A 72,089-nucleotide genomic window follows, 5' to 3' on the forward strand; every position below is an offset into this window, starting at 1 on the left:
AAGCGGGGGTGAGGAGGGGGTGTGCCAAATGAAGCCGACCCCTCCCTCCCCACTATTGTTACCGCAGGAGATTGCGGCAGCCCAAAGCCCAGCCGGGGCCAAGGGCGCCATGTGATTCTCAACCTGGTGCACAGTAGTAGCTCAGGCAAGCCGATTACAAAAGACTGGCCTCTCCCGCCCCAGGTCCGCGATGGAGTCCAACCTGAACGGCCAGTGCCCCTCAGGCGTCAGCGGTGGAGGCAACGAAAGCCCCATTCGTTTCTCCAAAGGGAGTCACTCCTACAGGTGGGCTTTCTCCCCTTTTCATAAAACGCGCAAACAGACTCTGCAGCCCACCCTGGCGCGTCTGCCTGATACTTTCTGGAAACTACGCAGCCCAAAGTTTACTGCCCAACCAGATCCGTCCTGTGAGATTGCACCGACTGCAATGCAACTTTCGACCTTTAATGGTAACGACTAGCAGTGGAAAGAAGAGGAGCGGGAGGGAAGAGATCTTAAACCCGACTTTAAGAAACATTGTATTAAAGCAAGATAAGAACAGTACCTTTGAGCTCGAGCAAAACCTGGAGTAAAAAAAGGGTTTTTGCGAAAGTGGCGCGAAGATAATATCATGTGATCCGACCCCAGGGCGTCTCCTTCCCCTTTTGCCAAACTCCCCTCCCCCCGAAAAAAGGGGGGTAGGGGAGTTACATCCGTTCCTCACAAACTATTAGCATAATTAATTGTGTCCTGCAGCTGCAGCCAGAGCTCCCGGTCAATGAGTAAACATATCCTCATCCTCTTCACCATCAGAACAAAAAGACCCATTACCCTGATTTTGGAAAATGTTCCCAAATAAATCTCATTATCATCAAAAGTCTTAATTTGGCATTCCGGCTCTGTCTATGTGTCTTGGTTTGAGAGACAGAAGAGAGTTAGAAAAGATGAAATCATCCTATTAAAAAGGAACAAGCAGAAGCAGCGCTTTCAATGGAAATACCATGTTGAGGGACTTCACTAGCTTAAAATTTTCCAAAAGTTTTAAACAGTTCATTAAACAAGACATCCTCCCAGAGTCTTCCTACTCGGCCCCCCTCAACTCCCACCCCTCCTCCCACCCCTCCTTCCCTTTAAAGCCAGAACAATACCCGGAATAAGGTATTTTGAGATTGCTTTACCAGGATATTTTCTTGTTCTTAATTTTTTTTAATGCTTGCAACATATAGAATGTCTGGATCAAGTTCCCAACTGGCGAAAATAATTTATTCCATCTCAGTACCTGTGCAGTGCAAGGTAAAATTAAGTACAAGATATAGGTTACTATAAAAAAAAAACCACAACTAGGACATTTTGATACATAAGTAATGTATTTTTGTCTTTTTCTTTTGGAAAAAAAATGTGATCATCAGCCAAAATACCTAGAGAATCAAAAAAAGCTAAAGAACAAAGCATTTCACACACACCCCTAAAAAGTCAGAATAGCTAACAGCTCAAAGAAAAGCACGTGATCCCTTCATGCTTTAAAACTTGTGGTCATGCTGAGGCTAAAAGCTAAGAGCTTGTGACCCGGCAACCCCGTCCCCTCCCCCAGACCACAACCCAGGGCTTAAGGCTCCAGGCTCCCACCAGGCTCCTGCTCGCTCCCAGTATTGTGAGACAAACAATACTTAGGCATTCTGCAAAATAAAGGAGCCACAACTCCTAGCTCCAGTCACATCATTTACGTCCAAACAGATTGGCCTGTGTGTGTGCATATGTGTATGTGGTATATATGTGCATGGGTGTGTATATATGTATATCTCATATAGAACATATGCTTACACAGAAGCCCAGATGTTCTATATGAATGTGTAAGGAAGGTATCGAAACTGGCCAAAGGAAGGGAGGGAGAACTTATCTAAGAATTCTCATCACAAGTTAAAATTCTTGCCACTATTTTGAGTTTCTAATGAATTTAGAAAACAGATATCCTGTGAAGAATTGCCCCCCAAATAGAGATACTTTGAGCTTTCATCTGCCTGAAAAGGAGAGGGGGATTCCTCTATATTGACTCTAGATGTAATTGTGCCATAGAAAGCAGCAATCTCAAGTAGTTTGGATTTTAGCACCTTAAAAAATACTGGTAATTTGACATTTTACCCAGTTGAGAAATCATTTTACTTGATTTAGAAATAATATTAAGTGGCTCTGTTAAACCTAATGATTGGTATCTTAGGACAAAAAGGTCTCCATGGAAACCAGAAAGTAATTTAAGAGTATTATGTTCCTCACACAACTAGAATAGAGCTTTTGTTCTATGTGTGTTTACTACTTTAATTTTTTGGACTACACTTGCAGTTAAGGTCTCTTACACTCTAGTTTTGCCTGGGATCAGGAAATCAGCATCCTCCTGCAGTACGTGTTTTGCTCCATTTGTGTGGTTCTGTGTTCATATGTGAGTGTGGGCCCATGAGGCCTAAAACAAAGCCCGTAGATCAGAACACTCACTGAACAATATGGGGGGCGGGGGGGGGGGGGGTGGAGGTTCCAAGGAGAAAATATTTCAAATGCTATTTTGCTATTTGATCCTAGAACAAGAACTGTGATTTCATGAGATTCAGATAAAACTGGTTTTCACTAACTTTGCTTTTTTTTTAAAGTATTCATTTATTTACAAACATTTCATATTTTAAAAATGAATCAGTCTTGTTTTGAATGGCCAGGATATTAAGATAAATTAACCTGAATAAAAGAAATTTGAATTTTTTGTTACCAAGCCTTAGTTTATGAAAATTTGTGTCAACAAAACAAAGGAAAAAATCTGAGTTAATAATGAACTTCGGAATGTTATTTCTTTTCAATAGCGTATACCAACATAAATCATGTAAGGAAAATAAACAGTACGTCTTCAACTGAATAGTGTCAAATGTGAATTAAATATCAATTTCAAAAGATTTATCCCTTGTTAAGAAAGAGAAAATTTCACTAACTGAACATGCACAATTATATAATTTGGTTTAAAAAATGTAGAAAGTAAAAGTATATTTATCCCAATCTCAAAGGGTTTTATGAAGATCAAATGGCAGCAAGAGGTGGATTGACTTTCTGAAATATGAATGTTTAAAATACACATTTTATTAAATTTCATTTGTTAGTAAACTTTACTTTTATAAACTGGTCTTTGCTAACTTTGCTTTTTAAAAATAATATGTGTCATTATTTACAAACATTTCTTACCCTTATTAATGAGTTAATCTTGTTTTGAATGGCAAGAATAATTAAATTACAATAGAATGAAATTACATCTTGCATAAATCGGATGAGGTATGTGGGTACTAGCACTTACAACATGGAACTAATTTTGTTAATATGTGATGCTTTAAAATTACTGTTCTGTCAATCTTTGCTTCTCTCAGTAGTATGATAAAACAGTTTCCTCTCACTAACAACGTTATTTTTTACAGGTCAAATATTTCAAGTCAAAATACTTATGCAAATATTGAAAAGATATCAAAATAACCTGCCTTTCATCAGTAGAAAAATTTCTTAAGTTAATTCTCCTACCTTGAGAGTAGACTCAGCGGACATTAAAGTGATTCACTATTAAGATTAAATAGTGTTAAAGGTATTTTTACACTCTGTTTGAAACACTTTGATTTTCCTGTTTATGTGACCTTAGAAGTGGAACTTCTGGTATTACAGACCATAAAATTGCTAGCAGACTGTAATACTATAATCAAAGAAAAAGCTATAAAACAGAAATGTTTTACACACATCACTTTTTTTCAATCACTTTTCAGATTAAATTTGTCCATCTTTGCACCATTATAAATTTTCTAAGTGAAAATAGTTATGGAACGGAACATGATGAAAGATACAGTTTTATCTTCAAAACACAATCCCCAAAACGTATCATCATCACATATTCTTCCAAAGCAAGTAAATCGTAATGTTAAAGATTATCCAATTGTATAATAATTTTACACTATTAAGTGTGTTACTTGAAAATGTCATGATTAAGAAGAGATCCCAAATATTCATCTAAGGTTAGAAAAATTTAAGTCATTCAGTATTCTCTCTGCTATCACTGCAGTAAATCATGGTAATGTTCTACTACCTATGTGCAGAGAGAGCACAAGGGTGTTTTTTAGAGCTCCTCTCTCTTTTTTATTCTCTCCTCAAAGATAACGTTTATCCTCAGCTTGGTAGTCCTCTGCTAAGCTTAGAGATTCTCTTTAACTGTCTCCTGACTTGTGATTGCTGAAGGAAGTAGAACTATTGTCTGGCCTTTTTCATGCTGAGGAGGAAGGCGCAGTGAAATGTGTTGAATTATCCAGATGCCTGAAAGGACGGCAATGAAAGCTTGGAACAACCTAAATAACAGGGCTAGCACTCACTGTAAAAGGGAATCTTTCAACAGATACAGCCTACAGAAGACATCTACTTTAAAAATGAAAGAGAGATTTTTTTCTCAAAACAAATGTAATCTAGCTTACTTTTGCAATTTTTGAAATGATGTCTAAGTCAACAGGAAAACTGATGATTTAAAAATTCACCATGGAAGGACACAGTTTTCTTTTTTAAAAATCATAGAATTTATAACCCTAACTTGGAGCTCTGTGTATATTTTTATTTTTTCAGAAGAGAGTGATCTGTCCATAGCCCCCCAACTTTTTCAAGTCCTAATGAATTTAACTACTTGAAACTTTACTCCCAAGATTTAAAATATGATTCACATCACTAAGACAAACGGTTCCTTTATTGCTGTTAGTGATTCCATTTCTATAGCTGCTACTTATTAAACCATCTTTAAGAATTAAAACGGTTTATGTGCTGCTAGAAGATTAAAGCAAGAAGAAAGTGTGGAAGTTACGATTTAAGTATGGGTTGCATATTTGTGAAAATGTTTAGATATCAAATTGATAAACTTGCTGAACTAAATAACATTATTATAGGATATGTTTTAAGTATTCAAGAACTCAAGGTTAAAGAAGCAAACATGATATGTTGGTATGTGTTACAAAAAAATACTGTACTACCGCGTGTTAAACCTTTTTATGTTTTTTATAATTAATTAACTAGACCAAAGTTCAATGCTTCCTTGGAGGATATCAAGGCTAATAAACAAAGCCATTTTAAATATAGAGTCTGCTTGTTGATTTTGGAGAAACAGCAAGACAAATAATCCTGGTGAGTATCTAGGGTTAAATTATATTTTTAGAATGTAATACTTGACTAATCTGTAAATCCTTTTATATTTATTTCCTTTGCAATTTTGCTTTAAAGACTGTTTAAACAAAAGCATAGAAACCACTAGATCTTGAGGAACAGTAGCATGTAGCTTCTTTAGAGTAAGATATACACCTTGCCTTCAGACTGAATTATAATCTTTGAGGCTTTCTTTAATTTGGTCGGAAAGAAAATTTGTTTTCTTCCTCTGCATATTTTAATCATGTTTTTTCAGTTGTTGGCAATATACTTATTCTTCTGACATTATATTATTTATTAGTGTATCTGGATGTTATATCTTTTATTAGTAACTAGATATATCCTTTTATTTATATCCTAACCCAAATTATTTACAAAAGTTTAATGTGTCTAAGGATAATCAACAAATTAGAAATTGAGTAGATCCCATCAGTTTGGTTAATCACTTAACAAAATGAGACCAATTTTTATTTGCTATATTTGTCCCACTCAACTAATTACCCTTCTTCATTAAGCTTCAAAAGGCTCTTCTTTAAACAGTGGTTTATAACATCTTTAAAATCTGCTGGGGGGGGGAGTCAATACATTTACTTGATTGTTACTTCTGTGTCAGAAATTTAAATATAAAAGTTAAGAGAATACATTTTATGTTTTGGTTCCTAAACAAAGTGTCCTATTTATGGTTGTTTTGTTCTACAGTTCCTTGGTTTTCTGCAATTTCAACTATTTCATTTACAATTCAAACCCACCATTCTTAAACTAATCTCCGTACTTGATTAATCCCTGCATGCCTACTGCATCTTTCTTTAACTCCAGTAACAAAGTTACCAAGTATACACAAAAGTCTTGATGTTTAAGATCTAAAGCTCCTAACAAATTAATCCTAAAATTAATTTTGCTGGCTTTTAACACTATCATATATTTGCAGCTGCAGAAATTAATCCTAGTATTTGACAGATTATCACAATTTTTGAAAAAAAAATCTCAAATTCCAATTTGTCTTTCACTTTGCCTAACTCTTGGTCAAGTTTGTATGCCCTTTCAATACTAAGTTTATGATGAAATACTGTACGTAACAGCATTAAACCTTGAAAGGACATAGCAGAGTATCTTTCAAAGGATAGTTTGAGCCAACATTTTAGGTTGGCAAGATCCTTAGTGGGCATCTAACCTAATCACTTCATTTTACAGACAAAGAAACTGAGACCCCCCCCCCAAAATAATTTGCCTAAGATGCCTCCACTAATTGTCACAGAGCCAGATTAAAGAAAACCACTATGTTGGTTCATTTGAAAAGAAATCTAGATAGTTTTTGATTTATTTTCAAGCTCGATTTTCCCGTAGGGCTGTTGTGAAGATTAAATGAGATAATGTGTGAAAGCAACAGAGTGATCACAATGCGTGAGTGCTCAATAAATGTTCTTTTTCCTTCTTTTCTCTTTCCTGCTGATGCCCTATGCCTTATGATCAGCCTCCTTGCCAAGACCCCAACTTCTTACTGTCAAGATTTGGGGCACCAGAGTGCAAGCAAGGCACTGAAAGAGAGTTTTGGGAGACTTGCGCTATCAAAAATGTAACAATCTAATCATCCTCACGCTTTAACTATGATCTGATTACACCAGCTGAAAAGACACACAAACTGTCATCCTCCTACTCAAGTGTTCCAAGGAACCTGGCTGTTGCACAGGGAAATGGGTACATTTCTGACCCCCTGCCACCCCCAGTCTAGATCGGGATCCCCAATCATGATACCAAGTAATAATGAGCATTTGACCATCAAAATGCAACTTTATGTTCAAATTCATAACCTGCAAACTGAAATTTGCCTCCTGTGTTACTTGCGTCTTAGATTTCTCTTCAACTATACAGTTAAAAAGGAGAAACACAGCTCACTCTCTGATGCCTTTATATGTACTAGCTTGACATTAAAAGAGCTGTTAATATTGTATAAACTGTTATACCATCTGTGTTATAATTCTGCCTCATCAGGTTTTATGGAATGCCCCCCCTCCATTTCCTTCATTCCACCAGGCATGTCATCAAAGGAGAATAAATTAAGTATTGTGCCAGAAAGTGTGGTCTACTTTCTAAAAGGCATCTATCTCTAGCTTTCAGAAATGCCTTTTGGAATGAGCAATGTGGAAACAGTGTCCCCATTGTTGTATAGGAATGTCATGAATTGGATCCCCACCCCAGCCTTTTATAGAGAAAAAGAATAAAAAGCGTTCATCTGAGTTTAAAATTATCATATTTTATAGCATATGCTAACATGCTAATGAGATGAGGTATTATCACATCTTTGCTGAGGCCATTATGGATAATTGAGCTTTGTCCATCCGCCCCACTAGCTTGTAAACTCTGTGATGGTGGAGACAACTTCAACTTTGTAGTTTTATGAGACCCTTTCAGAGTGTGTTGACACTTCCACTGTTGGTCTAGTGACTAGGTTGAATATTTGTATTGGGGGATATCAGAAATGGCAGCTCTCTTCCACTTTGTAAATTCTATTTCAACACTAAGTGTTTACTAACGACCAAAAACCATATGTAAAGCACTAGATAACATGAGCAATTCTTTAACTCTGTCTAAAAATATATAACTGAGAGATCAAGCAATGTTCCCCTAGTAAATAAAGATAACTCTAGGGAATTTCTTTGTAAAGATTTAGACAGCTCGCAGAGAAGTTCCTTTTGGTGGTTAGGAATAGAAAGGCGTAGGGAAGATTAAGGAAAGCCAGTTCAAAGTGTTAGAGAGCGGTTTTTGCATCTCAAAGAGGGGGAGGGGTTGGAACTCTTAAGAAGACTGAGGCTGGGAATTGGGGCTTTTCCCTTCCCGCTGACTGCTTTAACCTACCCTCTCCCCAAACCCTGCGGTAGTGTCGAAAGGGACCGGGAGTGAGAATCAGGAGATCTCAGCTTGAGTCTGCTCTCTGTCACTAACTAGCTGAATGACATTTAAGCAAATCACTTACTAGATTACCTCTGAGGTCTCTTCCCACTCCATAAATCTTCGCTCTTTATCTCATTCCCCCCTCTTTTTTGTTCTTCCTTTCCCCCCTACCCCCCACCCCTTCTTCCTGGTCTTCCTTTTAACTGCAATAATAGTAATAATGAATTAGTTACCTCTGGAGAGAGAGTTGAGATGGTGTGTGGAGAATTAATGGAGACTTTGGCTTTTTATCTCTCTCATGAACTTTTTTCTTTATTTCCGTCCATTTTCTTTATTGATTAAATGACGATTTCTCATAAATTTAAGGTGCTTATTACATTTAAGTATTCAATAATCTGCCAAAAATGTTCCTCTTTCGTGGATATAAATGTTAACACAAAACACTTGGTCACAAAGAGTGCAGTAAATCAGGAATTAATGTGGCATAATTCCACATAGGCCTACTATACAGAAAAATACTCCACAAGAGTGAGGATTGGAACCCGAGGCTCCAGTTGCATTTTACCTCATCTTTTAAGCTATAAATAAGGGGTTTCATTCACGTAAGTCATCAGAAAGATTCTGGGAACCCCTCTGACTATGACTGTGTCCAAGGTGGATTCATACTTCACCTCGTGACGTGGACACACGATTGGCAGAGATGTGGGCAGATCAGTGGTCTCTAGGTCTCTCTCCTCCCATTCTTTAAGGGCCATTTCAAGTTACACCTCCTGCAGCAAGCTTTCTTTGTTAAATCCAGCAAGCAGTGATTTCTGCCTTCTCCGAACTACCATAGCCCTGGAGTTCCATTTTGTTTCAACTGTGTACTTAGGTATTTAGAAAGAGAATAATGATCTGTTTGCAGAAAATGGGGTCGACAGAGGTTGAGTGAGCAACTCATGTCTCCACACACCTTGCTCAATCACTCCTTCTCAGCAATCCCAAATGCCACAGCTCCGGGAGATCTCTGCCCCTTCATTTGCTTCACATTCACAAAGTCTGCTCTTCACTGCCACTTGGCCCCTAAGAAATGGTCTCAGCTGCTACCCCTACTCCATCAGTTACCTTAAACAAGAGATACCAATACCCAAAATGTGAAATCTTTGGTGATCCCATCGTCTTATCATTCATCAGCAGAATAGCCTGGGTAGATTTTTCACCTAAACTCAAGACAGATTTACTAATTCAGACCCCTCACCCCAAAAAACACAGCAGGCAAAGATGTTAATCACCTGTAACATTGATTGAGGGTTTACTATGTGCCAGGCACTGCTCTAAATACTTTATATAAATATCTCCCACTGTGACCCTATTAGATAGGTAATTGTTACTGTTACCCTTCCGTTCTAGATGATGAACTGAGGCTCTGACAGGATACGTAATTTGATATGATGGAGCCTGTGCTTGAAGCCAGGCTGACCTGTCACTCAGCACCGTTTCAGAAATCTTTATCCTCACCCCAAAAGAGACACAGCAAAGCTATGATGGGAGCATGCGGATGAGTAAATCAGAGTAAAGCCCAGTGCTGGTGGCAGCGATAGAAGGTGACTTCTCTGAGAGCTTCTGGGAGGAAGGGAAATAGAACTTTCTGGGACAGAGTCACATGGTAGTTTAGCCTCCAGTGAGAGACTTACTGGGGAAAAAATTTTAAGGGCAGGGACAGTTGGCTCCTTTAACACTTTAGAGCAGTGCTATCCAATAGAAAGATAATACCAGCTGAACGTGTAATTTAAAATTTTCTTATAGCCACATTAAAAAAGTAAAAAGAAGACTTCCCTGGTGGTCCAGTGGCTAAGACTCCACGCTCCCAATGCAGGGGGCCTGGGTTCGATCCCTGGTCAGGGAACTAGATCCCACGTGTGGCAACTCAGTGTTCGCATGCCGCAACTAAAGATCCTGCACGTGGCAACTAAAGATCCTGCGTGCCTCAACTAAGACCCAGCGCAGCCAAATAAATAAATAAATAAATATTAAAAATAAAATTACAAAGTAAAAAGAAACAGGTGAAATTAAGTTCACCACTCTATTTTATTTAACCCGATATATGCAAGATATACTTATTTGAATATGTAACCAATATAAAATTATTAATGAGATATTTTACCTTTTTACCAAATCTGGTGTGTATTTTATATTTACAGCACATCTCATTTCAGACTAAATGCATTTCAAGTGCTCCATAGCACACGTGGCTGGTGGCGACCATATTGGACAGCAAAGCCTTAGGGGATTTTCGCTGCCTTGTGGCCCCGACCACGCTATTAATAGCACCAACTACTCTTCCCTCTTTCTTATTCATTATGCACAGCATGGCTGTTAGCTGTTAATATTGCTTTCCCAGTGTTTCCAGGTCATCAAGCCCCATCTCTGTTAATAACAGGTTCACTCTATATCCATCTCGTAACAACAGCTAACATTTATTGAATATGTATTATGTGCCAAGCACGCTTTTAAGTGCTTTAGCTTTATATATATTGTCATAAAAATCCTCACAGCGACCCTATAAGCTAAGCTTTTTACCATCTCCCCATTTTACAATTGAGGAAACTGAAGTTATTTAACTGTCAAAAGCCACACAACTGGTAAGTGGAGGAGCCATGACTGAGGAGCCCTACAAGTTTAAACACCTCTGCACCCCACTCCCACCGGGCCATACTCTAGAGCCAGAGCCACAGACAGCTGGTTAAGGAGCACTTCATCTAACTCAGTGACAGAAGTATAACTTGGTCTCAGGTCCTCCTGGACCATGCCAGACCTGTGAGGAATTTGGACACAGCTGCTTTCCTTTTCTGTGGTGGTTGCCCCTAGCAACTAGTACATAGTACAATATATAGTGTTTGTGTCTATCTGTGTGGGTCTGTACCTACACACACACACACAAAGATCAAACACAAACTGTAGAGAGTGTTCATAAAATCCAGAGAATTGTAGAGCCGGAAGAGCTCTGAAAGACCAATCTCATCAAGAAAGTGCAGTGCAGCCAGCAGTTAAAGAGACCTGCTCAAAGTTACACAGCTGAACTGGAACCCAGATAATCTGACTTCAAGTAATTTAATATCTACTAAATACCTCTTATGCAGGGTGCTTCCTACCTGAAAGATAGGAGTTGCAACAGCGTAGCAAGTCTATTCTCACTAATATAGACTTTATCAAATGTTTATCTTCCCTGCCAAAATAGCGTTTTTTTTTATTGTGTCAGCATCTACAAAAGGCATTCGTGTTGTTTAGAAATTTAAAATTGGAGAACTTGGAGTTAAAGTGCATTCCCCTTGCCTTTCCTTGTTTACGCTGCTAGTTAGGCATTTACACTGTTTCCTAAATGTTTCACCAGGCCAACCCCATATTAAATTCTTTAAGGATTATGACACCATCGTACACTTATTTAAATTCACAAATGAAGTTCTTTAAGGATTAAGACACTGTCATACATTTATCTAAATTCTGAGCCCATAATAAACATGTAATTAACAAAATTGAAATTGCACAATTATCAGTATGAAGCGGTTGGATTTAGCCCTTTCGTTTTATAGATTTTTTTTAATGATGTTAAAACGCACTACTCAGCATTGTTACCAGCTTGACCTTTAGATTAGTGCTGGTCGCCATTTCAGCCAAAGGGACAGCAGTAATATCGCACAAAGATTCTTTCTTTCAGCAACAAACTAGCCATCGCTCTTTCCTCGGATCCTTCTATTTCAAAGTGGAGAGCTTGACCATAGTTTAAATGTTAAAATGTTTCCCACTTAAGCAGAAAACACACTTGATTTCGTATAAAAAACCTCCGCTTTTATATATTATGTTTCAAAGTGGAGATGGCTGTGAAACTTGAGCCCTGACATACAACCTCAACCTGACTTTTTAAAAGTGCTCAGAAAACCGTTCTTCTAATAAGCATGAGAGCCCTCTCTTTAATGATTTTTTTGCCTGCCTTGCATCATTTATTCTAAATCATTAAAAAATCAAAATAGTTTACATTAAATAAATCTTAGAGTACAAAAGAGGATGGTCTCACTCATTGTTGGATAAAGACTGAAAAGGCTACTGAGCTAGTTCCAGGGTAGAATAGAGACTCAGTAGTGACAGCTTAATTCTCAGGAGCTGTTACTTAACAGAACTTTAAAAAGAAAAATGACACATTCTTGAATTATTTATAAAAATCATGCAAAAAAAAAACACCCCACTTTAGGGACCATGGGAAATTCGTTTTGTCCTTGCTTTTAACATTTTCAGAGCCTATCTCAGTGAACAAAGTGCTAAGTCCAAAAACAAATGAATTAACATTTAGGTGGTTGAGCAAGACTTCTGTCTTTTGTTTATTGCCGTTTGATTTTTCTTTTTTTTAGTAGCCCATTGTAAAAGCCCTGGGGCACACCTTCAGAATACATGAATAATGTCAATAATAACTAATACAGCCTGCTATGGAAAATACTGTTTTCAAAACCACAGGTTAGTTCCTGGAAGTCAGCCGGTCAGAGAAAGGATGTGGTGTAGCAGCAAGTTTAAATAGCTTGTGCAACAAAAGGAAGAGAGATCTGTTGACTTCTGCCTCCTAGAGGGTTGAAATCGGAAAGAACTATACTTAAATAGTTCATTCGGAAAGCATCAAAGATGAAGAATCCATCACATTTTGAAAAGCTTCACTCATCACTTTTGGGAATTCAGGTGAGAGAGGAACTAATGTATCAGGATAATGATAAGATGAAAATAAGCGTGTTAACTTCGGATTCAACGAATCAGCCCGGTTCATTTTTGTTGTTACATGAAAGGCACTGATATCACTTTTTAAATGAGCCCCCAGCTCCCATTTCTTATTGTTGTGAACTGAAGGAGTCATGGTAATTCACCTGGCTTTAAAATTTCTCGCAGTTGTTGAGTTCTGCAGCCAAATAAGTTCCACAAAATAAACTCGTCGCAGGCACAGGAAAAGCAGCTCTTTTGAAAATACCTTGTGATCAGGCTCTAGGTCACGACCTGGGTCTTGAGAAACTTGAGTTAGTAGATGTTAGTTTTTCTTAGCTCTTTGTTTACCCTGGACTTAGACATTTTGTATTATTAAAAACCTGTGGCTTTTAAGGACATTCTATTTATCTTTCCAGGCTTTTTTGATGGAAATGCCTGGATTTTCTTGGAAACAGGGATTTTATTGTGGATTCCTGGTGCCCCTTGGAGAGGCTTATTTTTCTGGACAATAGTTTTCCTTAGTGTCACTACTCTTTTCATCTCCCAATGATCACAAGCTCCCAAGGTCGAGAAAAGTGCATCCTTTTGTTCTAATGAATCTGAAATTCCATTTTAAAAAGTCTGCAAAAGGGGCTCTTGGTTAGTAACTTAAGGCATAATTCTATTGCATGAAGTATCCAGAGGGGTTAGCCTTCAAGACATTTGGAGAAAAAGAAAAGCCAGCTCAGTTAAAGTCAAAAATTTAGCAGCAGTGTTCATAGTTTGATCATTGCTACTTAAGGATTTTAATCTTTTATTATCTGTACTTTAAAGTGTGTTGTACTACATAGGCATGCTTGCCTTTGTTAAAAGAATAGGACCCAGTAAACTGGCATAAAGAAGTAAATTACCATTGCCTCTGACTATAAATGGAATGTTCATGGTGTGAAAAGTTCTATTTGCTCCAGACTGAATCTCTCGCCCTCATTAGAGTATGAACATTAAAGTGTTTTATGAGTTTGTGTTGTATGTTATTTTCATCGATAACTCAGTCTTCCAGGGAAAAGTGAATAACCATTTTTTAGTTAAAAGCTGCCCCACTAGCCAATAGCCACATGTGGCTATTTTATATTTTAAGTTTAATTAATGAAAATTCGACAACACAAAAAAATGCAGTTCCTCAGTCTCAGTAGCCACATTTCACGTACTCAGTAGGCACATGCAGCTGGCGACTCCTGTACTGGACAATGAAGATACAGAATGTTTCCATCATTGCAGAAAGTTCTACTGGACAGCACTACCTCAAAGGGTACTTATTCTCTGACATGACTCTTAACACCTGGCAGCAGAAAACGCTGATGATTGTTATAGCTTGCCGTTCACAGAAGCCCAACTTTCTAGAAGCTGAATGGTGTCTCTTCTCCCCAGTCATAATGTAGAGAAATTCACTGGGGCTGGTAATTTGGTGTGATTATTAAGAATTCTGAAAATTTCCCTCAGGAGTTTTTTGTTACTCTAAACTATAATTAAAAATAAACAACCAAACCAAACCAAACCAAATCCCTCAGTGCCATCTAGCTTTGATTAAGCAAGGAAGAAAGGTAGCTTCTTCGATTTTTTTCCTAACCAGGCTATGTAGAACAGTATAGATACCGTGTTTGGTTGGCATACATTAAATGCACACAAAAATTATCATTGAGGATTATTAAGATAAGATACAGTGGTAATATGTTGTAAGGTGACTACTGTTTAAAATATCCATGTGATACCATTTTTTTAAAAAATCACCTATTTGGCCTTTTCCTTTTTACAGTAACAGTTACTTCCTTTTAGTCTTTCAAAACATTGTGTCTCAGAAATAACTACGCTAATTAGCTTGGTTTTCTATGCTTCCCAGGTTTGTGATCCCTTCAATTGTTCACAGGTCCTTTATCTATTCTACAGCCCAACTGGCTTGCTCAGGATTCCTTGAATATATCCTGTGCTTTCCTCATCTCCAGTTTTTGCTCATGCCCTTCTTGCGATCTGGAATGCTGTCTCCATCTCTGTCTTTCTGAGACTTATCCATTCGTCAAGGCCCATTTGAAGTGCCACCTCTTCCTGATCCCTCCGGGTGAAGTGACCCCTCCTTCCTCCGAATTTTAACAGCATTATAATTAAGTGTCTCACCTCCCTTACTGGACTGTAAGCTCGTTGGCACAAAGATCTTGGTCTTAGTCATCACTGGATCCCTCTACATAGTCGGCACAGGGCTGGTGCTCTAGACTTGGAAAATCCTAGCAATATTCTAAATATACACGCAAGATTTCTTTGAACTGCATCTGCACTGACAAACCAAAGGCAGTAGCATTGCACATTTGGCTTTACATTAAGTTTTAACAAATATTTCACCCAAGCCAATTCATTTTGGCTTATAGATTATATAGATCATATTACCGCAGTTATAGATATATCGACCTACAATATTGTACTCATGTGAGCCAAAGAAGAAAGAAATTGGGCTTCAGCAATATGAATTCTGATTCTAGTCAAATCTAGATTGTATTAACACTTGACAAGATAACATTTTTCGTGTATCAGGTTGGCAAAGACTAAGAAGAGCTTGATAAAGCAGTGTCGGTATGGAGAAACAGAGACTCATTTATTTCAGATGGGGATGTAAATTGGCATAATTTCTGTGGAAGGCATAAGGTAATTTGGTAATAGCTATCAAAATTTAAAAATGGAACAAACAATTTTACTTAAAGAAATGTATTCAACAGTCACCCTTCCACCACTATAGCAGAATGCTTATGGTCTCTTGAGGGAAGTACGCAGCACCATCTAGGAAGTGCTCTTGCCAAAGCATTGAACCTGAATCTGATGAGGCCTGCTTATCAAACTACCAGTTTGGAGGAAAGACGAGGAAGAGAGGAGAACACGTTAAACAACACCGTGCAAGGCAGTTAGCAAAACCCAGCATGCGGAAAACTGCAGGACAAACAAACCAGTTTTGCCAACAAATAATTGCAAGGGGAAAAAAAGGGAGGGAGAATTTCTAAATTAAAAGTGACTTAAGAGGCATGTCCATCAAATGCACTATGTGGACCTTGTTTGGATTCTGACTTTTAATAGATCAGCTGTAAACGATTGTCCTTAGGGGAAATTTGAACACTGACAGCATGTTTTTGATATCAGGAAATTACTGTTATTTTTTAGGTATGGCAATGGTATGTGTTTATTTTTTTAAAGAGTCCTTATCTCTATAGATACATAAAGAAATATTTATGGAAGAAATTTGCCTCAAAATAATGTGGTGGGGGACGTGGAGGAGTATAGGTGAGTCAATTTTGCCTACGAGTTAGTTGATTACTGTTAAAGTTGGGTGTTCAGTATACAGGAGTTCATTGTGTTGTTTCTCTACTTTTGTGTATCTTCTACATTGGCTTTTTAAAAAGAGCGAGGTGTAATGTTTTACGACAGTATTGCCTGTAATTGGAAAGAAACCTATAAACAACCTATATATCTAGAATAAGGACTGGTTAAATAAATTAATGTATAGTCACACAATGGAATACTGTGATATTGTTAAAAATAAAGATAGATGGATCGACAGGTAGATCTGATATGGAACAATCTCTCAGATATAGCAAGTAAAAAATAATGTAGAAGAATATGAATAATATGTTCCCATTTATGCAAAAAGGAGGGGATAAATATACACATATGTACATGTATTTGTATAGGTTATTTCTAAAGGTATTCTTAAGAAATTGCTAACAGTGGTTGCCCCTGCATAAGGGTCTGGGTGTTACAGGAGAAAGGAGTGAGATAGAGACTACTTTTGACAACTTTTCTAATTTAAAAAAATACTTCTCATTTTTTCACACTTGAAAATATGGCCCAGGATAGTAGTTAAGAGCTAAACTTCTTGAGTTGACTCATGTTCATTGCCAAATAGATGCTAGAAAAAATTTTGCTGACTGGTAAAAGTTTGGGAGTTAGAACACATTTTGAAATTATCTGTAAATTGGCAAGCATTAATGCTCTCCTTTGTGTCAAAGGAAATGCATGCATTTCTCACTCACAAATGAGAGAAACATTCCCATTTGGAGATTCCCCAGAGGGACCTATGTTTATAACTAAACACATGTTTTCAAGGGCTACGAAGCTGCAGAGGAAATTCGACCCTCTAGGGCAGTGGCAGAGATAATCCAAAACAGCAGATAATCCAAACTTCATAATATTTTGTTTTGAAATGCATAATATTATTTTTAGAAGCAGGCCATTTATGTTCTTAATTATGTTTTGCTGAGGGTAATAGACATATTAAAGTGAATTTGTAGTCTCTGAGCACCCACCAACAGAAGGTGGTGGAAGACATGGGCCAGAAATCTGCTTTGTGATAGAGGAGATACTGATAACCTATAACTGGGTCAGGAGGGCGTGACTGTAGATTTTTATTTCACTTCCCATCACCATGTAGACATTCTGCCTTTGCCTTCCTATGACCTCCTCTCCAAAATCTTTCTGAGAGCATTCCATCGAATTTTCCTTCCAAACCAAAGTTTCAAATAACAATACTGATCTGTAAGGAGAGAAGAAATCATTAGCATCCTTTCTATTTATAAAGTAAAAGATTAGGGTATTTTTCAATTAATATGTTCCACATGGACAACTCCATTATTCCTGCCTAGTGAAAGGTGATTGTCCAGCACACGGGTTCCTCCAGGTATACAGTTTAACAAGTAGGGCAGAAGCCTTAGGTAGACAATGTGGAAAGCCCTAGATCACTGGTAAGAGGGCATTGCTTTAAAAAAACATTTTTTGCTGTTTTCTGGGTTTTGTTATTGTTGGGCACGGACCTGATGGATAAGGCAAACGCTGCCAAAGGCGAAGAATGAATCCCTTTTCCTGACCACCACCTGCCTGACAGTGTGCCGGGGCACTTCTAGGCCTGGGACCTTGTTTCAGACTCACAAAGACCCCATAAAAGAGGCGAGGGCTGGGAGCAGCTGCATGGGGCAGAGAAAGAAGTGGGGACGCCCCCTAGATTTCTAGCTCAGCCGACCGGGTAGATGTGATGCCTTTAACAGAGATGCAGAACACAGCAGGAGCTGCAGATTTGGGCAAAAGTTAGGAAGAGTTAGTGAGTTCCATTTTCCACAGGATAATTGGTGGGTCACTAGGTCCTGATGGGTCACGTGGTGCACGGTGGGTCATAACCTTTAAGCCAGTGAAAGAAACAAGCCATCCTTTCTATCCCTCTGAAAATCTTAATTCCCACCATATGTTTTACTGCCCATGGCACATTACAGATCACTGGTCTATTTTTTAAATGCCAGAAAACTGTATTTCTATTGTTCTTGTCTTTATACATTTACTACTTATGTTAGAAATAGAAAAAAAATTTTTTAAGTGCAAGTAACATAGAAGTGTGTTTCATTTACCATAATTGCTGTGTTCCCCTAAAGTGCATATACATCCATTCATTTTCAACTCTCTTTAGCAAAATGTTTCTTTAAAGAAATACAAATATCCAGTAAAACATAAGAAAATGCTCAACATCACTCAGAGTTAAAGAATGCACATTAAAACAGCATTATTCACCTTCTCATGTTGGCAGGGGTGTGCAGGAAACCCATAGGCACTCTCCAAACAATAATAGTGAGAATACAAATCTTGGCAACCTCTTTGGGGCCAACGTCCATGCACTTAATCACTCTATACCACCCTGCTGTGCAAGTTTTGTGATTTTTCTCCTACAAATATATGCACACCAGTACAGCAAACATTGTCTAAGAATATTCATTACAATAGTGAAATAGAAAACAGCTAGAAAGAGCTTAAATACCCATGAATGAGTGACTAGTTAAATAAATTAAGGTCCATCAGGCAATGGAATAACATGCAGCTGTTAAAAATAATAAGCGAGATCTATTCGTATTGGACTCTATGTTTAGTGTGATCCTATTGGCATCCAAACAAAACAAAAATAAACCAAAAAAAATCTTTCTTTCTCTGCTTGTATGTTGTAGAAAATTTGGGGATGAATTCAAAAGAAGCCATTACTGATGGTAATGCCCGGGAGGCAAGATTATGGTTGGACAAGGACAAAGGAAGACTTTTCTTTTCATTTCTAGCCTTACTCTATTGTTTGACTTTTAAAAAATTCATATGTATCTAAAACAATAGAAAAAGAGATGCTGAAACTTTTCAAAACCTATAGGGAATTCCCTGGCAGTCCAGTGGTTAGGACTCCACGCTTCCACTGCAGGGGGCGTGGGTTCGATCCCTGGTCAGGGAACTAAGATCCCGCAAGCTGCGTGGCGTGGCCAGAAAAAAAAAAACAAAAACGAAAACAAACCCTATGCCTCTCTTTTGGTACATTTAAAAATGTCGTGTCCTCCTTTAGTGCTATTTGAAATTTAAAAATAAATTGGACATAGTAACTGCAAACAAATCATGGCAATGCAACAAAATGTCTTGTTTTCAAAACTCACACATGCCCCTGCCTATGGATTCTAACACTGTCTTATCCTACAATCTCCCTTAATTCTCTCCAGAATGCTCAATGTCCTTATTCCTCTTCTTTTGTTTATTTTATTTTTTATTGAGATGTAATTGACATGTAACATTGCATAAGTTTAAGGTGTGCAACGTGTTGATTTGATACACTTATATATTACAATGTGATTACCACCATAATTGCCATTTCTTTCTGTGGTGAGAACACTTAAGATCTAGTCTCGAAGGAGTGCTTCCCAGAACTTCTGCTGCCAGTGTCCTTGTCCACACGGTGAGCCACAGCCACACCCACCCTGCCTCTGCAGGAGACCCTCCAACACTAGCAGGGCAAGTCTGCTGGTGCTGTATCCCCTCAAGGTATTTGTGTGAGAAACTCTTTATTTCTCCTGTATTTTTGAAGGACAGTTTCTCTGGACATAGAATTAAAGATAATTAAAATGACCCCATGTTTCAAGACATAAGTCAAGGATTTTCAGGAGTACGGTAAGCTTTAATGGCTAAACTTCAGGAAATTTTCTTCGCAACCTGGGAGAACATATAGACCAGAGGGCAGACAGCAGAAGCAAGAAGAACTACAATCCTGCAGCCTGTGAAAAAAACCACATTCACAGAAAGACAGACAAGATGAAAAGGCAGAGGGCTATGTACCAGATGAAGGAACGAGATAAAACCCCAGAAAAACAACTAAATGAAGTGGAGATAGGCAACCTTCCAGAAAAAGAATTCAGAATAATTATAGGGAAGAAGACCCAGGACCTCGGAAAAAGAATGGAGGCAAAGATCAAGAAGATGCAAGAAATGTTTAACAAAGACCTAGAAGAATTAAAGAACAAACAAACAGAGATGACCAATACAATAACTGAAATGAAAAATACACTAGAAGGAATCAACAGCAGAATAACTGAGACGGAAGAACGGATAAGCGACCTGGAAGACAGAATGGTGGAATTCACTGCTGAGGAACAGACTAAAGAAAAAAGAATGAACAGAAATGAAGACAGCCTAAGAGACCTCTGGGACAACATTAAACACAACAACATTCGCATTACAGGGGTCCCAGAAGGAGAAGAGAGAGAGAAAGGACCTGAGAAAATACTTGAAGAGATTATAGTCGAAAACTTCCCTAACATGGGAAAGGAAATAGCCACCCAAGTCCAGGAAGTGCAGAGAGTCCCAGGCAGGATAAACCCAAGGAGAAACACGCCGAGACACATAGTAATCAAATTGACAAAAATTAAAGACAAAGAAAAATTATTGAATGTAACAAGGGAAAAACGACAAATAACATACAAGGGAACTCCCATAAGGTTAAGAGCTGATTTCTCAGCAGAAACTCTACAAGCCAGAAGGGAGTGGCATGACATATTTAAAGTGATGAAAGGGAAGAACCTACAACCCAGATTACGCTACCTGGCAAGGATCTCTTTCAGATTCGATGGAGAAATCAAGAGCTTTACAGACAAGCAAAAGCTAAGAGAATTCAGCACCACCAAACCAGCTCTACAACAAATGCTAAAGGGACTTCTCTAAGTGGGAAACACAAGAGAAGAAAAGGACCGACAAAAACAAACCCATAACAATCAAGAAAATGGTAATAGGAACATACATATCAATAATTACCTTAAACGTGAATGGATTAAATGCTCCAACCAAAAGACACAGGCTCACTGAATGGATACAAAAACAAGACCCATCTATATGCTGTCTACAAGACACCCACTTCAGACCTAGGGACGCATACAGACTGAAAGTGAGGGGATGGAAAAAGATATTCCATGCAAATGGAAACCAAAAGAAAGCTGGAGTAGCAATACTCGTATCAGATAAAATAGACTTTCAAATAAAGAATGTTGTAAGAGACAAGGAAGGACACTACATAATGATCCAGGGATCAATCCAAGAAGAAGATATAACAATTATAAATATATATGCACCCAACATAGGAGCACCTCAATACATAAGGCAACTGCTAACAGCTATCAAAGAGGAAGTCGACAGTAACACAATAATAGTGGGGGACTTTAACACCTCACTTACACCAATGGACAGATCATCCAGACAGAAAATAAATAAGGAAACACAAGCTTTAAATGACACAATAGACCAGATAGATTTAATTGATATTTATAGGACATTCCATCCAAAACCAGCAGATTACACTTTCTTCTCAAGTGCGCACAGAACATTCTCCAGGATAGATCACATCTTGGGTCACAAATCAAGCCTCAGTAAATTTAAGAAAATTGAAATCATACCAAGCATCTCTTCTGACCACAACGCTATGAAATTAGAAATCAATTACAGGGAAAAAAACGTAAAAAACACAAACACATGGAGGCTAAACAATACATTACTAAATAACCAAGAGATCACTGAAGAAATCAAAGAGGAAATCCAAAAATACCCAGGGACAAATAACAATGAAAACACGACGATCCAAAACCTATGGGATGCAGCAAAAGCAGTTCTAAGAGGGAAGTTTATAGCAATACAATCCTACCTCAAGAAACAAGAAACATCTCAAATCAACAATCTACCCTTACACCTAAAGGAACTAGAGAAAGAAGAACAAACAAAACCCAAAGTTAGCAGAAGGAAAGAAATCATAAAGATCAGAGCAGAAGTAAATGAAATAGAAACAAAGAAAACAATAGCAAAGATCAATAAAACTAAAAGCTGGTTCTTTGAGAAGATAAACAAAATTGATAAACCATTAGCCAGACTCATCAAGAAAAAGAGGGAGGGGACTCAAATCAATAAAATTAGAAATGAAAAAGAAGAAGTTACAACAGACACCGCAGAAATACAAAGCATCCTAAGAGACTACTACAAGCAACTCTATGACAATAAAATGGACAACCTGGAAGAAATGGACAAATTCTTAGAAAGGTATAACCTGCCAAGACTGAACCAGGAAGAAATAGAAAATATAAACAGACCAATCACAAGCAATGAAATTAAAACTGTGGTTAAAAATCTTCCAACAAACAAAAGTCCAGGACCAGATGACTTCACAGGTGAATTCTATCAAACATTTAGAGAAGAGCTAACCCCCATCTTTCTCAAACTCTTCCAAAAAATTGCAGAGGAAGGAACACTCCCAAACTCATTCTATGAGGCCACCATCACCCTGATACCAAAACCAGACAAAGATACTACAAAAAAAGAAAATTACAGACCAATATCACTGATGAATATAGATGCAAAAATCCTCAACAAAATACTACCAAACATAATCCAGCAACACATTAAAAGGATCATACAAGATGATCAAGTGGGATTTATCCCAGGGATGAAAGGATTCTTCAATATACGCAAATCAATCAATGTGATACACCATATTAACAAATTGAAGCAGAAAAACCATATGATCATCTCAATAGATGCAGAAAAAGCTTTTGACAAAATTCAACACCCATTTATGATAAAAACTCTCCAGAAAGTGGGCACAGAGGGAACCTACCTCAACATGATAAAGGCCATATACGACAAATCCACAGCCAACATCGTTCTCAATGGTGAAAAACTGAAAGCATTTCATCTAAGATCAAGAACAAGACAAGGATGTCCACTCTCACCACTATTATTCAACATAGTTTTGGAAGTCCTAGCCACGGCAATCAGAGAAGAAAAAGAAATAAAAGGAATACAAATTGGAACAGAAGAAGTAAAACTGTCACTGTTTGCAGATGACATGATACTATACATAGAGAATCCTAAAGATGCCACCAGAGAACTACTAGAGCTAATCAATGAATTTGGTAAAGTCGCAGGATACAAAATTAATGCACAGAAATCTCTTGCATTCCTATACACTAATGATGAAGAATCTGAAAGAGAAATTAAGGAAACACTCCCATTTACCATTGCAACAAAAAGAATAAAATACCTAGGAATAAACCTACCTAGGGAGACAAAGGACCTGTATGCAGAAAAGTATAAGACACTGATGAAAGAAATTAAAAATGATACAAACAGATGGAGAGACATACCATGTTCTTGGATTGGAAGAACCAATATTGTGAAAATGACTATAGTACCCAAAGCAGTCTACAGATTCAATGCAATCCCTATCAAATTACCAATGGCATTATTTACAGAACTAGAAAAAAAAAGTCTTAAAATTTGTATGGAGACACAAAAGACCTCGAGTAGCCAAAGCAGTCTTGAGGGAAAAAAACGGAGCCGGGGGAATCAGACTCCCTGACTTCCGACTATAGTACAAAGCTACAGTAATCAAGACAGTATGGTACTGGCACAAAAACAGAAACATAGATCAATGGAACAAGATAGAAAGCTCAGAGATAAACCCACACACCTATGGTCAACTAATCTATGACAAAGGAGGCAAGGATATACAATGGAGAAAAGACAGTCTCTTCAATAAGTGGTGCTGGGAAAACTGGACAGCTACATGTAAAAGAATGAAATTAGAACACTCCTTAACACCATACACAAAAATAAACTCAAAATGGATGAGAGACCTAAATATAAGACCGGACACTGTAAAACTCTTAGAGGAAAACATAGGAAGAACACTCTTTGACATAAATTACAGCAAGATCTTTTTTGTTCCACCTCCTAGAGTAATGAAAATAAAAAGAAAAATAAACAAATGGGACCTAATGAAACTTAAAAGCTTTTGCAAAGCAAAGGAAACCACAAACAAGACGAAAAGACAACCCTCAGAATGGGGGAAAATATTTGCAAACGAATCAACAGACAAAGGATTAATCTCCAAAATATATAAACAGCTCATGCAGCTCAATATTAAAGAAACAAACAACCCAATCCAAAAATGGGCAGAAGACCTAAATAGACATTTCTCCAAAGAAGACATACAGATGGCCAAGAAGCACATGAAAAGCTGCTCAACATCACTAATTATTAGGGAAATGCAAATCAAAACCACAATGAGGTATCACCTCACACCAGTTAGAATGGGCATCATCAGAAAATCTACAAACAACAAATGCTGGAGAGGGTGTGGAGAAAAGGGAACCCTCTTGCACTGTTGGTGGGAATGTAAATTGATACAGCCACTATGGAGAACAGTATGGAGGTTCCTTAAAACACTAAAAATAGAATTACCATATGACCCAGCAATCCCACTACTGGGCATATACCCAGAGGAAACCATAATTCAAAAAGACACATGCACCCCAATGTTCATTGCAGCACTATTTACAATAGCCAGGTCATGGAAGCAACCTAAATACCCATCAACAGACGAATGTATAAAGAAGATGTGGTACATATATACAATGGAATATTACTCAGCCATAAAAAGGAACGAAATTGGGTCATTTGTAGACAGGTGGATGAATCTAGAGACTGTCATACAGAGTGAAGTAAGTCAGAAAGAGAAAAACAAATATCATATATTAACGCATATATGTGGAACCTAGAAAAATGGTACAGATGAACCGGTTTGCAGGGCAGGAATTGAGAAACAGATGTAGAGAACAAACGTATGGACACCAAAGGGGGAAAGCGGCGGGGGGGGGTGTGTGTGTGTGTGGTGGTGGTGGTGGTGGGATGAATTGGGAGATTGACATTGACATATATACACTGATATGTATAAAATGGATAACTAATAAGAAGCTGCTGAATAAAAAAATTAAAGAAAAAAAAGATCTAGTCTCTTAGCAACTTTGAAATATATATATAATACAGTGTTGTTGACTATTATCACTATGCAGTGCATTAGATCTCCTGAACTTATTCATTTAGTTGCAACTTTTAAAAATACTTGTTAAACAGCTTTATTGAGGTATAACTGACACAAAACAAGCTGTACCTGTTACAAGTACATCATTTGATCATTATTGCCATCCGTATATACCCATGGAATCATCACCACAATCAAGATAATGAACATATCCATCACCCCCTAAAGTTTCTGGTGCCCCTTTGTAGTCCCTCCTCCCTCCACCCTGTCCCTTGAAAACCTCTGACCTGCTTTATGTCACTATAGACGAGTCTGCATTTTCCAGAATTTTTATGTAAATGGAATCATTTATTATGTAGTCATTTTGCCTGGCTTCATTCAGGATAATTATTTTGAGACTATCCATGTTGTTATATGTAACAAAAGTTCATTCTTTTTTATGGCTGAATAGTGTTACATTGTGTGAGTATTCCAGAATTTGTTTATCCACTCAGCTGTGAAAGGACATTTGAGTTGCTTTCAGTTTTGGGCTATTATAAATAAAGTTGCTATAAATACCAACGTACAAGTCTTTGAAATGGACATATGGTTTCATATCTCTTGGATAAATACCTAGGAGTAGAATGGTTGGATCATATAGTAGATGTATATTAAGCTTTTTAAGAAATTGCCAAAATTTCTCATCACAAGAAAAAAAAATCTGTAACTATGTAAGATGACAGATGTTAACTAGACTAATTGTGGTGATCATTTTGCAATATATACAAATATTTAATCATTATGTTGTACACCTGAAACTTATATAATGTGGTTTGTCAATTTTACCTCAATAATAATAATAATAATAATAATAAAAAGAAATTACCAGATTGCTTTCCAAAGTGCTTGTATCATTTTACATCCCCACCAGCAGTGTACAGGAGTTCCAGTTCTTCCACATCCTCGCCAACATTTGGTACAATCAGTCTTTTTTTTTTTTTTTAATTTATGTATTTATTTATTTATTTGGTTGGGCCAGGTCTTAGTTGCGGCAGGTGGGCTCCTTAGTTGTGACATGTGAACTCAGTTGCGGCATGCATGCAGGATCTAGTTCCCTGACCAGGGATTGAACCCAGGCCCCCTGAATTGGGAGCGCAGAGTCTTACCCACTGCGCCACCAGGGAAGTCCCACAATCAGTCTTTTTAATTTTAGTCATTCTAATAGGTGTGAAGTGATATCTCATTGTGGTTTTAATCTGCATTTCTTTGATGACTAATGACGTTGAGCATCTTTTCCATGTGCTTATTTGCCATCCGTATATCTTCTTTGGTAAAGTGTCGATTCAAATCTGCTTTTTTTTTTTTCTTAATTGGGTTACTTGTCTTTTTATTATTGAGCTGTAAGAGTTCTATACATTCTGTATACAAGTCTTTTATCAGATACAAGATTTGCGATTATTTTCTTCCAGTCAATGCCTTACTTTTACATTTCTTAAACTGAGTCCCATGAAGAGCAGAAGTTTTAGATTTTGATGAGGTCAAATTTATAAATTTATTCTTTCATGGATGTGCTTTTGGTGTTATATCCAAGAAATGTTTGCCTCATCTAAGGTCAAAATAGATTTTCTCCAAGATTTTCTTTTATAAGTTATATAGTTTTAAGACTATAGTTTAGACTAGGTCTGTGACACATTTAGAGTGAATGTATTTGATGTGAGATATGGATAAAAATTATTTTTTTGCATATGGATATTAAAATATTCCAGTACCATTTGTTGAAAATACAGTCCTTTCTTCACTGAGTTGCATTTGCACTTTGTCAAAAATCAGTTGTGCATATATATTCATACATCCCATATGGATTTTATAATCAGCTTATTGATTTTTACCAAAAAAATCTGGGATTTGGATTGGGATTGTGATGAACCTATGGATCAATTTGGGGGAGAATTGATATCTAAAGTGTTAAATCTTTGAATCCATGAGCACAGTGTATCTCTCCATCTACTTAGGTCTTATTTGATTTCTGTCAACAATTTTTATATTTTCCATTGTACAGGTCTTTCACATCTTTTGCCAGATTTATCCTATTATAGAAGATATTATTTATTTCAATTTCCCTTTGTTGCTGGTATATAGAAATACAATTGATTTTTTTTTTGACATTGATCTTGTATCTTACAACCTTGCTAAACTTACTTATTAGTTGTAATAATTTTTTTGTAGCTTCCATAGGATTTTGTACACTCAAGATCATGTCTCAAAGAATAAAACTGGTTTTACTTCTCCTCAATCTGGAAAGATGTTATTTCTTTCTCTTGCCTAGTTTCACTGGTTAGAAACTCTAGTGATATATTGAATATAAATGGGGAGGACAGACATCCTTACCTTGCTCCCAATCTTAGTGCAAAAGCATTCAGCTTTTCACCACTGAGTATGATATCAGCTGTAGGTTTTAGTAGATGCCCTTTATCAGGTGGAGGAAGTTTCGTTCTATTCCTGGTTTAGTGAGAATTTTTATCAGAGATGAACGTTGGTTTTTTTCAAATACTTTTTCTATGTCTCTTGTGATGCTCATATTTTTTTCCTTTTTAGTTTAATATCCTGAATTACATTGATTGATTTATAAATGTTAGCCCAACCTTTCATTCCCAGGAAAAACCCCACTTGGTGAATTATCCTTTGTATAGCTTATTTGATTTGTTAATATTTTATTAAGAAATTTTGTATCTATGCTCATAAGGGATTGTGGTCTGTAGCTTTTATTTCTTGTGATTCCTTTGTATAGTTTTGGTTTCAGATTAACACTGTCTTCATAGAATGAATTGGGAGGTATCCCAACTTCAATTTCTAAAAGAGTTTGTGTAGAATTAATATTTCTTTCCTAGATGCTGGGTAGACTTCATGAATAATGTTATCTGGGATTGGAGTTTTCTTTGTGAAAAGCTTTTCAATAAGTTCAATTTCTTTATAGATAGTTACTCAAGTTATGTATTTCTTCTTGAGTTTTAGTAGGTAGTTTCTTTCAAAGACTTTCTCCGTTTCATCTTGTCATTGAATTTATAGATGTAAAGTTGTTCATAACATTCCATTTCTGTCTTTTTAATATCTGTAGACTTTATAGTGATGTCATCTGCCTCATTCCATATTAGTAATTTGTGTCTTCTCTCTCTTTTTCTGATCAATCTGGCTAGAGGCTTATAGGTATTATTAGTCTTCTCAGAAAGAAGAATCAATTTCATTGATTTTCTCTGTTGTTTTTATATTTTTAAATTTTACTTATTTTTACTTTGATCTTTATTTCCTTTCTTTAACTTACTTTGAGTTTCATTTGTTCTTTTTCTAGATTTTTACAGCAGAATTTGAAGTCATTGATTTGAGAACTTAGAACTGGCTTCTTTTATAACATAGGTATTTAGTTATTTATTTAAATTAATTAACTTATTTATTTTTGGCTACGTTGGGTCTTTGGTGCTGCATGCAGGCTTTCTCTAGTTGCAGCGAGCGGGGGCTACTCTTCATTTGCGGTGCGTGGGCTTCTCATTGTGGTGGCTTCTCTTGTTGAGGAGCACAGGCTCTAGGCGCACAGGCTTCAGTAGTTGTGGCACGCGGGCTCAGTAGTTTTGGTTCGCAGGCTCAGTAGTTGTGGCTCGCAGGCTCTAGAGCGCAGGTTCAGTAGTTGTGGCGCATGGGCTTCGTTGCTCTGCAGCCTGTGGGATCTTCCTGGACCAGGGCTTGAACCCGTGTCCCCTGCATTGGCAGACGGATTCTTAACCACTGTGCCACCAGGGAAGTCCCTACCACATACTTTTTTTTTTTTATTGGAGTATAATTGCTTTACAATGGTGTGTTAGTTTCTGCTTTATAACAAAGTGAATCAGTTATACATATACATATATCCCCATATCTCTTCCCTCTTGTGAGTGCTTTAAGTTTTTCTCTGAGCACTGCTTTAGCTACCTATAATAAAATTTTATGTGTTGTGTTTTCATTTTCATTCAGTTCAAAATACTTCTAAAATTCTTTTGAGCTCTACTTTGACCCATATGTCATTTAGAAGTGTGTTAGTTTCCAAATATTTGAAGATTTCCCAGATGTCCTTCTGTTATTTTTTTATTTTTTATTTTTTATAAATTTATTTATTTATTTATTTTTGGCTGTGTTGGGTCTTCGTTTCTGTGCTAGGGCGTTTTCTAGTTGCGGCAAGTGGGGTCCACTCTTCATCGCGGTGCGTGGGCCTTTCACTGTCGTGGCCTCTCTTTTTGCGGGGCACAAGCTCCAGACGCGCAGGCTCAGTAGTTGTGGCTCACGGGCTTAGTTGCTCCGTGGCATGTGGGATCTTCCCAGACCAGGGCTCGAACCCATGTCCCCTGCATTGGCAGGCAGATTCTCAACCACTGCGCCACCAGGGAAGCCCTGTTATTGATTTCTAATTTAATTCCATTGTGATCAGAGAACATGTTTTATTTGAATTTTTAAAAATTCATTGAGACATCTTATGGCCCAGAAAATGTTTTATCTTGGACAATCTGTGTAATTAAAAACAATATGTATTCTGCTGTTAGTGGTAGAATGTTGTGTAAATATTAATTAGGTCAAACTAGCCGATGATGTTGTTCAGTTCTTCTATGTTCTTTTTTTTAAAATTAATTAATTAATTTATTTTTGGCTGTGTTGGGTCTTCGTTTCCGTGCGAGGGCTTTCTCTAGTTGCGGCAAGCGGGGGCCACTCTTCATCGCGGTGCGCGGGCCTCTCACTATCGCGGCCTCTCTTGTTGCGGAGCACGGGCTCCAGACGCACAGGCTCAGTAGCTGTGGCTCACGGGCTTAGTTGCTCCGCAGCATGTGGGATCTTCCCAGACCAGGGCTCGAACCCGTGTCCCCTGCATTGGCAGGCAGATTCTCAACCACTGCGCCACCAGGGAAGCCCCTTCTATATTCTTAATGACTTTCTGTCTACTTGCCCTATCAATTATTGAGAGAGGGGTGTTGAAGTCTCCAACTATAATTGTGAATTTGTCTGTTTCTTTTTGCAATTCTATAAGTTTATGCTTCATGTAATTTGAAGCTCTGATATGAGGCACAAAAATATTTAGGCTTCTTATCTTATCCAGAAGAATCAACTGTTTTATCATTATGCAGTGATATTCTTTACCCCTGGTAATAGTTTTTACTCTGAGAATCTACTTTGTCTGATATTAATATAACCACTTCAGCTTTCTTTTGATTAGTGTTAGCACAGTATCTTTATCCATCCATTTGGTTTTATCCTATGTGTCTTTGTATTTAAAGTTTCTTGAAAGTGACATATATTTGAAACTTTGTTATTCAATATGACAATCTTGAGGTGTATCAACCATTTATGTTTAATGTGATTATTGATATGTTTGGGTTTAAGTCTACCTTTGTACTATTTATCTTCTATTTGTCCCATTTCTTTTTTGTTCCTTTTTCTGCCTTCCTTTGGATTGAGTATTTTTAATTATTACTTCTTATCTCCTTTGTTGACATTAGTTATAACTCTTTGTAGTTGTATTTTAATGGTTGCTTTCTTGGGCTTATAATACAGGAAGTCATCTCTTTGCATGGTACTGCTGGACTATAAAAATGACCACACAAGCTGAGCTATACAAAGAGATCTTAATAACGAGAAAGTAACAATAGTTCTGTGAGCTTGAACATTTTTATCAAAATATTAAAACTCTTTTACTGTTGTTTATAAATGTATAGAGAAAAGAAAATGTAGTAAAGTGAATATGTATCTAGTACACTGTAATTTAAAATACTAAAAACGTTGAGAATTAAAGTGTTTTGTTTCTTTGTTAAAAAAAAAAACTTATCAAGAAGACTTCCTCTTCCAGGAATATGGTATAGACATACTTTTTCCTATTCCTCCCTCCAAGTACAACAGAAGAAGATTCTGAAAGTTGGACTGAAACAGACAAACCATACTGGCCCGGGACCTTGGGCCCCAAGGAATAACATGGTGTTGAGTTCCCCGGGTTTTCTTTTTTGCCTCATTTTTCCCAGACATGGAGATGAAGAAGTTGGCAACCCAGAAATGCCAAGAGGAGCAGACCCAAAAAAGTCCCAGTAAAAACTTGCACTCTTTAGCCAAAAGGCCAGGAAAGGGGCAGCCTAGCAAGAAAGAAAACATTTTTCAGGAACTGCTCTAATCCAGCCAAACACCACAGAAAAATCTGTGATCCCACCCCCAGCTCCAGCAGCAAATGCTCAGTTGCTGGCTTAGAATTCCACACTAAGCAGGCGGCAACAAAGTGCTGCAACACTCCCACCAGGGTGGTGTCAGAGAAAGCCGAATCAGGAGCCAGGACTTCCACTCTGCTGACCCATAATAAGCATCCCTTCTTCCTCCCTCCCCCCAGTAAGGTATCAGTGGAGACCACATGGACAGCTTGGACTTGCCATTCCTGGCTCCTTCCCCTCCCCACTGGAGCGGTAGCAGAGGTAATACTAGTTTCATAAAATGAATTGGGAAGTGTTCCCTCCCCTTCTATTTTCTGGATGGGATTGTGCAAAACTGGAGTTAAATCTTTAAACATTTGGTAGAATTCTCCAGTAAAACTATCTGGGTCTGAAGATTTCTTTGGGGGGAATTTTTAAATTATAAATTTATTTTTTATATAGAAAATCCTGAAGAATTCATACACACACACACACAAAACCTCTTAGAGCTTATAAACCAGTATAGCAAGGTAGCAGGATACAATATCAATATACAAAAATCACCTGTATTTCTATACACTAGTGAAGAACACTCCAGAAATGATATTAAGAAAATAATCCTATTTACAATAGCACTAAAAAGAATAAAACACTTATGAATAAATTTAACATGAAAGAAGTGCAAGACTGGAAACTACAAAATATTATTGAAAGAAATGAAAGACCCAAATAAATGAAAAGAACTCCATGTTCATGAATTGAAAGACTTAATATTGTTAAGATGGCAGTAGTCTCTAAACTTGAAGCTTTATTCTATGAAATTTTGCATATAAGTAAATTATGTTAAATTTGAACAATTCCCTCAAATATTCCCTCTGATGGTCATAGCCTGAGCTTGAAAAGTAACTTAATTTTATCTAAATGACCGCATAGTAAAGGAGCTGTTACAGTGGAGGATTACTGGACTGAATGTCAATATTATGACATAGTATGAGTGTGTTTCATGTTTGGTAATTGCAATCATTGTTGCTTTTGTTGTGGTCATCCATTTACAATGCTTGGTGTCAGTCTATTTATCTCTTGTAAAAATAAAATACAGTGTGTGTGTGTGAAAAAAAAAAAAATGACCGCATAGTGAATACTTCAATTACCAAAAAATTATTAGCACTCATTGACTAAAAACCCTTGCTTTTTGGGGGGTGAAATTTGGAGGGATTCCAAATAACAAAATTCCAAGCCAACACGAAAAATATATGCTATTTGTAGATGATTATTCATTTGCTTTAACTAAAGTGTAGATAACAATAATAAAAGGCCATGTATTAAGTTATTGAGGAAGGTGCTGGTCTTATCCATTAAATATTAAGCAGGGGAAAGTAATCTAGGCTACATGGCTTTAAGCATTTTGGGTCTAGTCACAGATATATCTTATTTTAGCCTGATTTCTAGGAGTATTATTGTTATCTAACTCAGGGTTCCCCAACCCTACCGTCTGCGGCCTGTTAGGAACCAGGCCACATAGCAGGAGGTGAGTGGGGGGAGGGCAAGCATAGCTTCATCTGCCGCTCCCCATTGCTCCCCATCTCTCACATTACCGCCTAGACCATCACTCGCATTACCGCTTGAACCATCCCCCCCACCATCCGTGGAAAAATTGTCTTCCACAAAACCTGTCCCTGGTGCCAAAAAGATTGGGGACTGCTCATCTAACTCATACCCTTGGTTCTAATTCTGTGTTCAACATGTAATTTTTTAAAAATTAATTAATTAATTAATTAATTTTATTTTTGGCTGTGTTGGGTCTTCGTTTCTGTGCAAGGGCTTTCTCCAGTTGCAGCAAGCGGGGGCCACTCTTCATCGCGGTTGCGTGGGCCTCTCACTATCGCGGCCTCTCTTGTTGCGGAGCACAGGCTCCAGACGTGCAGGCTCAGTAGTTGTGGCTCACGGGCCTAATTGCTCGGCGGCATGTGGGACCCTCCCAGACCAGGGCTTGAACCCGTGTCCCCTGCATTGGCAGGCAGATTCTCAACCACTGCACCACCAGGGAAGCCCCAACATGTAATTTTTAATTATAATTATACTATTCATGTAGGTCTGCTTAAGGGGAAATAAATCAATCATTTAACATATGCTTCTTGTGCTAAACACTGTGCTAAGTCCTGGGCATAGAGTGGGAAGATAGCAAGTCAGCCTCCACCTTCTTGACATTTAAAGATAATTGGGAGAACAGACCTTAAATAAATAAACCTGCAATAAATATTTAATTACAAATTAGGATAAATTTTCTAAGGGAAAAGGACAGGATGCCATTGGATCAGGTGGTCAGGAAAAGTCTCTGAGAAAGTAACAGTTAAGGTGAGATAATGAGGTATGAATAGGAGTTAGTCATGTCAAAAGCATGGAAACAATATTCCAGGAAGAGGGAACAGAAATTTTCGAGAACCGGAGGTGAGAGAGAGTTTGACATGTTTGAGGAGCTGACAAAAACATCCTTTTGTCTATGGCATTATATGAAGGGACATTAGGGATATACAGGCAGAAGTTAGATCATACAGAGTATGTGGTTGTGGGTAATGGTAAATAGTTTGGAATTTATCTAAAGTTCAAATGCAGTACTTTGAACGGTTTGACCCAGGTAAAATGATCTAATTTTCATTTTTATTTTTATTTTTTTATTTTGTTCTCAAAGAACTTTATTTTTTCTAGTCTCTACTTTTTTTTTTTCTTCTTTTTTTGGCCATGCCGTGCAGCATGTGGGATCTTAGTTCCCCGACCAGGGATCAAACCCACGACCCCTGCAGTGGAAGCACGGAGTCCTAACCAATGGACCACCAGGGAAGTCCCCCTCAAAGAACTTTATTTTTTAAAAACTTTATTGGAGTATAGTTGATTTACAATGCTATGTTAGTTTCAGGTGTACAGCATAGTGATTCCGTTATACATATATTCATAATATACATATATTCATTCTTTTTCAGGTTCTTTTCCCGTACAGGTTATTACCGAAAATTGAGCAGAGTTCCTTGTGCTATACAGTAGGTCCTTGTTGGTTATTTATTTTATATATAGTAGTATGTGTATGTTAATCCCAAGCTCCCAATAATTTTCCTTTTTAAAAGATCACTCTGGTTGCTGAGAATGAATTGGTTGAAGAGCGGGCAGAGGACATCACGAGGAGGCTATTGAAGTAATATAAGAGATAGATGTTAGTAGGTGAAGGCAGAATGGTGGCAGAGGAAATGCAGAAATGAGAAGAGCCAGATGTGAGCCCTGAGGAGTGGTCACTGAGGAGCTGTATAGGAAAGTGAGGTGTTGTGGAAGCAGAAACTAGTTCCAAGCGGGAAGGAATATAATCAGGTGTGTCAGAAACTGTGGAGAGGTTGAATTCAATAGGAATGAAAATATGTCAAATCGATACGGCAGCTTAGTGATCTTTGCTGACCTCTGTAAAAGAAGTTTTAGTGAATCCAGAAGCTATGTTGAAGTGGGCCAAAGAGGGAGTATAGTCTTTCTGTTTCTGGCATGTCGTCACTGCTGAGAACAACAAAAAGTACGGTTCATAGATGAGAAAACATCTCCTGAAAAGCCTTGAAGGTCTGTAAGGTAAGGAATTATCAGGATAAAACCTCCAAGAATGTGAGAACATAGAGAAGTGAAGTAATGAAATCAGTTTTGTCCTGAAAACAATTGAGGAATTTGGGTGTTTGAGGATTTCAACTTCGCAAAAGCCATTCAAAACATAGGGGTAAAAGACACAAGCCCAGAGACCAATTAAAGGTGAACAGTCTAATAGAAGTCCTTTTCCTATTAAACTGGATTTATTTCCCCAAAGAATAAATCCTCAGTAAAGGAGAACTTAACTTGCTTTCCCACCCACTCCCCCAGGGACTACAAAAGAATATTTTCTTGGTGGTGCCAAGCAGGACAAGGAGGAAAAAATTGGCTGAGAAGCTGTCATCATGCAGCCCCAAATCACACTGCTGGGGTGACTCAAGACATCTCTAGTCATAAATTTAAAGTGATTCTGGCCTGTTAATGTTCCCAGACACTTAGCAAAAGCAAACATAGATCCTTTGTGAAGAAATTCACCTTTGTCCTAGGTCTCAAAGAATTTGTTCAAATTATTTTGTAAGGAAAGTGAGCAGCTCACAAAAAAAGTTAATAATCAAACAAGGAATTGAATTACCATAAGTGAGAATTAGCAAAAATTAACAGACAGCAGAGCCATATGTGGAAATAATTTAGATTTGGGAATTATTAAACACAGAATATGAAGAGCTATACTTACTATGTTTAAAGAAGTAAACATGTGTGTGGGGAACAAGAAATTCTAAAGAATGACCATATTTGAACAACGATTTCATTGAGCTTCAGAAAGAAAAAGAAAATCATGATTGAAATTAGGAACTCAATAAATTGAAGAGATTAACAGCAATTTAGACACAATTAATTAGAGAATGAGTGGATTGGAAGACATTTCAGAAGAAATTATTTATAAGACAATAAATCTTAAAAGTTCTCACAAGAAAAAAAATTGTAACTGTGTGGTGATGAAAGATGTTAACTAGAATTATCGTGCTGATCATTTCACAATATATACAAGTATCAAATCACTTTGATGTACACCTGAAGCTAATATAATGTCATATGTCAATAATATCTCAAATTTTTTAAGAAAAGAAATTATTCAGAAATCAGAACAGAGAGGCAAAGAGGTAGAATATATGAAAGAGGCTACAAAATGATCTTATAGGCAGGCTTTGCTATTGTTTGATAAGTTTCAAACCAAGATGTATAATAAAGCTTTTTTTCTGACAAAAAAAGAGATAAAAGAAAGCAAACAAGAAAGAAACTTGGAATTTAGAATGATAGACTCAGGTCTGAAGTATACACTTAATCAGAGTCCTAGAAGGAGAGTCGAGAGAGGCAATAGCTGAGAGCTTTTCAGAACTGAGCAGAGACACTGGAGTAGAGCAGCCAGAGAAAAGACACAGATTACTTTCAGAGAAAGGAGAGACACTAGACAGCTAACTGACAGCTGATTCCCAACAGCAACAGTGCAGTCAATTGACTATTGAATTATAGCTTTCGTGTGCCAATGGAAAAGAACTATCAATCTACAAGTGTATGCCTTGCAAAAGTATCTTTCAAGCAAGAGAGTGAAATATGATGAGAGGAACTGCCACCAGTAGAACCCCATTAAAGGCAATTCCAAAGGTAGAATAAAATTTGTTGCAGATGCCAGAGACTCAGAAAGGAGAACAGAGCAAAGCAAGTGAAAATATATGAATAAATCTAAATAAATATTTAATATTAATACTAATTAATATTAAATAAATAGTAACTTAATTACTTTAAAAAGTAATTAAGTCTTAGAGGGTTAAAGTATATAAATATATAGAATTAAAATATAATACCAACACAAACTGAGAGGGAGCAGTAAATGAACCTAGTATTTAAAGTTTCTTTTGTTGTCAGAAGAGTATTAATTAGTTCCAAATTTTTGTAAGTTTTCATATTGCAGTCTCAGGAATGGATAACCATTTAAAAATAAAATCAGAGGGCATAATCTTGAAATTGAAAGATAAGGAAACTGTGGAATAAAAGAAGGTGAGAAAGAAGGGAAAGAAAAGTGGAAAAGAGGAACTTACAGAACAAAAATAAGGCTATAGAGTTAACCCAAATATTCAAGTAGCTAAACTGGACAAAGATTGTCAGACTGGTCTTAAGAAACATACAACCAGTTAAGTTATTTACTGAGACATATCAAAAAACATAACAAAGCAGAAAAGTTGAAAGGAAATGAATGGGAAACGTATATATCATAAAATAGTACGCAACCCAACTGGATCTCCAGATTCAAGGCAATTCCTATGAAAATCTCAGCAGGCTTCTTTACAGAAATTGACAAGTTGACCCTAAAATTCATATGGAAATTCAAGGAGATCAAAACAGGCAAAACAACCTTGAAATAGAAGAACAAAGTTGAAGGACTCATGTATCCCAGTTTCAAAACTTACTGCAACACTGCAGTAATCAAGACAGTGTGGTACTGGTACAAAGGTAGACATATAGATCAATGGGATAGAATGGAGAGTGCAGAAATAAACCCTCAAATTTATAGTCAACTGATATTTTAAATTTATTTTTTAATTGAAGTATAGTTGGTTTACAATATTGTGTTAGTTTCAGGTGTATAGCAAAGTGATTCAGTTTATATATATGTATATATTTTTTTCAGATTCTTTTCCATTATACATTATTACAAGATATTGAATATAGTTCCCTGCGCTATACAGTAAATCCTTTGTTGTTTATCTATTTTTTATATAGTGGTGTGTATCTGTTAATCCCATAATCCTAAATTATCCCTCCCCTGCCAACAGTCAACTGATTTTTGACAACGGTGCCAAGACATTCAGCAGGAAAAGAATAATCTCTTTAACAAATGGTGTCAGAAAAATTGGATGTTCACATGTAAATGAATTGTTGGCCAATTCTCTCTTTTTGTTATCCATTTTAGTAAAATGTCACTTGAATTTATCACTGGGATTCATGGAATCAACGCAACTACACACTTTGCTGTCTGTGCATGAAATGAATACAGCTGTGAAGCGACCAATTACCAGCAAACTTTGAACAAAGTGATGTGATTGATTACTGATCACGATGCACATCTGTTATTTACATAGTTGTGTATGGATTGAAGAGCTAGCAGCAAAGTCTGTAACTTTATGCAATTACAGTTAATATACTGTGGTAATTAAAATTTGAACCGTGTTGTTGGGAGATTGGTGTTATTTAATGAACTGAAATTTGTGCATATTGAAACCAAGCAAAATGAGAACTATCTGTATACACACCTTACTTATTAGAGTCTACCTTCAAGTGATATACTGTATAACACTCACATATAGTACCTTGCGATACTATGCTTCCATTTCTTCCCTCCATCATCTGTGCTATTTTTGTCATACATTTTACTTTTACATATGTTATAAACCCACAAAATGTTGATAATTTTTGCTTTAGGCAGTTGAATATCTCTAAAGAGACTCGAATAAGAAGTCTTTATATGTACCTATATATTTACTATTTCTGGGGCGCTGCAGCCTTTGTGTAGATCCAGATTTTCATCCTCTATCAGGACTGAAGGACTTCCTTTAACATTTCTTGGAGTTTAGGTCTTCTGGTGATGAGTTCTTTCAGCTTTTATAATATCTGAAAAAATCTTTATTTGCTTTTGCTTTGAAAGATGTATTTACTGAGGAAAGAAATCTGGGTTGACTTTTTTTTTTTCTTGCACCACCTTGAAGATGTTGTTCCACTGTCTTCTGGCTTGCATTTTTTTTGATGAGAAATCTCCTATCCTCAGTATATAATATGTCTTTTTTCTCTGGCTGCTTTTAAGCTTTTCTGTATCACCGGTTTTAAGCAATTTGATTATCACATGCCTTGGTGTAGTTTTCTTTATGTTTTTTATGCTTGGAGTTTGTTGATCTTACTAATTTTTGAGTGTCCAGTACTTTTGAGTGTCCAGTGCCCAGCATACTACCTGATATGTTGAAGATAAATCAATAAATATTTCCTAAATCAAGAATGATTTTGTAAGACAAATCAACTATATGAATGCATCTGTTTGGATTTCCAAATAGTTTAATTTGTTAAACCAAAATCACTTTCACCAACAAGTCTTATTACCTTTTTCTGAGGGCTCTTATTTTCACTCCAGGTCCTCCCACCTATTGCCTTGCACAGTAAGTTCTAGTAAATCTGAATTATCTTAAGTTTTTTAATCTGTCATGCTGTTTTGTGTTTCTGTGCCTTTGCACATGCCATTTCCTCGGCTTTTACCTCCTTGGTCTGCATGGAGAACTACTATTTATCTTTCAAGACCCACCTTAGAGGTCCAACTTCTGAGGAACTTAAGACTTCCTTGACTCAAACCCCTTTCCCATCTGATTGACCACTTTTTCATCTGAGCCCATCCTTATTTTATAAATATTACCATCATGGCATTTATCACATTTGTCTACCTGAACACTTCTAGCACTTAGCCCAATTCCAGGCATGTTGAGGTACTCAGCAATCATTGCTTGAATAAATGGGAGTTGGGGGAAATTTAAGAAAAAGAACAGAGAAATTTGAAGAAAGTCATATAAGGCTGGATTCAGTTGCTTTTGAATCAAAATTTTATTGAGGTACACAAACAGAAAAGATTTGCAAATCTTAAGTATACAATCCATGATTTTTACATGTAAAAGCATCAATATAACCAGTGCCCAGATCAAGAAATATAACATTACCAAAACCCCAGAAGCCTGCCTGGTGCCCTTTCTCGGTCACTATCTCCCCTAAGATAACTATTATTCTAACTTCTAACACCAGAAATAAGCTTTGCCTGTATAACGACTTCTATATTTCAGGCAAGACTGGATCAAAATTTGATACTTTCATTATACACGACTACTACTACCAATGGCTAAAACTTGTTGAGTGCTTTCTATTTACCAAGCACAGTTCTAATTGCTTTACAGATATTAACTAATTTATCCTCAAAGCCACCCTGTGAAGTAGGTACTATAATTACTCCCCATTTACCAGTAAAGAAGCTGGGATACAGAGAAGTTAAGCAATTTGTTCAAAGACCCATAACAGCTAAATGGTGGAGCTGGTATTTGAACCCAGATAACAAGTCTCCAGAGCTTGTGCAGTGCAATGTACAAACAACATCAAACTCTATCTCAGCAACATATGATATGTCAACGGTTTAAGACAGTAACCGTTCATCACCTGCTGTTGCAAAATGTGAATGTCAGAACACGAGATATAGGGTCTCCCAGGCACTTGTGGTCAGATGCCCTTTATATGTCAGTGCTGCATAGTTGTTGAAAACCAGACCTGCCTGAGTTCAAACCCCAGCTCCGCTACTCCCTAACCATGGGACCTTAGGCAAGTTACTTAACCTTTTTGTGGCTCAGTTTTCTCATTCAAAAATATAGGTAATAATAGTACTTTATGAAAGTTAAAGGAATCACTCCTGGCACAAGGCATGAGCTCCATTCAATCATTCATCTATTGAACAAATATTTGTTCAATGCCTACCATGTGCCCGGCACTTTATTTGGTGCTTAGGATATATCAGTGAACAATCAAAGATCCCTGCCCTCTTGGAGCTTATAGTGTAGTGCAGCCTGGAAGGGGGGGTGGATGGAAAGAACAGAAGAAAAACAACATAGTATAGTATTTTTGAAAATGATGAGTGCTATGTTTTTAAAAAGTAGAGTAGGATAAGGAGCAGTGGGAATGCTGGAGAGGTTGAAAGTTGACAAGACTAAATAGAAGGGTCAGGGTAGGCCTCACAGAGAGGCTAAGATTTGAACAAAGACTTGAGGAAGGTAAGGAATTAAGATATGTGGATATCATGTACCTTTCAAAGAGCATTCAAGGAGAGGGAACAGGTCGCTAAGTCCCTTATGGTAGGAGGGTGCCTGGGTGTTCTGGGAACAACAAGGCAGCCAGTACTGCTGGAGTCGAGTCATCAAGGGACAAAGTGGCAGGAGAGGAGTTCAAAGAGGTATTGTATGGGGAGGGGTGGAGAAGAGGGTACCGGGGTTCTCCATGCAAATCCTGTGGGGCCTTGTAGGCTGTTATGAGGATTTCGTTTTTTACTACAAGTCAAATTGAGAGCCTTTGTAGGCTTTTGAGCAGATTGGTAACATGGTCTAACTTAATAGTTTATAACAGTCTCTCTGGATCTGTGTGGAGAATAGATGGTGGGCGGTTGTGGGTTGAATTGTGTCCCCCCCAAAAGATACGCTCAAGTCCTTACCTGCGCCTGTACCTATGAATGTGCTCTTGTTAGAAATAGGGTTTTTGCAGATGTAATCAAGTTAAGATGAGGCCATATTGGATTAAAGTGGGCCCTAAATCCAGTAGCTAATGTCCTTATAAGAGGAGGGGAATTTGGGCACAGACACCCACAGAGGGAAAATAGCTCTGTGAAGACACACAGTCACATGGGGAGAAGACCATGAGAAGACAGAGACAGAGATTGGAGTGATGTGTCTACAAGCCAAGGAAGGCCACAGATTGCTGGCAACCCCCAGAAGTTAGGAGACACAGATTGTCCCTCAGAGGCTCCAGAAGGAATCAACCCTGACGGCACCTTGATTTCAGACTTCTAGCTTCTAGAACTGTGAGAGAATAAGTGTCTGTTGTTTTAAGCCCCCCACCCCTGGTTTGTGATACTTTGATACAGCAGCCCTAGGAAACTAATATGGGGCAAGGGTAGAAGCAGTTAGGAGGCTATTTTTCATAGTCCAGTCAAGAGATGATGGGGGCCAGGATCAGAGTGGTGATAGTAGAGACAGTGAGAAGCCATCAGCTTCTGAATACGTTATGAAGGTACAGCCAACAGAATATGCTGATGTACAAGATGTGAAGTGTGAGAAATGTTAGTTATTATTATCTGCATGAATAATTTAAATATTTATCAACACGAGGGCTTCCCTGGTGGTGCAGTGGTTAAGAATCTGCCTGCCAATGCAGGGGACGCGGGTTCGAGCCCTGGTCCAGGAAGATTCCACGTGCCGCGGAGCAACTAAGCCCGTGCGCCACAACTACTGAGCCTGTGCTCTAGAGCCCGCGAGCCACAACTACTGAGCCCGTGTGCCACAACTACTGAGCCTGCGCTCTAGAGCCCGTGAGACACAACTACTGAGCCCGTGTGCCACAACTACTGAAGCCTGCGTGCCTAGAGCCCGTGCTCCACCACAAGAGAAGCCACTGCAATGAGAAGCCCGCGCACCGCAATGAAGAGTAGCCCCTGCTCGCTGCAACTGGAGAAAGCCCTCGCACAGCAACAAAGACCCAGTGCAGCCAAAAATAAATAAAAATAAATAAATTTATAAAAAAATACTTATCAACATGACACATATACCTATAAATGTGTATTTTCTCATTGTCCCAAATATCCCAGGCTGGAGGCTACTCAAGCAGGGATTGTTTGTCAGGGAAGTCAAAAAGAAGCTTATTTTGCTGTGTGATCAAAGGGTAAATCACATTACTTGCCTGGGTCTCAATATCCTACTTGGTAAAACAAGAAGCTCGGGTTCCATTGTATGAGTGTATGATTCTATTATTATCAAGTGCCTTGTTGCTTTGGTATTGATAAAGGTCCCAGAGGGTAGTAAACTGTTTTCTGTCTTCCATTTTTGAAAACCTATCTCCAAGTCTGCAGTAGCTTGGAATAACAAAACTCTCTGTCCTCACTGTTGTTTACTCTCTGCCATTTGATACTTGACTACATGAAGGAGTGACCCACCATATTTAAAAATAGAATGTAATTTATTATGCAAGACCAAAGTAACCCTTTGTGCATTTTTTCAGGGATATGGAAGTGGAGTGGGCTTGCCTAATGGGAGTCTGGGACTCTACCGAAAATAAAGGTTTGGAATTCTAAATCTCAAGACTTTGGACTCCACTTCCCAGAGCACAATTATCACCATCACCTGAGTTGTCACCATCAGTGTGTTTTTGCTTTTCTTTTTGGCTGTGGGAACTTAGTTCCCCAACCCAGGATTGAACCTGGGCCTCCCGCAGTGGAAGCGCAGAGTCCTAACCACTGGACCTCCATGGAATTACCCTCCATCAGTGTGTTTATATTTATATTTTAGGAGGGTTAATGAATTTATAAGACAAGATAATACTAACGGTAATAGAAACATTTATATAGGGTTTGCTATGTGTCAGGCATTACTCTAAGGTTTTTTTTTGGGGGGGCGGGCGCTGCGTTGGGTCTTTGTTGCTGCGTGCGGGCTTTCTCTAGCTGTGGAGAGCATGGGCTACTCTTCGTTGTGGTGCGCGGGCTTCTCATTGCGGTGGCTCCTCTTGTTGCGGAGCATGGGCTTCAGTAGCTGTGGCACACGGTCTCAGTAGTTGTGGTTCCTGGCTATAGAGCACAGGCTCAGTACTTATAGCGCCCGGGCTTAGTTGCTCCGTGGCATGTGGGATCTTCCCGGACCAGGGCTCGAACCCATGTCCCCTGCATTGACAGGGGGATTCATAAGCACTGCGCCACCAGGGAAGTCCCTACTCTAAGGGTTTTAAAACTATTAACTCACTCAATCATCACAACACTCCTATGAGTTAGGTTCAATTATTACTCCCATTGTACAAACAGGGAAACTGAGGCACAGAGCAATTAGGAAAGATTCTTTTATTACATTAATAAGGGATCTTATATCAAGCAAAAATAAATGTAACCCTTTTAAAAGAATTAAAATAGACATGATAAATGCAAGGCAATTTAGAGACTTGATGTCGAGGAAAGTAGTTTTGTCAGAATCCCACAGACTAATTCTGATGGGGTCCATAACAAAATCCATGTTGACATTAGGCCTCTTCCTTCCTCCAAACTTTGTTGACACTGGTTCTCTAAGGAGGAAAAGGAGACTGAGAACCAGGCCTCCGGGCACCTGAATGCAACCTTGCCAGCCACCAAACACCTGTTAGATCCGGTTCCCAAGAAGTTTTGAAGTTTTGAAATGTATCCTGGTCTTGTTTCTAAGTCACTCCCTTGCTAGGTCTTGAAAAATTAGACTGCCGCTTTTTAGATGTGCATAAACCTCCTTTCACCTGAGATTCCAGAGCCAATGTTTCCTTTCACCTTCATGCTTCCTAGAAAATACCAGCTTTCCTAAAAGTCACTATGATTACTAATTTGGACACTCCAGTCCCTCTCTGTTTCAGGCCCTACAATCTTTGTGAGGGCCATCTTTAGGTCAAGCCCAGGCTGGGTCCCTGTTAGACTATAGCCAAGGTGTGTTGTCAGTGTGTGTGGCCAATTTGATGATGGAAGAATCATCATTGGGCAACCAGGCTAATCAAAGTCTGAGAAGGTCACTTATTTATTTAACAAAATAGTAGGACTGAAATGAAGGACGTGGGTTTGTACCCCCAACCAAATCCTGGAAGTTGTGAGCAACCTTTGAAGCTGGAACAGAGTGGTTTGGGGACTGATCATAGGAAACCACTTTACACTGCCGGTAGTGTAGGACTAGTTGCCTGCAATAGGTTTTAAAGTCAAATAGGTGCAAGAGTGGTTTAGAGAAATTCCTGAGTGATGCATGAGGAAACCGTGGGCTACCCGGGGTACAAGCCCAGTCTCCCATAGGGGCACGACCAGGGGACATGCTCTCCTGACACACGCCCTTAGAACTTCGATCAGAGGCAGAAATCCTGGCCAGACCATTGTGCGGACGGGCGGGGGGCGGGGTGCAACTCCCATATTGTCAAGGACCCTGAACCAAATCCAGGCTACCTTCCGGAGCTCACCGTCCTCGATGTCACGTTACTGAACTGCAGGCCTAGGGATTATCCCTGTGTCACTCCCCCCTCCCCCACAATCGCAGTGTCCAGGTGGCTTTGTGAGTCACCCAGACCCTCCGTAATAAGCCCACCATGGGTGGGGCTGCCTCGCAGTTTCTCGCCCCTTCCCGCCCTGACTCAGCTCTCTTGATCTTCGAGCTCGGCTTCCGTGCAGGCAGAAGCCGCCGCGGCGCCCGCCCCACCGGGCATGCTCAGTGCTCGCGCGGGCTCTGACGATCGCCAGGCAGCGCCCGGCCCGGCGCTCTGGGCAGCGGCGCGCGGGTCCCTTTAAATCGGGCTGGCCGGTTGCCAGGCAACGGCGCGGCCCGCGCTGGCCCTGCACTGCAGAGGCTGTGCCCGGGGCCGGTCCGGCCGGGTCGCGTTGGCCAGCGCGGAACCCAGGGCAGCCGCCCGCCGCTGGTGGCCGTCTTCAGGGAAGAGGGGCCAGGGCCCACCGGACCCCACCCACGCCGCCAGGTACGTCTGCGCCCGGCCCGGCGGGGGCTCCCCAGGCTAGCCCCTCGCCCTCCCTGGCTGACCCGGGCGGAGGCAGCGCGCTCCCCGCCTCGATGCCCACTGCGGGTTTCTTCACCCTTTAGGGCCCCGGCCCGGAACCGGCGGGCGTTTGGGAGGGAAGGGGACAGGGTGTGGGAGTCGGGGTGTGGAAGGAGGAGTGGGGTCAGGCCTCGCCCCTGCCCTCTCCCTGCCGGCCCGCCAGCAGAGGGTAGGGACTGGCGAGGTGGGAGGTGTCACCTGCGGTGGCGGCCCGGGCAGCACCCCGACCCTAGCCACCTCGTCTCCACTGGAAGCAGCGGTGGCAGGAGTTTAGTTAACCATTTACAGAGAAAACCCCCAAACTATGCATGCTTAGATGCAGCTTTATAGCAAGAAAGTGACTTCCATACTAATAAAGTACTCGGCCTTTCGGAATTAAGGCGACTTCGTATCTTTTCTCCTAGAAGGAATTATTCCACACTAATAATAAAGAATTGGGGGTAAGAAGCGTTCACAGGGCCAGGTTTTCAATGGTACTTTGCTTCGCTCGCAATATCGGCCAAACAATGGAGAAGACAATTTGTCCGCTTGGCTCATACGTGACGACCATGGAAGATGAAGGCAAAAACCGGGATCACTTCCCTTTTTAATGATTTTTCAAAATAACTGGACTCTGGGGGAGGGAGGCAATGCCTTGGCTCCAGCCTCTGCTAACGTGGCTCTTGGCCTGCTCCTTACTAACAAGCACGCCGCTGTGGCCGCCAGTGGTGGCTCATTTGTTCAATAGTTGCTAAAGGCGAGGAGGTACCGTGTTGAATACGATGCCACCATGATTCTTGTCCCATCTAATATTTGCATTGCTTGGGGAAGGAAGACTTAGTGGTGTGATAGTTGGGAAATTGGGTTGACAAGTTAAAAAGAAAACTTGCTTCAAAGCGTCTGACATCGCATTTCAGGGAAGCCAAACAGCATTAAGGCTATCACTTGTAATTTTAAGCTACATCTCATATGAACAGAGATTTGGGCATTTTGGTTAATTATATATTAACCAAAATATAGAAAATATATTTTTTATATAATATATTTTCTTCTTCAGTTCAATCTGGAGAAGGAGAACAGCGGCATCAGATAGAAGACCTTGGACGTCAGGAACTGTAAGTACCGATTTGCTGGCTGATAGCTGGTTATGGAGGTTTAGAAGCACAGAGCCTCACCCAATGTAAGTCTTCAATCTCTTAACTAGACCATTAGTCTGCCCTGTCAGTACACTATCAAAAAAGCCTCGTAAAAATACAAAAGAAAAGTGTCCTGAAGACTTTAGGTGAGCCAAATAAACTTTGAGGGAAAAATAAAAGCCCTTTCCCTGAAATGTCACCCCCCAAAACCTCATACGCCAAAAGAGAAGTTATAAGTACTTACAGAAACTCAATTAGAATCAAAACGTTATAGGATTTTCAGGAAGAATATTAAGGGTCATTCATTCAACAAATATTTATTGAGGGCCACTATGTGTCAGGCAACAGCAGGGATACAACCATGAATAAGATGCCAGGAGATCACAGCGTATTGGTAAAATGAAACTGTGTATGAAATGATGCAGAAGCACAAGAAAAACTCAGAGTGTGGAGTCATCCTTGATAATCTTCAAACTGATAGCCCAGTTGTAATATTTCTAAGATATTATTGGTGGCTCTGAAAAACACTGGGACATTTGGAAAGTTCATGGTAAAGCAATTGGTGATTAAAAATGCAAATCTCTTCGAGATGTAGAAAAGACTACAACTCTTCTGCTTAGAATCAATTTAGCTTTGGAAATTTGGGGACGTCAACAATTTACAGGATTTAGGGTTAATTCTTCCATGAAGATGCAGGTCGAATTAATGTAAGATTCAAGTTTAGGTTCCCTCCTACTTACCTTAATAGTACTTCCTTTTTTTTTTTTCAAACTGACTTTTTCTGAGGTCTGATGACTTCAGGCTGGCAACTTTGAAGCACATATCTTTGGAGAAGGGTTGGGTTGTTTGGTTTATGTTCCAGGGGAGGGTAAGGAAAATCTAAAAAAGAACAAAACCCATTGTGTAGAGTATACTTTAAAATTGCTTCCATTTTCATTTTCAATAATTTCTCCTAACCACCTGGAAATAGGTATATTGTCCCTATATGACATCTGAAGAAACTGAGGTTCCCAAACGGTAAGTTTTCACATAGTTCTAAAGTGTGGGAGCCAAGATATCTGACTCCTTCAGTCTTTTTTTTTTTTTTTTTTTTTTTTTACCATAGTCCACACTTAATTTTTCTCAAGAACTTTCTTTTCCTTCCCCACAATTTTGCATGGTAGAACATGTTTACCCACCTTCCTTCAGACAGCTTTGGGCAGTCCTCATTTTTGTACTTAAAAGTTTCTGTAAGCCAATGATTTTTGAAAGGCTGGGGAATGGAGAAGCTCCCCTAAAGGGAGCAGGTCAGAATCTTCTGGAGCAAGGAGAGGGGATAATGGTGGCAGTGTTTTGTGCCTGGGAACAGTGGAAGCAGAAAAATAAGTTGAGAACTACTGCTTTTATGTGAGAACAGATTGGACAATTGAGCAAAGAAGCAAGGCCAGTGACTTTCTTTGAAACAGACTTTTTTTTCCTGTCTTGGCCAAGCAGTTTTTCTGAGGGTTGAGAGAACCGAACCATCCAAGAATAATGGGAAAACGTTGCCTGGGCTAAGAAGGGCCTTTTGTCTTCCCCTTACTGCCCCATCACAGGTTGGAGATGACCTTTTCTAAACATCACTCCCAATTTACAAAGTTTGGGATGAAGCACTCTTGTGAGGTGGGAAAAAGCCTCTGGAGGTTTCCCGGTCCCTGCCTACCCCTGCTTGGAAGAATAATTGCATTTTGCAGACAGATCAAGATTTATGCAAAAGAGATGGTCCTGAAATTTTGAAATCAAATCTAATGTAAATGAGATAAGGCAACAAAGAAAAAAGATCTTTGATTTTTATGTCATCAAATTTCCCTAAAGCATGTGGTTTAAAGTATAAATATTTTAGAACATAAATAATTCGATTTCACATATTTGATCACTTATCCATCTTAATATGAGCTTATTCCCCAGGGCCCCATACCTTGAAAATGAAAATTAGATGGTTTTGTGGGTTTCTCCTTTCACAATAAACAGTGTATTACTTTCTGGAACTATTTGAAGACATATATGCATTCACCCAAGATTTTTATGAAACAGTTTGCCTAAAGATCCATAATAAGGGATCACTCTTTGCTTAGCTTTCAACAATTACATTATGTTATATGATATTACATTATAAATCCATTTTCAGTTTATTTTATCAGTGGTTCCCAAATTCTTTAGGTGAGTAGAAACCATTTCCATGAGTCAAGAAATTTCCTTACTCCACCAAAATGCCCTACTACTTTGCCACTGCAAAAGTAAGTCACCAGAGGATGAACGGTGATGTTTTCAGGGAGACACTAACTAGAGCCGTCAGGTGTCCATTATCAGTTCGTGTCAGACACAAATGAGCAGATGTAGCCATATAGTGGACAACCATGCCTTAACAGTGCAGTCCCAAGGACTTCTGGGGGATCACTGGCTTAGAGGACCACTAATGTTGTTTTTGTCATATGACTTTATATTGTTTTCCTGTGTTTTCGTTTCTTTAAATTTTTCATTTCTCTTGGACCTCCTTCCCCTACCCTTCAGTCCTTCAGCATCCAATATAGTGTTGGGTAGGCACTTGTAATAATAAATGACCCACTAAAAAGGCATGCTTATACTTTCAATAATGGCTCTGGTTTGATTTGCCTTATGCTGCGACAAATTACCTAATCAAGTTTATTGAAAGCAAAATGGCTGCCACGCCGGGGTAGAGGAAGGAGTATCATTGTCTTAAAGCATATTTCTTGTCTTTGCCAGAGAATACTAATGTCATACTTGTTCTGCGTAAAAAACAAGCAACGCAATCTGTGAGGAGAAAATGAGCCTGGCACCTTTTACCCGCACTCTGGGCTTTGCCATACTCTGTGACTAGATTTGGGAACAAGCCCTTAAAGGATATCTTGCCAGTGAAAGAGAAAAAAAAAAGAAAGGAAGGAGGGAAGGGGGAAAGGGAAAGGGGAGGAAAGGAGAGAGAGAGAGAGAGAGAGAAAGAAAGAAAGAAGCAGCTCAGAGACCCCTTGACCCTGCCCTGTGTAAGCTATGGGAGGGAAATTCCAAAAGGCTTTTCAGACCGTTCTCTTTCTGGCCTTTGATATGTGACATGCAATTCTCCTTACCCTCCGCCCTTCATTTTTCCTCTCTTCTTTTGTGGCCCTTTAAAAATACCTAAGCTCTGAAAATAGTGGGTTGTTTTCTTTCAATCTGTGGAATGAAACCTAACAAAAGAATAAAGAGGAAGTTTAGAGTAAACGCTGACCTGGGAGACAGGGTCTCAGTTTTACCACTATAGGCTGTGTGGACTTGGACAAGTCACTTAACTTCTCTGAGCCTCAGTTATAAAATAAGTGGACTCTTCCCAGTTCTGTGAAAAGCATGGGCTGTATCAGGAAATTATACGGAGACCCAGGAAAGAAACGTAGTGATGCTGAAGAAAAAAAGAAAATATGTTTTTAGCCAGAGGTTTATGGGAGGGTTGGAGATAGAAGTCACTTTTTCAAGGTGCAAAATCATTAATGAAAAGAGCTTTCTATTTTAACCTTTCTCTATACCCAGACCTCTATCTCAGATTTGTCATTATTGCTAGCTTCATGTATAAAGTGGCCTCACCTTGCCCCTCTGCATACCGCTTTCCTGATCAATCTCACCAATGCCTTTCATCCAGAATTAGGTAGGAAGAATAGTAATCTCTCTCCCATTGCTACCTGATTAGAAGCATTTTAGAACTTCTACAGAGTTGTCTGGTAAAAATTTGACTGCTAAAAAATGTGACTGGGCTTCCCTGGTGGTGCGGTGCTTAAGAATCTGCCTGCCAATGCAGGGGACCCGGCTTCGAGCCCTGGTCCGGGATGATCCCACGTGCCGCGGAGCAGCTAAGCCCGTGCACCACAACTACTGAGCCTGCGCTCTAGAGCCCACGAGCCATAACTGCTGAGCCCGTGTGGCACAACTCCTGAAGCCCACGCACCCGGAGCCCGCGCTCCGCAACGAGAAGCCACCGCAGTGAGAAGCCCGCGCACCACACCGAAGAGTAGCCCTCACTCGCCACAACTAGGGAAAGCCCGTGCACAGCAACGAAGACCCAGCGCAGCCAAAAAGAAAGAAAAGAAAGAAAGAAATGCAAATGTGACTGGCAATTAGTATTGCCATCTTTTCTCTTTCCTCTGTTCCTTTCCTTTATGATCCCTGTAATAATTCCCAGCATTTGCATTCATATTTCTAGAGAGGAGAGCAAGTGGGATTATGATCCTCTTCCTCTCTAAGGACAGACAGGTCATCGATGCTTCTGGATGGTGACTAACAGAATAATACAGTCAGAACGGACTAGTTCAAGAGAAAGGAGAGATGGTCACCTCAGGGCCACAGGATTATGAGGAAGATTTCTTTTGGGTTCTTTTCTTGTATGTGTGATTTTCTGTATTTTCCAAAATTCTACAGGTAACATGCACTACTCTTAGCACCTTTATATAATACGAAATATTACAGTTGTTAAACATTATAATATATTAATGTAATATCACAACAGTTATAATCTTGAATAATATTAAAGAAAGTATTGGTTAAAAAATAAGCACAACTGCCATTTTCTGTTACCAAGATAAAATTACATTTGTGTTCATGGGAAAAACAGATGCAGGCATACTTTGATTTTTCTCAGTGGTAACCTTCCAACTATATTACAGCAAATTAATGTATAAAATGAGTGAAGTGACCCCCTCCTTCTTCTTCCCACCCTTTGGCGGTAACTGCAGTTGCCGGTTTGGTGGCTCCAGATGCCAGTGGCCCTTCAGCGTGTTGCTAGGGTCCTTCTTTCTCCCTTCTCTCAAAAGGAGTTACTGATCAAACGTTTCTGTGTTTTAGGAAAGCTGTATGTTATGGACTGTCTTTGGATAGGGAAGACTCCTTGAAACAAAATAAGTATCCTCTAACTTTTGTAAATTGAGAAAGTTAGCTGTGATTTAGTATGCTAAGTTTTCACCTAAAAACTATACTTGGAATCAGTATCTCGAGAAAAACCCATTTGGTGGCATTAATATTTTCAATTGTTGACATTCGGTTCTCATCATGAAATTGCTGTCAAAACGGATAGAATTCTGTACGCTTGGCAGTCTTGCCTAAAAGCAAAGCCCAAGACTGGAATAGCAGGAATTTACAGGTCAAGACAGAAGGGCGTTTGGCAGAGTTAGTCATAAGGAAGTCTGCATGGTATACTTTACCCAAAGCAGCTCACATTGCATTAAGCACTGATGTTTTAGTCACTTTAAAGAATGAATAAACAGTAGTCCAACCGAAAAGAACTAGAAAAACAAAAACCAAAAAACAGGCACATTGGAAGCACAGATTTAACTTATCAATATTAACCTATTAATTTAAAATCACTTTTACTGTTTTAAAGCAGTCTGTTTTCATGCTGCTTTCTCATAGAATTATTTTCTCTACAATAAATAGCCAAGTGTGTCCATTTATTGGTTATATTTCATAGGATCAGAGAATTCTAAAGCTGGAAAGGTCTGTAGATCTTAGCTAGTTTAGCCCTTTGCATTTATAAATGAGGGAACTGAGGCCCAAGTCACTCAGTGAGTTAGAGGGAGTGCCAGCCCTCAAATATTTAGGTTCTTTCACCCATGCGCCAGGATTCTTAGTTCTTTCCACTACCCCGGCTGCCAGTGTAAATATGTGCCTTGATTTTAAATTTTGTTTTTCAGGAATTGGAAGAGGTGCCTGAAGAAATGGATGCCAGAAGAAAACACTGGAAGGAGAATATGTTTGCTCCTTTTTTTAGTGCACAGGATATTCTAGATGAGGCTTCTCAGCTTGAATCTTCTTCTGAACAAATGACTTTAGGTAAGGCCAAGAGAATGGAAGGGATTTTTAATTTGTCTAGTAGAAAGTTTCAAGAAGAAAATAAATTTAAAAGGAAAGAATTTATTTCTCAACCAAATGAAAATGAACAAGAACCAAATTTAAGAGAGAGAAAGATAAACATTTCAAAGAATGAGGCAGACACAAATTCTGCCTCCTGTGAATCATCTAATTTGGACATGGCAACTGAAGAAAGCTTTAATACTTCAGAAGAGCCTCTTAGCTGGGGTACAAAGGAATTATCAACTCCACTACGAAAAGACAAGAAGAAGAAATTCACTGAAGGAATGTCTCCAAAACTTCGCCTGAATCTTTTGAATGAAGAGCTGGAAGCGCTTAATGTGAAATGCAGAAAAATAGAAGAGGAATTCGAAAAGGCGGAAAAAGAACTTTTGAACTACAAAAAAGAAGTCTCCTCAAAACCCCTAAATTTTCAAGAAGCAGGGATGGAAACGTCCAAGAAAGACTGGGAACTTCAAGCTTTAAGAAATGACCTCTCTGAAAAAGCAACAAATGTTAAAAACTTAACAGAAGAGCTCCAGCAAGCCAAAGAGGTCATCCACAAGTTGAGCCTTGAGAACAAGGATTTAAAAGAAGCTGTTAGGAAGTTAAAGCAGCAAACTGAGGTTGGAAATGCACTCCTAAAGGAAGAAGTGAAATTGTATTATGAATTAGAAATGGAAAAGGTCCACGGAGAGCTCAATGCCGTCAAGAATGAACTGAGAGCGGAGAAGACCCTACAAGCAAGAAACAACAGAGCCCTGGAGTTGCTTAGAAAACACTTTGCTTCTGTAACGTCATCAGGTACCCCTGACAGCTTTATGGGGGACTTTTTTTTTAAATAAAAAAATAAAAAAGCCTTTCATTAGGCAAATGATTGAGCCAAATCAGTGTTTCTTGTGCTTTCTTTGTGTACAACTTAAAACATATGTGATGGGATGTGATTTTCATGTTTGGTGAATCAAGATATCCGTGAAAGGTGTAGATGTTAACTTCAAAGCTTCTGCTTTCTCTTTCTAATGAATTTATTGCCAGAGTCCAAATAGAAATGAAGTTTTAGAAATCTCTTTACATATATATATATATATATATATATATATATATATATATATATATATATATATATATATATATATGTATTTTACTCAGAGACATGTAGTGATTCACCAAATCATCGATGAATACGCATCAACAGACATTTTGTGATCTTGTGAGCAATGTGTCCTTGGCACGTGAATATTCTTCCATCTGTATTCGTTGATATTAACAATAAAAATCTCATTTATTTGTGTAAGCATAACATGTGGGTATGGGTCTTAAAGCAGTCTGTTCCGACTCAGTGGGATACTAAAAATGTATCTGCTTTCCCTGAGATCTGTCCTTAATTAGGCATATATAAATGTCTCCCCCAAAATGCAGGTTTTTCCACCCTCCTGCTGTTTTCCCCATGCCTTCTCCCTTGACCTGGCCACGGTGCCCACAGACCAGAAGATGGCTTAGAGACACGGCTGTGACCTTGGCTACAGCCCTGATTTTGACAGCAATAGCTTTTGCCTTTTCTTACGTTGACCAGCAAGGGGCGTTGTTGACACAGGTCTTCCAAAATTCTACCAGGGGAAAATTTGTAAGTTTCCTGCCCAGTTTACGTCACCAGCTGGCCAAGACTTGGGTGAAAGGTGTTGGATGTCATCTAGGTAAGCTGTTAGTGAGCTGGCTTGATTTATACAGGAATCCAGCCATGTAAAGAGCCTGGATAATGACAATTTCTTTTTTACTTTAAAAGAACAAACATGTACTGCCTCAGGCCTTTGGTGGAAACTGTGGGCCAGTTGATTCTGTGCATTTGTTTGTATCAATCAAGATCTTTTGTAATTGGAGCTCTATTTGCATGGTATTTTTAAGTCCAATGAACCAAATGTACTTACAGACTGTGAAGGTGGGATACCATTGTAAGGGTTCAGGTATTTTCCCTGATGGGAAATCCCCAGACTGGGAGTCTAGGCACTTGGGTTCTAGGACCTGCTTTGTTATTAACTAGCTATTTAACCTTCTAGGCCTGAAAGTCCTCATCTGTAAAATGAGGGAGTAGATCTATCATCCAGATTCTGTTCAGTTCTAACGTTCTGTGATTTCACCACAGTGATTTTAATCACGAGTGTAACTACCTGTGAGGCAGTAAAACCCCTATGGCATTGGAGATGTTCAGCTCTAATACTTCAGGGGACCTACTTTACAGACCTTCTCCTTTCAAAGGAAGTATACAAAGGCTCTTGTTTATAGTTTGAACATCTCCAAATACCGTGTCAATAATAAATCAGGAGAGGGAGTAAATGAGGTTATTTCTTCTCCTTTCTCTTGTTTCCTTTTTACTCACTAAGGTCGGGGAAGGCCCTGAATGGAGACAAACTCGGCTGACTTGGAGCTGAGCAGGGCTTGCCCGGCCTGGGACAATTGGACTAAATTCGAAGATAACAATCTTTGGAGCTTTCTGACTTAGTCCTGATAACTTCACCCAGGAGCTGGCAGCCTGCTCAAAGAGGTAGGCGACTTTCAGGTTCCTGATGGTCACTGCTTCCCACTCAGGATCTAGCCACAAGAGCAGACTAGGAACTCTTTGCCCTGTTTGACTCTCTTCCTCATCACCCCCTTAAAGATTACCCCTTGGTCCTTGCCCCAGAAAGACCCTCAGCCCCTGAATGCCAGTGTGCAGAGCAGCTTACACGTTTAAAATATTTCACAAATTGTATTAAGCTACTAGGCTCCATCCTCTTAGTATATTTCAATTTTTAAAGAGGAGCTTTTACGCCAGAATTTCTTTTTTTTTTTTTTTTAATTAATTAATTAATTAATTAATTAATTAATTGGCTGTGTTGGGTCTTCGTTTCTGCGCGAGGGCTTTCTCTAGCTGCGGCAAGCGGGGCCACTCTTCATCGCGGTGTGCGGGCCTCTCACTATCGCGGCCTCTCTCGTTGCGGAGCACAGGCTCCAGACGCGCAGGCTCAGTAGTTGTGGCTCACGGGCCTAATTGCTCCGCGGCATGTGGGATCTTCCCAGACCAGGGCTCGAACCCGTGTCCCCTGCATTGGCAGGCAGATTCTCAACCACTGCGCCACCAGGGAAGCCCTACGCCAGAATTTCTATCAACCAACCACACATTGAAAGTCTTTGGTGACAACTTGGTTTGGTTTATCTTGCATGAGTGTATGTGTGCGTGTGTGTGTGCGTGTGTGTGCACGCGCTTATGTGTGCTTGGGGGTCGGGGAAGGAGTGTGGTGTTAGGAGGTGCAGAAAAGATAAGCGCATGGCTTAGCCCAGCGCTTGGGTGGGGCGTTTGTATTTCTAGGATAGAACTGAAATTCAGTTTCCTGATGAGACAGCCTGGGATGCTGAGCCCTAGCAAGGCTCCCCCTGTGGAAAGGCCCTTTAGACAGCCTAGATCCAGACACTATCCAGGAGACAATATACAATCAGGAGAGCCAACAGTTTGGAGCTGGGAAGGGATCACATCTTTTTTTTTTTTTTTTGGGGGGGGGGGGTGTTGTGCCACGTGGCCTGTGGGATCTTAGTTCCCCGACCAGGGATCAAACCCGTGCCCCCTGCACTGGAAGTGCAGAGTCTTAACTACTGGACCTCCAGGGAAGTCCCAGGATCACATCTTTTGATGCTTCCATTTTTAAAAGCAGGGCTGCAACAAGCTGGGAGAAAGCCGAGAAGTCAGTGTTCGTCTTCATGGGCAGATGGGAACAGCAGTGGGTTGAACTGGCTTAAAGAACCAGAATCAAGGCAGATGCAAATTCTGTCCCATTGTCTCTGTAATCACACTCACTTGTGTGATTGTGGGCATTAGGTGGCCGCCAATTTAGATCAGAACATATTGTCACTGTACCTTCTAGTCTATTGAATGGGCGACGTGGAGGTGTTTTTTTAATAGGAATGGCACATCAGGCCACTCGTCCCTTTAATCTGTTGGGTAAAATATTTGAAATCAGCAATGCAACTGCACACCATTCCCTACCAACTCCCAATGCCGTACTTATTCAGAAGCATGGGCTCTAGGAATAGCTGCTCCACCTTGAGTTTATAACCCAATTCTAGAAACATTTGCTGAGCCGTTATTACTGTAGTTAATCGCTTCTAAGACACACTTAAAAAAAATATATATATATATAGACATCCTTGAATTTGGGACACATCTTTAAATTGATGGCATGCCATAGTATAATTGTCAGTGTTTGTTTTTTTAAATCTCTCTTAGTGGTTCATAAAATAATGGTGTATCTTACAATCAATGGGGTTTTAGATTTGATGAAATGTGGTATGTGCTAGGCCGTGGATACATGGGGATAAAAGGATTTATGAATAAGACAGGTCTCTGACCTCAAGGACCTTACTTATACAACTAACTAAAACAATGTGGCAAGGGCTCTACCAGCAGTGCTAATACAAAGTGCTGTGGGAACACAGAAGAGTATCAATTAATTCTGCCTGTGGGGCTGGGAAGGACTTCATAAAGGAGGTGACATTTGAGCTGGGCCTTGAAGGATAAGAAGGATTTTTCCAGGCAAAGCATGGGGGCAGGGGTGGGGGCATTTCTGGAATGTGAATGTGGAAGCTCTATTTGCCTTCAAAGAAAACTCTCAACAGCAATGAATTAACAATGCTGGGATGTTACATTCTGCTGACTACATTTTAAAGTCCTGTGTGAGGTTCTACTCTGAAAACTACCTGCATTCCAACCCTTTGCAGATAAACCAGAGAGTGAAGTTCTCATGACATAAACACGAGGTTCCAGATAACAAACTGCAGGAAAAAGATTTTGCTGGTGCCACTGTACCTTTGGCTGCCATCGTCTTTGTTTTCGAAACAAAAGACCTAAGAGATTTTGGTCATAGTATTCAGCTAAGTCCACTGTGAGCGGTCTGGTTTCAAAGAGATGTATGAAACAGAAACACCGCAGTTGCTGTTCTCTCCAAGAAGCAGTATAGCACAGAGATCAAGTGCACCAACTTGGGTTATCCACTTACTAGCTGTGTGACCTTGGTCAAATTGCATGAGTCCCTGTAGCTCAGTTTTCTCACTTTGCAGGATGGGGTTAATAAATAGTGTTGTTGGGAGGATAAGACAAGATCACATATAGTCAATAAATGTCACCATTATTGTTATCATTATTATTATTATTATATAACAGACAAGGGGAAATTGACCAAGTTCATCTGTCTCCTTACAGCTATTATTCTCACTAAGCTTTTTACACTTATTGACCCTCAAATTGTGTTCTCTGGAGAGGATATGATAAACTCATTCATAAGATGTGTATCAATGATGTGTGATATATTTGGGAAGATAGAACAAGTTGCGGGGAGGATATTTTGATTTCATTAGTATATGAAGCCCTAAGCCAAAGTAGTGAATCTGTCATGATAGACTTTCTGGCCTCAAGACAGATCCTATAAAGGGAAACTTTCTTGGGTCAGAGCCCACTCAACCCCCCTCCAGTCAGGTCGGTGTGAGGCTGGCCCCTGGCCTTGGCAGGCAGCATACCAGAAGGAGGAAGAAAGCCCTGCTCCAGTGCTGCAGTGGGAAAAAGCTCATCTAGGAAGAGGGAATGGAGACAAGAGAGGCTATTATAGTATTTTTCATTTCCCCTTGGCACAGGGAGCCAGGCAGCTGGGGACCCACTACTACAGCTGCTCAGATAAGAATAAGTCATTGTCTTGTTCTTTGTACTCATAAGACACTGAAGCTGTGGTTCCCCATGTATTGTAGGTGTGTCCGCCTGTCCATCTTTCCATACTGAGTATCAAGGTGGTGTCTCCCCTGTTGAGTGGCCAGAGCTACTGTTCACAGAGTCTCTCTCTCTCTCACACACACACTCTCACTCTCCCTCTCCCTCTAGTTCTCGCTCTCTCTTTCTTGTGCATTCTCTTTCTCACCATTGATCACAACCCAAACTTTTGATGATTGCAACATTTCAGTGGGCTCAGGTTGCGTTTCCCAGGAGACTCAGTTTATACCTGGTTCTCTGAGGATGTGTTCTGGGGTAACCTTGAAGCATTTCTTTGGCCTTTCAGCCCATGCCTGTTGACTCCACAATAGGTGTTGTCATGTATATTCCAGACCACGATAGGAAACGTAACCTGAGAGATTCTTCTTATGTCACTAGTACTGTAGCCTGCATTTGGACTGTTGGTTAGAGCCTAGTTTATTATGTGTCTCACACTTCCATGTACATCATCTTCTGTAATCTGCACAAAAACCCTTGATCGTCGGATGAGAAACCAAGGCTCAGAGATACTAAATGACTTATTCAATATCACAGTAAGTAGTAGATCTGGGATTCAAACCCAGCGTATCCAACTCCACATACAGTGTTTGTTCCATTATATCAGGCCACCTTTTGTACTAAAATGAATGAACCAAAGGTTCAGTCGCCATAGAAGTTATTTAACTTTCTCAAAGGTAAACTGGTTTATTGCTTCAATCTGGACTCAACTTGAGTCAGCCATCTCATTATTGGAAAGACCATAAAGTATACATCTTCTGATGGTGGGTTATTAGGTCTACATGAAGGACACAGCACCGAGTAACATAAACAAAAACAGTTGAAATATGAAGCCCAATTGACAGCTCTCTAAAATAAGCTCCAGCACTGATGGAACCAAACTGATTAACTACAAGGAGTCTTTGACACTCATTGTAGCTTTGGGGTCTGATTTTTTATTCTTTATAATTCAAAATTATTTATCATATGTCACCCATTTTTTCCCATTGGATCCTTGCTTCCTAAAGTGTTTTCATTGAAAGTTGACTACTTGTTAAGAAAAAAAAACCTGCTCTAAGCCCCCTTACTGCTTAGAACGTGTTAAGTATGCTTGATGATTTATATATTTCCGTCTTATTCTTTCCTTGTTGCCCTGGTAAATTTCTCAAAGTTACAACAGAGGAATCGTATCCTGTTCACTCATAACTGAAACAGTTCTTGGAAAAACCATGTCAAGATCTCTTTATTAAAATATCTTCAATAACAAGACAAAATGTTTTCTTTAAATTTACAAATTTATTCAAGATTTTACAAAACAACATCTCCTCTTCATATAATGAAGTAGAAGAAAATCTGGAGAGCTGCGCTTGGCGTTCATAAATGTGGGTTATGTCAGCAGAGAGCCCGGAGGGCATTTCTGGTTTTGAGGTAATCAACCTTTTAAAATGCATAATATACTTTTATGTGGTTTTAATGAGTACAAAAAAATATATTTGCATGTAACATAAGGACTTTTCTCCCATAAAACATGACTTATCTGAAATCTTTTCCTTTGGGTATATATTAAGGCATGTTTATAAATAAACAGCCGAGAGTTGAAGGGCTCCCGTTCGTAGTTTGTGCCAGGGCAGGGCAGTGTCCTAGAAAAATCACGAGATGTGGAGTTTGCCCCGTTGGGTTCACTGGTAGAAGATGCAGTTTGGGGTGCCAGAAGTTTATGAGGGATCGACACCTGTGAAGGAAAAGGGGAGGAAGCAGCATTGAGCAGAGAGGGACTTGCCATGCAAACGACAAAATCTCGACAACTGGGCAGGGAGCTCTGGACTCTTATCCATCAAAGTGACCCCTATTGGGTGGAAATGGCTGGGCCTTTGTACCCCCACCCCTCCTTTGGTCACCAAATGTGGGCTTCCTCCGGAAGGCGGAGTGACTCTCTGTGGATAACGCAGCCCCTGAATGAGCTGATGGCTGCAGATGGTCTGCTGCCCTCACTCCCCTGTTGGGCAGTGAGTTCTCCCTTTAGGGAGACCTGGGGGGTGCATCTTTGAATCTACCACCCTCCATCCCTCTCACCTCTCTTTCTGGCTTTTTTCGGGCCTCTCTTCCAGAGGGGAAACTTAGAAGTGTGATGTTCGTGGGACTAACTACAGCACCCACCTCTGCAGCTGTTCTTGGGGCTGCAATTGTCACTCAGCACCTTCTTCCTTCACTATCAGTTCTAGATCACGCTCGCCCTGAGCTACCCGCCCTCTGGTGGCCTCAGTGTCTTACTGGCGGGCCTGACCCTGACTTGCATCTTTGAAGGGACTGAGCCGCTGGTCGTTATGCCCTTCTCAGGCTGGGGCTGCCGTACCTGTCCACCTACAGTCACCATTGTGCACGGGAGTACTAACATAGGCCCAAGTGGCAGCATAGTTCCACACGTGCTTCTTCAGGTCCCCATTGCGTAACAGCAGCCCTGCCTCCTGATAATGAGTCCGTTACCCCTGCCATGTTAGTGACCCCTCTTCTGGCCTGCTGGGCACTGGACACAAGGAGCCTAAAGGGTTTAGGCAGCAGCTGTAGCTTAGAATTCAATGGGATTCTTGCTGTGACCCCAGAGAAAAATGCCTCCTTTGGAGACCAGGTCCTCTAGTCCTATAGAGTTACAGGGAAGGTAAGCACAAAGTCCCTGCATTAAGCAGTAGTCAAACAGAGAAGTAGAATGATTAAGAGATTTTACTTTTATATCCATACCTATATCACCTACATTTCACTATCTACCTACCTACCTACCTACCTACCTACCTACCTACCTACCTACCTATCGTCTATAGATAGAGACATCATAGATTTTAGCTTACTCAATTGTATTAGCTGGTTAAACAGTCTCTGTAAGCTTCACACCTAATGCTGGAGCTTGCAGTCTGCAGGGCAGTCGGGAGGGGCAGTGAACATGAAGTGGGGGAGATCAAGGACAAACTAGAACCCAGAAGCATGAGCTGGAACCCAGGAGGATGAACTGGAGTCTGTATCAGTCTCTCGTTTCTTCCAAATTTGATAAGCTCGTGCTCCTTGCCCATGACCACACACGCCTGGCCCTGGTCTAGGAGTCTGAAAAGCTGAAGGAGGGTTGAGGGGAGGCTGTAGTGGCAGCCACAGGCCCGGGGGTTGCCCGACACCTGAGAGGTGAGCCGATAGTGACAATGTGCGTGAGCTGAAACTGTACCTGGTGCCCCTGCACTGAACTTCCAACAGAGAAGCTCTATGGCTCCTGCTTCACCAAGGCCCATCAAATCTGCAGAACATCCCACAAGTAAGAGAATTCTGGGAAGTGTAGTTCAATCTAGGCAAGTTGTCACATCACAAACCTGCTGCATCTCTCTGTGGGTCATTAGAAGTAATGGTAATTGGAACCACTCTTGCTTCTACCCCTCGATTCCCAGACCGTGGTATTCTTTCAGTTGAGAACACAGTGCTATTTAAAATTCTTTTACTCAGTGCATATACCGCATCTTGGAAGATGGCACTCCATTCTCACAGAGTATTGCCTCCCAGCTGGGGCTTCAGCAGACTGTTTCAGTGCTCTATCAGAAAAGCAACTTCTGGATAGTGTGGGATGTAATATGACCAGTGGTCCTGGGCCCACTCTTGCACTGCCTTTCTGTCAAGTTGGTCTTCCTGGTCTGACACGATGTTATATGGCATCCCATGCTAAGTCCTGAGAAAGAGGCGCTGGCTCAGACCCTGCAGGCAGGAAAGCTAAGCCCATACTTGAAATATGTGTCTATTCCTATAAGAATGAACCATTGGCCCTTTCAGGATGGAAGGGACATAATGTTGTGAAGTTGCCGTCGAGGGACCAGTTGGTCTCCTCAAGGAATGTTTCCATCTTGGGGGCTCTGTGTTGGTCTCTGTATTTGGCAGGTTGAACATTCTGCAGTAGCATTAGCTAGATCAGCCTCGGTCAGCAGGAGTCCATGCTGTTGGACCGCTCCATAGCCTTCATCTCTGCCACTGTGGGCACTCTGTTCATGTGCCCATCATGCCATCACTGGGGTGGCCATTGACAAAGACTGGCTGATGTCAACTGCCCAGGTCATTTTGTTTACTTGGTTGGTCAGTGCCTCCTCTGAGCAATATGCTCTCTGGTGGATGTTAGCATGTGATACAAAGATCTTCACACTAAGAACCAATTCTCACATGTCCGTTCATGAACCTCTGCCTCGGATCTTGTTCCCCATCTTCCAGTCTTTTCCCTTCCAAGGCCCTAACCAGTTAGCCAGGACATCCACCACTGACCATAAATGTATAAATATTTTAACCTCTAGCCACTTCTCTTTCCACCTGAGGTGGGTGATTAAGTATATAATCCAGAGCTCTTGCCAATTGGCAGGATTTTCACCTGGCACGGTCTTTCAAGTCCCCAGTCCTCTGAGCAAGGAGAACGCCCATTTTTCACTTGTGCCCACATACTGACCCAACCCATCCATAAACCAAGCTTTTCCCTCCTCCTTCAGTTGATCTGATGGGGTCCCCATAGAGCTGTGAGAATGAACCGAGGGAGGTGCTCTGTGTAACAGTGGTGCCTGGCATGGGTGTCTGAGCTACCTGAGCTGGCAGTTTGCTTGTGCCCTTTAGTACTGTTCATGATCACCCCTGGATACCCCTCTTTCATCTTGTGATGGATTGTTGCTGGGCCTGTCTGACCTTATGATTTAATGGATCTGATAAGACCCAGTTCATGATAGACAGTTCTAGTTGCGCGGTTACTTGGTGTCCCGTGGTCAGGTGTTTCATCTTCACCAGGGAACAGCAGCATACCAGAAGTTGTTTTTCTTTCTTTCTTTTTTTTTTTTTTAATTTATTTATTTTATTTTTATTTATTTTTGGCTGCGTTGGGTCTTTGTTGCTGCAGGCGGGCTTTCTCTAGTTGCGGCGAGTGGGGGCTACTCTTCATTGCGGTGGCTTCTCTTGTTGCGGAGCACGGGCTCCAGAGCACAGGCTCAGTAGTTGTGGCGCCGGGGCTTAGTTGCTCCGCGGCATGTGGGACCTTCCCGGACCAGGGCACGAACCTGTGTCCCCTGCACTGGCAGGCGGATTCTTAACCGCTGCGCCACCAGGGAAGTCCAGAAGTTGTTTTTCAAAAGGCATGTGAGGGACTTCCCTGGCGGCACAGTGGTTAAGAAGCCGCCTGCTAATGCAGGGCACACGGGTTCGAGCCCTGGTCCAGGAAGATCCCACATGCCGCGGAGCAACGAAGCCCGTGCGCCACAAAAACTGAGCCTGCGCTCTAGAGCCCCCCGAGCCGCAACTACTGAAGCCCGCGCGCCTAGAGCCCATGCTCCGCAACAAGAGAAGCCACCGCCGTGAGAAGCCCGCGCACCACAAGGAAGAGTAGCCCCTGCTCGCCGCAACTGGGGAAAGCCCACACGCAGCAACGAAGACCCAATGCAGCCAAAAAAACAAACAAACAAAAAACCCAGAAGGCATGTGATTCTCTTCTGCAGATGGCATGGCCTTGTTCCAGAACCCCATGGGCTTGCATTGTGATTCTCCCACAGGGCTTTGCCAAGGATTCCATACTGCGTCTTTTCCCACTGCTGACACCTCTAATACCATATGATCTGCCAAGATTGCATGGCCGGGCAGCTTGCATGGCAGCCTGGACTTGCTGCAGAGCCCTTCACTGCTCTGGGCTCCAGTCATCGCCGGCAGACTGCCTTGTCACTTGGTATAAGGGATGGAGTAGAATCTCTAGATGTGAGATATGCTGCCTCTACAACCCAAGGAGGCCCCACTAGGTGTCATGATTCCTTCTCTGTGGCAAGAGGTACAATGTGCAAGTTGTCTTTTACTTTGAAGGGAATGCCTCTGCATATCCCTGACTGCTGGAACTCTGAACATTTTATGGATCTGGTAAGCCTCTGAATCTTTGTGGGGTTTAATTCCCATCCTCAGGAATACATGTGTCTTACCAAGAGGTGGCACAATAGCTCCCTCTTGCTTTTCCGGTCTGATCAAAAAAACATCATCAATGTAATAGGCTAGTAAGATGTTCAGCAGGATGCCCAGAGGGTTCTGATCTCTTCAGACTAAATTATGACAGAGGATAACGGAGCTAATATAGCCCTGGGACAAAACTGTATATGTATATACTATTTCCTATTTCATTTGAATGCTAACTCTTCTTGATTCTCTTTTCTGAATGGGACAGAAAATAAAGTATTTGCCAAATCAATGGCCATAAAGATGTCTCTGAGGGGCTTCCCTGGTGGCGCAGTGGTTGAGAATCTGCCTGCCAATGCAGGGGACACGGGTTCGAGCCCTGGTCTGGGAAGATCCCACATGCCGCGGTGCAGCTGGGCCCGTGAGCCACAATTACTGAGCCTGCGCGTCTGGAGCCTGTGCTCCGCAACAAGAGAGGCCGCGACAGTGAGAGGCCCGCGCACCGCGATGAAGAGTGGTCCCCGCTTGCCACAACTAGAGAAAGCCCTCGCACACAAACGAAGACCCAACACAGCCATAAATAAATAAATAAAAAAAATTAAAAAAAAAAAAAGATGTCTTTGAAGTTATGTTAATCTGTTACCACAAAGATATCACATGTAACACAGCAGCTGTGATTGGAGCTACTACTTGGTTGAGCTTGTGGTTGTCTACAGTCATCTCCCAGCTAATTTCTGCAGGCACAACACTGGTAAATTAAATGGAGATATGATGAGAATCACCACCCTGTATCCTTTAGAGCCTTAATGGTGGTATTACTCTCCACAACCACCTCCCGCCATGTGATGGTTTACTGTCACGGCCAGGTGTTGTGGTAGTGGTGGCAGTGGTTTAGTATCAGAGGCTTCCACTTGGCCTTCCCCACTGTGATAACTCTTATCTCACTGGCCAAGGACACAAAGTGGTAGTTGTGTGAGGTACCCAATTGTATCCTTGGAGATTGGAGTGATGACCACGGAGTTCTTCCACCCAGTGGACCTTCCATGAGCTGGATCTTGGCCAGGACTCCATTTATTACCTGGTCCTCATATGTTCCCCCTCTCACAGGAGGCCATGATGATATTTTGGGTCTCCGGGTAACTATGTCAACTCAAACTCTATGTCCACTAGTCCTCAAAATGTCTAAGTATACTCTCTCTTCAGTACACAGATACCCAAATAAATGACCAGAGGTCCCTTTGCAGAAGGGGAATCACTACAGTGCATACTTGCTGTGATATCTCAGGGTCCTTTCTCTGAGGGATTCAGCCATGTCTTCTATCAGTGAGTTGAAATCTGGCTCAGGTCTGGAAACTGGACAGGGGATTATGAAATTTTATTGAAACAACTGCCCTTGGTCTCCCAGATCTTTTGTTATTACAAGCCGAGTAGTACTCTTTGCAGCTGCCCATAAACTTTTCCCCTAGAGATGCCACGTTCTATCCACCTTCTCCATAACTCTCTGTGGGTTGGACCCCTTGGCTGCCATGTGAACTTTGTCTTATTGCAATAATTGCAATCTCCTGGCAGCTGATGATTAAGCACCACCACCTGGCCTCTGTTGTCATGAGTTTTTTCATCTACAATGCTATCAGTAACCTAAGTTTATGACAGCTTTTTCTACCATCAGTCCTGGATGGCAGAGGAAGCCACCACTGAACTTTTGAATGATGCTTGTGTCCCTCTCACTGGTGCACTCCTGATGGGTTTGTTAAATAGTGTGCCCTCTGGCTCTTCCTATGGAAGACAATCTTCTGCTGGGTCTTGTGGCTGTACGTGGGGATATCCATTCCAGCATGCCCACTTCCTTGAGCCTTCTAATGCCATCCTCAACTATTTGCCACCACGGTAATTGATATTTCAACTCCACTCAACATAGGCTATCACATTTTCCTTCTAGGAGCCATCCTAATAGAAAATTTACACCATTTCCTGGGGTCCTTAACAGGGTGTTAAACCTGTATCTCAGGAAACTACTCAATAAATTCAATAACCTCTATCTGAGTTTATCCATCCCCACCTTGATCAAGCAAGCTCAAAATCCAGCCTTATGTATATTCTCCCTACTCCTGCTGGCACATGCCAGCTACCTCTTGCAGCTTCTTTGGAGTATAGTCCCTTTCCTCCCTTATCAGACCCAGTGCATCCTCAGCTGGGTTATGCTTAGACTTAGCCCAACTATAAGGGGAAGAGAAAGGGGGGGGGGTGGTGGGTTATGAGAGGGAGCACATGTTACTGTGTGGGGAGAGGCCTCTGCATGGTCTTCCAGAATGAGGCTGGGAGGGTGTTAGCTCTTCATAGGGATGAGGTGTCCCATGTCTACTGGCTCAGATGGTTCAAGGAAGTCTGGGGTGTCAAAATCCTTGTGAGTACTCATCTAGAAGATCCCATCCATGCGTTAGGATGCCAGGTTTTCCCAGCCAAGGGTGTTGTCTTGGCTGGGTGTTTAACATTAGTCGAATGTTCAGCCACTCAGACTATTAAGTCCTGGGTTTGGTTCTGAGAGTTCTTGGCCCTCCCCATATAGGAGGTGAGAGCTCTTTTGTATTTAACTAAAGAGGCCTTCTTGGCTTTCACTCCTGGCTTTCAATTGCCCATTACCCTCAGCAGTTCATCAAATCTGCAGTCATATGATCTTCTTAGCCATGTAGTTAATAGTCCCTCCCTATATATATGTTTTTATTACCTCAATAGAATATAGGCATTATTTTAAACATATTTATTATTTTTAGGGTATACAACATGATTTAATATACATATACATTGTGAAATAATTACCATAATCAACTTAATTAACACATGCATCTCCTTGCATAGTTACCTTGTGTGTGTGTGTGTGTGTGTGTGTGTGTGTGTGTGTGGTGAGAACACTTACGATTTACTCCCTTAGAACAGGCTTGAGGGCATGGGGAGGGGGAAGGGTAAGCTAGGACAAAGTGAGAGAGTGGCATTGACATATATACACTACCAAATGTAAAATAGATAGCTAGTAGGAAGCAGCCGCATAGCACAGGGAGATCAGCTCAGTGCTTTGTGACCACCTAGAGGAGTAGGATAGGGAGGGTGGGAGGAAGACGCAAGAGGGAGGGGATATGGGGATATATGTATACGTATAGCTGATTCGCTTTGTTATACAGCAGAAACTAACACAATATTGTAAAGCAATTATAGTCCAATAAAGATGTTAAAAAAAAAGATTTACTCCCTTGGAAAATTTCAAGTATATAATACAGTATTATTAATTATACCCACCATGCTCTAAAACTTATTCACCTTATAACTGGAAGTTTGTATGCTTTGACCAACATCTCCCCATTTCCTCTACCCTCTAGCTCCTGGCAACCACCATTCTACTCTCTGCTTCCATGAGCTTGGCTTTTTTAGGTTCCATATGTAAGCGAGGTCATGTCAGGCTTATTTCACTTAGCATAATGTCCTCTGGTTTCATTCATGTTGTCACAAATGACAGGATTTTCTTCTTTTTAATGGCTAAGTAATATTACATATATATATATATCACATTTTCATTATCTATTCATCAGTTGATGGGTATCATTTAGGTTGTTTCCATTTCTTGGCTACTGTAAATAATGCTGCACTGAATATGAGAGTGTAGACATCTCTTCAAGATACTGGTTTCATTTCCTTTGGATATATATCTAGAAGCGGAATTGCTGGATCATATAGCAGTTCTACTTTTTAATTTTCTGAGGAACCTCCATCCTGTTTTCCATATTTATATTCCCACCAACAGTGTACAAGGATACCCTTTTCTCCACACCCTCACAAACAATTATTATCTTTTTGATAACAGTTGTCCTAACAGGTGTGAGCTGATTGTGGTTTTTGACTTGCATTTCCCCGATGATTAGTGATATTGAGCATCTTTTCATGTACCTATTGGCCATTTGTACGTCTTCTTTGGAAAAATGTCTATTCAGGTCCTTTGTCCGTTTTCTAATTTGGGTTTTTTTTTTTTTTTGCTATTAAGTTGTATGAGTTCCTTATATAGTTCAGATATAAACTTCTTATTAGATATATGGTTTGCAAATATTTTCTCCCATTCTGTAGGCTGCCTTTTCGTTTTGTTTATTCTTTTCTTTGCTGTACAGAGGCCTTTGAGTTTAATGTAATACCACTTGGTTATTATTTTTGCTTTTGTTACCTATGCTTTTGGTGTCATATCCGAAAAATTATTGTCAAGACCAATGTCAATGGGCTTTTCCCCTATGTTTTCTTCTAGGGGTTTTATGGCTTCAGGTCTTACATTTAAGTCTTTAATCCATTTCAAGTTAATTTTTGTGTATGGTGTAAGATAAGGGTCCAATTCTATTCTTTTGTATGTGGTTATCCTGTTTTCACAGTACCATTTATTGAAGAGACTATCCTTTCCCCATTGTGTGCTCTTGGCACCCTTGTCAAAGATTAGTTGGCCGTATATGCATGGGTTTATTTCTGGGTTCTCTGTCCTATTCCATTGATCTATGTATCTTTTTTATGCCAACACCATACTGTTTTGATTACTATAGCTTTGTCACATAGCATGAAATCAGGATGTGTGATGCCTTCAGGTTTGCTCTTCTTTCTCAAGATTGCTTTGGCCATTCGGGGGCTTTTGTGGTTCCATATGAATTTTCAGATTGTTTTTTCTCTACTTGTGTGGACTCTGAAGCAAATAATGCTGACCTAAGTGCTCTGTATCAATCCAAAATGGCTACACCTTTATAGTCCTGCCTCTCTGAGTCACCAGATGCAGGCTGTCTCAGAAAAGGTGTGACCTGGCTGTGAGGTGACTCTCTGTAGCTTGGAAGGAGCTGACAGCTGGAGGCTGTTGCTGACCGAACGCCCCACAGCTAGGCAGCATTTCCTTCCTTGAGGTGGGCTTCTTTGTGTCTACCACAGAGAAGATGAGGAGGATCTGAGTCCTGACTCACTGTGTGGCACTGGACAAAGTACTCTACATTGCTGAATCTCTATGGAAATACTTCCCTCATGGGGTAGTTATGGGAAGATTAAATGAAGCTGTGCACACATGATATCATTTGGTAAACTCTAAGGTGTGCTGTAAATGTCCACACACAAAAAAAGTCCACACTCAAACTGGGATTTTTTTTTCTTTTCTCTGACCTACTTCCACTTCTTTCAGCCACCTAAATTAAGACAAATGATGCACTGGATAAAGTTTATGCATTCTTTTCTGTATTGGGGTGTTTAATATCCATTCATGTGAAGATCCATGTTTGATTTAATTTGGATATCCAATAGTGCCTAATACAGAACTTGGCACTCAATAAATATTTGTTCAATGGGTGAGTGAATGGGAAGAGTTGTGCCCACTTTTAGAGGAGAAAGAAAATGTTATCAGAAATGAATAATTATCTGGAAAATTAGATTAAATAATAAATCCATAATATTTGGTTTTCATGATATAGCTGCATTAGTAGACCAACAGGTTAGGAAATCCTTTAGTTTGAATATGCCATTACCAATGGGCTGAGAACTTACCGTCAGATGAGTCCTGCATGGTCTGAGACAACAGTCACTGGCTTCTTTGTAACAGGCACAGATTATTAGCAGGATTTACCTGGTGGCTCTATAATCTGGTTCATGCAAGTAAACTCTTGTTTAGATAGACAATGCTTCTTGCTATCCTATGAGGAGCCTATGTGGCCATGTACATAAGAAGCTTTGTAGAGGACTGCGTACATGCTTTCATTTCCATTAATGTTATTTTCTGCCCAATCAGTCCCTCCTGGAAAGGTAATTTCAAGCCACTGTCAAGAAGTCCTATCCTTGAGGCCTTGCTCAAAAGTGTCACTTTCTCACTGAAGGCTGGACTTTAAGTAATTTCCTCTTTCTTTCGTACCAAAAAATAAGCTCCTTGATTATCACAGTACAGATATTCAATAATATTTGTTGAATGATTGACTGAATGAAATATTTTTAAAAGGCAATTTTAAAAAGAGGTGTTCATTGCTAAATGGGAGGCCTCATTTTCCCCCAGTCTATTAAATGTGCCGCTTCCAAGAGAAGAACTGAGCTACTTTATTTTCACTCTAGGCTTTCCCCAAGTTTGGTAGAACTTTATATAGAAACTTTTTCTTTTTTATAGTATGAGTTCAGTTTTATTTATGCTGATATATATATGTGTATGAAAACAGAAAGATACATATATATAGGGAGAGAGAGAGAGAGAGTCAATCTATGTTATAGACAATACATTTGTAACTTTTTCTGCTTAAATTTTTCTAATTAAATTTCCTATACAAAGTCATTGCCAGTTAATGTGCTCATTGATGCATTGATGACATAGAGCTTAAATAACCAAAATACACTTAGAAAGCTACAGTCTTGGACTCCCCTCCCTCTCCAAACTGAATAATTAACAATGTCATAGCTTGCATGTATAAATAGTATTTGAGAAAACAGTCACATCTCAAATCAAGTACAATAATATCCATTCCACCTACTTTTAATTACAATATTTCCATTACTTTGTACAGTGTTTATATATAGATAATAATAACTTCTGAAATACTCATTGTTTAGTTTTAATTATTGTTACCTTTGCAGAACAGTGTGACATTATAGAAATTGTTTTGGTTTTATTATGGAAAATTTCAAACATACACAGGAGTAGACAGAATAACATCATGAACCCCCATGTACACACATCATTCAGCTTCAATAATTACCAACACGTGGTCTGACTTGTTGCAAATATATTCCTTCCCTTCCTCCTCACCCAATTCCTATTGCACAATTCTAAAGCAAATCCCAGACAGCATATCATTTCACCTATAAATACGTCACTTTATAGAAACTATTTTGAAAGAAGTATTTGCCATCTCCTGTTTGTTTACTGGTGTGTATAACAATATTAGTCCCCTTGAAGAAGATGTAAAATCAAATATTCTCAGCAAGGCAGTATTGGTATTTAGTCCTGTATTTTTAAAAAGCAGCTTAGGGACTTCCCTGGTGGTCCAGTAGTTAAGACTCCAAGCTTCCACTGCAGGGGGCACGGGTTCGATCCCTGGTCAGGTAACTAAGATCCCGCATGCCGTGCGGCCAAAAACAAATTTAAAAAGCAGCTTAAAACAGCACGTATATTTATTATCTCACAGTTTCAGGAATCCAGGCTTGGTTTAGCTGGGTCCTTTGCTTCAGGGTCTCTCACAAGGCTGCAATCAAAGTGTTGACTGGTGCTGGGGCCTCTTCTGAGACTCAACTAGGGAAGGATCCATTCCTAAAATCTCACGGTTGCTGTCAGGATTCAGTTCCCTGTGGTCTGTTGGACTGAGGGCCGCAGTTCCTTGCTGTCTGCTGATCAGACACTCACCTCATTTCCTTGTCGCCTAGGCCTCCCTAACATGGCTGCTTGCTTCATCAAAGTATGAAAGCTGAGAAGGCAAAGGAGAGTCTGCTAGCAAGACGAAGTTACCATTTTACATAACATAGTCATGGAAGTGACGTCCTATAACCCCTGCCACATTCTACTGGTTAAAAGCAAATCACAGCCCACACTGGAGGGGAGACAATTACACAAGGTGTGAATGCCAGGAGACGGGGGTCATTGGGAGCATCTGAAAGCCAACATGTCATACCTCAGACCTAAAGAGTTGTTGATAAGATCAAGGTTCAAAACAGCCTTCAGAGCTAGGTCCAATCACTACGGAGCAGGGCTCTATTAAGATTGGCTGTGGCCAAGAGGTGAACTGGCCACAGCAAAAGGTCTCTTAGATAACCTCCACTAATCTGACGAGCTGAACTAACAGATGCTTTCCAGCCTCTGTGGATGTGCTCACTAAAGCCTGAGGTGACCGCCCGTGGGAGGGTGGAAAGCTTCCCTCAGGCCAACCCTGGGTGCTCCTGTCTTGTCCATTTGGGCGGTATGCCTTCCACAACTCGGTTCAGTTTGTCCCTGTCTTGGTCCATTCTGGCTGCTATAACAAAACACCAGAGACTGGGTGGCTTATACACAATGAATTTTTCCTCACACTTCTGGAGGCTGGAAGTCCAAGGTGAATGGGCCAGCATGGTCACATTCTGGTGAAGGCCCCTTTCTAGATTGTGGACTGCCAATTTCTCACTGTGTCCTCACATGGTGAAAGGGGTGAGGGAGTTCTCTGGAGCCCCTTTTATATGGGCACTAATTCTATTCATGAGGGCTCCGCCCTCATGACCTAGTCACCTCCCAAAAGCCTCACCTCTTAATACCATCACCTTGGGGGTGAGAATGTCAACATATGAATTTTGGAGGGACACATTCAAACCAAGGCAGTTCCCAAACCTGATAGCACCAGTTATTGTAATTATATTATAACTAAACACTACATAAATCGAATAGGTATGACTATAAAAATGTTTTTATAAAAACTAAG

General features: G+C 40.1%; 1 protein-coding gene across 5 annotated transcripts; it reads left to right on the forward strand.

Annotated features, from left to right (window-relative positions):
• Positions 1–5,091: 5,091 nt before the first annotated feature.
• CCDC160 (coiled-coil domain containing 160) lies at positions 5,092–52,857 on the forward strand. Of its 5 annotated transcripts, none has more exons than XR_011072270.1 (4): positions 5,092–5,148; positions 12,541–12,756; positions 34,074–34,130; positions 37,619–37,867. XR_011072270.1 is itself a non-coding variant. In XM_068533411.1 (4 exons), exon 4 carries the CDS (start codon positions 51,848–51,850, stop codon positions 52,823–52,825), a length of 978 nt encoding a protein of 325 aa, XP_068389512.1. In that variant the 5' UTR covers positions 5,092–5,148; positions 12,541–12,756; positions 46,058–46,115; positions 51,824–51,847; the 3' UTR covers positions 52,826–52,857. The 5 variants fall into 5 exon arrangements, 2 of the variants coding, with proteins under 2 accessions (XP_068389512.1, XP_068389511.1); XM_068533411.1 differs by lacking the exons at positions 34,074–34,130; positions 37,619–37,867 and adding exons at positions 46,058–46,115; positions 51,824–52,857; XR_011072269.1 differs by lacking the exon at positions 12,541–12,756 and adding an exon at positions 31,296–31,377 and having other exon boundaries at positions 5,097–5,148.
• Positions 52,858–72,089: the final 19,232 nt, after the last annotated feature.

The sequence above is a fragment of the Eschrichtius robustus genome, chromosome X (assembly GCF_028021215.1).
Source record: "Eschrichtius robustus isolate mEscRob2 chromosome X, mEscRob2.pri, whole genome shotgun sequence".
NCBI classification, from domain to species: domain Eukaryota; kingdom Metazoa; phylum Chordata; class Mammalia; order Artiodactyla; family Eschrichtiidae; genus Eschrichtius; species Eschrichtius robustus.

Coding starts and splice junctions, on each gene's coding strand:
- CCDC160 (XM_068533411.1), top strand. CDS start 51,848: ATGGATGCCAGAAGAAAACACTGGAAGGAGAATATGTTTGCTCCTTTT.